Source organism: Oreochromis niloticus, linkage group LG20 (assembly GCF_001858045.2).
Source record: "Oreochromis niloticus isolate F11D_XX linkage group LG20, O_niloticus_UMD_NMBU, whole genome shotgun sequence".
Taxonomy (NCBI): Eukaryota; Metazoa; Chordata; class Actinopteri; order Cichliformes; family Cichlidae; genus Oreochromis; species Oreochromis niloticus.
This window is the reverse complement of record NC_031984.2, coordinates 35,556,737-35,628,476: the sequence shown is the minus strand read 5'-3', so window position 1 is coordinate 35,628,476 and position 71,740 is coordinate 35,556,737. Positions and strand designations below refer to the sequence as shown.

Here is a 71,740-nt window from a genome sequence, read left to right as displayed (position 1 = left end):
ATAAAAAATAAAAACATAAGTTAATGAAAAATAAAAAACAAGTATGAAAGTATAAAAGCAAGTATAAAAGCTACACAAGGTAAAAATAGACGGAATCATGATGAAGGGTATGCAATTTTGAATAGATGGGTTTTAAGGTGCGAAATAAGAAATAATAATATGAAATAAGCCCCTCCGCGAATCCCTACCTTATCATGGTGGAGGAACCAGACAAAGAGCGATTCGGAAGGGAGGGAACCGGAAGGGAGGGAGCCGGGCCCAGGGAGGGTGCCCGAGGACGAGCGTCTGGAGGCCAGGCCTTAGTCCATGGGGCCCGGCCGGGCACAGCCCGAAAAGGGGACATGGGCCCATCCTCCTGCAGGCCCACCGCCCGCAGGAGGCGCTGTAGGGGTCGGGTGCATTGTGTGGTGGGCGGCACCCAGGAGCGGAGGCCCTGGTGGACTGATCCCCGGCTACCAAGACTGGCAATTGGGACATGGAATGTCACTCCTCTGGTAGGGAAGGAGCCTGAGTTAGGTTGAGAGGTACCGGCTAGATATAGTCGGGCTCACCTCCACGCATGGCTTGGGCTCTGGAACCAGCCTCCTGGAGAGGAGCTGGACTCTGTCTCAGTCTGGAGTTGCCCCCGACGAGAGGCGGCGGGCTGGGGTGGGTATCTTGGTATCCCCTCGGCTTGCTGCCTGTACATTGGGATTCTTCCCGGTGGATGAGAGGGTTTGTGCCCTGCGCCTTCGGGTCAGGGAACGGGTCCTGACTTTCATCTGTGCTTATGCTTATGGTTATGTGGCAGCTCAGAGTACGCAGCCTTTTTAGAGTCCCTGGGTGGGGTGCTGGAAGGTGCTCCGCCTGGAGACTCTGTTGTCCTACTGGGAGACTTCAATGCTCACGTGGGTAACGACAGCGAGACCTGGAGGGGCGTGATTGGGAGGAACAGCCTCCCTGATCTGAACCCAAGCGGTGTTTTGTTATTGAACTTCTGTGCAAACCACAGTTTGGCCATAACGAACACCATGTTCGAAGATAAGAGTGTCCATAAGTGCACACGGCACCAGGACGCTCTAGGCCGCACTTCGATCGATTGTGTAATCGTATCACCAGACCTGTGGCCATGTGTTCTGGACACTCAGGTAAAGAGAGGGGCTGAGCTTTCAACTGATCACCACCGGGTGGTGAGTTGGATCAGGTGGCAGGGGAGGACGCTGAACAGACCCGGTGCGCTTAAACGTATAGTGAGGGTGTGCTGGGAACACCTAGCAAAGGTCCCAGTCCGCGAGATCTTCAACACAAACATCCCGCAGAGCTTCAACAGCATTCCGAGGGATACTGGGGACATTGAGTCTGATGTCATGTTCAGCATCTCCATTGCCGAAGCTGCTGCACTGAGCTGCGGCTGCAAGGTGGTTGGTGCCTTTCGTGGTGGAAACCCGAACCAAAGGGTGGACACCAGAGGTGAAGAGATCTGCCAGGGTGAAGAAGGAGTCCTATCGAGCTTGGTTAGCCTGTGGGACTTCGGAGGCAGCTGATAGGTACCAACAGGCCAAGTAAAATGTGGCTCGGGCAGTGGCTGAAGCAAAAACTCAGGTGTGGGAGGAGTTTGGAGAGGCCATGGAAAAAGACTTTCGGACTGCCTCGAAGAGATTCTGGTAAACCGTCAGACGATTTAGGAGGGGAAAGCGGTGCTCTACCTGTACTGTGTATAGTTTTCTCTGACTTCGAGAAAAATGTTGGGCGGTTGAAGGAATACTTCGAGGAGGATAATCCCACTGACACATCTTCGTAGGAGCAAGCAGAGTCTGGGGATAAGGGGGATGACCTGCCAATTTCCAGGGGTGAGGTCACTGAGGCAGTTAAACAACTCCTTGGTGGCAGAGCCCCTGGTGTGGATGAGGTCCGCCCTGAATTCCTGAAGGCTCTGGGTGTTGTAGGGCTGTCCTGCCTGACACGCCTCTGCAATGCTGCGTGGAGATCAGGGGTGGTACCCCTGGACTGGCAGACCAGGGTGGTGGTCCCCATTTTTAAGAAGGGGGACTGGAGGATGTGTTCCAACTACAGGGGGATCACACTCCTCAGGTTCCCTGGGGAAATCTATGCCAGGGTGCTGGAAAGGAGAGTCCATCCATTAGTCGAACCTCGGATACAGGAGGAACAATGCGTTTTTCATCCTCGTCGTGGAACACTGGACCGGCTCTTTATCCTCTCGAGGACACTTGAGTTTGCCCAACCAGTCTACATGTGATTTGTGGACTTGGAGAAGGCATTCAACTGTGTCCCTGAAGGTGTCCTGTGGGAGGTGCTGCGGGAGTATGGGGTGTCTGGTCCATTGCTGCGGGCCATTCGATCCCTATACAACGGTTGCAAGAGCTTGGTTCGCATAGCCATCAATAAGTCGGACTCATTCACCAGGGGTGATGGGCTCCGCCAGGGCTGCCCTTTGTCACCGATTCTGTTCATACCTTTTATTGACAGGATTTCTAGGCGCAGCCAAGTGGCGGAGGGCTTTCACTTAGGTGGCCTCAGAATCCCATCTCTGCTTTTTCGCAGATGATGTGGTTCTGTTGGCTTCATCAGGTAAGGGCCTCCAGCTCGCACTGGAACAGTTTGCAGCCGAGTGTGAAGCGGTGGGAATGACGATCAGCACCTCTAAATCTGAGGGCGTGGTTCTCAGCCGGAAAAGGGTGGAGTGCCCATTCCGTGTCAGGGACGAGTTATTGATCCAAGTGGAGGAGTTTAAGTATCTCGGGGTTTTGTTCACGAGTGATGGGAGAAGGGAGTGGGAGATCGACAGACGGATTGGTGCTGCGGTTGTAGTGATGCGGACGCTCTACCAGTCCACCATGGTGAAGAGAGAGCTGAGCGTAAAAGCAAAGCTCTCAATTTACCAGTCGCCTGGGGCACACCCAAGACACACTGGAGAGATTATATCTCTTGGCTGGCCTGGGAACGCCTTGGTGTTCCCCTGGACAAGCTGGAGGAGGTGGCTGGGCAGAGGTAGGTCTGGGCTTCTCTGCCTAGGCTGTTGTCCCCGCGACCCAGCCCCAGATAACTGCAAGAAGATTAATGGATGGATGGATAATATGAAATCAGATGTTAGCTAAGAGTTTCAATGAAATGGGCTACACAGATAAACAATACAGAACACCACTGTGCATTGCAACAGGAACAGGAAGTGACACTGTGTCGCAGAGACAGCAAACACCAAGTGAAAGCACCACCCAACGAATAAGAGAAAGGAAATCTAATTTTATTAAATGAAATATGTCATCACAGAAGTTCTGGCACCATCTTGTGCTTTTAATGTGTAACATTATAGCATATAATGGAGTCGTTATATGCTCAGTGTCCGATGACCTCGAGTCACTGAGCGCAGCACAGGCATCACATGTCCCTATCTGTGGTTTGGCGAACTAAGGTTTGTGTGGAGACCAAGTCCTGTTGTGGCTCTCACGAACCCCCTTGGCATCTTACTAAAACGCTATACGTTCCTCTCAGCAACACAGAATACTGGACTGCATGTAGCATCTCGAGCTGGTGCTGGTTCACCACCACCTGCTCTACTGCATAGAGGCTAGCTCTGCTACTATCTGTGCCAGTGCCTGAACTGGCTGCGTGGGTTGTGATTACATCATGTTGCACTGAGAAGTTTTATTCCATATATTTTTGTTTTTTTTAAGTACTGCTGAACTTTAACAATTCAATTCAATTTTATTTATATAGTGCCAAATCACAACAAAAGTCGCCTCAAGGCGCTTCAGTAGATGATTATGAATTACTGTTTTTATGATGGTTTCCTTTGGGCATTTTACATTTCGTTTTAATGGATTACAGTTATGATCCATTGATATTACCCACACTGTGAATACTGGTATTATGTTTGGTTTATGTTGTCATTTTATAACATCTGTATGTCTTGTAGTTGTTTGTGGTGGAGCGTATGGGCAGGAGACCCCTTCACCTCATTGGTCTGATGGGAATGGCTGTTTCAGCAGTTTTTCTAACTGTGGCCATGGCATTGTTGGTAAGTGTTTGTGGTCACCATTACTGAAAGCAAGCCTTTTGAATAAAAGGATAGGAGTGCTACAATGTTATTGTGTCATGGTCCTGGGTGATTTTGACCCAGGGCCCTTAGTTTTCTTGTGTTTTTGTATTTTGTTCTTTATTCATTCCATGGTTCCTACGTTGTTTAGTTTATTAGATTTCCCCTCGTGTCTTTACCCCATGTGTCCCCCTCCACGTATCTGTGAGTCCCCATGCCTCGTTTCTCCTCCTTGTGTTTTATTCCATGTTTTCCCCAGCCTGTTATGTCTGTGCTCTCTCTGTGTTCTCTCTTCTCCTCCTGTCTGCGCCTCTGTGTACTTCCTGTTTTACTTTGACAGTCTCCCGTCAGTATGCGTCATGTTGTGTTAGCTCCTGCCCTGTCTCGTTATAATTATCTGTGTCAGCTGTGTTCCCCGTGTGTTCCCATGTCTCTCGTTATCCTTCTGTGTTTTTATATCCGCGTCTCCCTCCATTCGGTGTCTCGTCCTCCCTCATGGCTGTATTTCCCTGTGTTTCCTCGCGTTTCAGTTAATCATTTCCCAGTTTAGTTTAGTTCTCTGTTTTCCATTTACTCCTGCAATAAAGCAGTGCTTTTGAGTTTATTCTTCGTGTCTCTGTGAGTTTGAATTTGGGTCCTCACCTGCCTCCGTTACGCAGCCGATTCATGACATATTGTAGATCAAGAGTAATAAAAATCTGAACATGTAAAAAAATAGACCATGAAACTGATGATTTTCTGTGATTTGCTTCGCTTTAAGGACCAGCTAAAGTGGATGTCTTACATTAGCATTGTGGCCATCTTCAGTTTTGTAGCTTTTTTTGAAATTGGCCCTGGCCCCATCCCATGGTTTATTGTGGCTGAACTCTTCAGCCAAGGGCCCCGTCCTGCTGCCATTGCAGTTGCTGGTTTCTCCAATTGGTCTGCGAACTTCTTAGTGGGGATGTGCTTCCAGTACATTGAGGTAAGACAGCTTTTATTAAAAGATTTTGTTTTTGGGTTTTTTTGGGAGGAGCTCCTGTTTTCAGTTGCACAACTCATAGAGTGCTTTTGCTCCATGGATTAGACGGCAACAGACTTTCAGTTGGCTATAGGTATCATCCTATGAACATAGACTGCGCCTATTAAAAAAAAAGTATCCAAGCAATACACTCTCAGCACCGGTCTAGGAAAGTCCTGTTCTATGAGTGTCTTGCGGACCATTTGTAATTCAATTTGTATAGCTCCAATTCACAACAATTCCAATTCACAACAATGATGATGCGTACTGGTTTTTTCCATGATTGACTGGAGATGGTTTAGAGCCCGTTGTACAACTCAGCGTCAGACTGGCTGTGCCATTTGGTATCTCTGGATACTAAATTTATTTCACTCCATTGGAAGTCCCACGCTGATTGTATGTATGTATTTGCAGTCTGATTTCCACACAAAGCCACCACTAACTTCCATTTTAAACTGATATAGCTTCCTTGTTGTGTCACAATTGGTCACGAGATTAAAGCAGAGTTTTCAGAGTGTCAGAACCCAAATTAGTAAATGCTCATCATTTTATCAAGCACAGCATTTTTATCCTCTCATATCTCTATGGCTATTAATAATGATAGATTACAACTGACTTATTACAACTGGGCACTAAAACATAAAATGCAAGCATACTCAGTATGTTCAGTAAATATGAGGACTACTCCCACTTCCATACTTCAAATGTAGGATCAGTAGTAATCTTTATTCATGAAATTTCATTTCCACCAAACTGTTTCTGCTGGATATATATATATATGTATATATGTGTGTGTGTGTGTGTGTGTGTGTGTATGTAATTATTAGCTTGTATTCTGCAACAACAACAGAATTGAACCTTTCCCTTTAATACAGCAACTCTGTGGCCCCTACGTCTTCATCATCTTCACCATCTTGCTGCTCGGCTTCTTCGTCTTCACCTACTTCAAGGTTCCAGAAACTAAGGGCTGCACTTTTGATGAGATTGCAGCGGGCTTCCGCCAGACAGCAGGTCAGGGATCTGACAAGTACTCAGCCCCGGAAGAATTCAACACCCTCAGGGGGGATGACCCTGATCTTTGAAAGTTTGTACATGTAGGGAGCTCTGTTTTCCATGTTTTAAATATTTCATCCATTAATGTTAGAGCCAGTAATCCACACTGTAAGGGCTTTCACACAGACTTACCGTGGGCTTGATCTGTAGCACAGCAAATTCTTGGTCACTGGTAAAAATGACATCCCAGTAGGCTTTCAAAATGAACCAAGTGTCATTTTGTGGCAGAAAAAAGCAAGGTTAAGTATATGGAATCATTATATACAATCTTCTCCTTATTAATCACAGGAAATAAAGTTTTGAACCTTTTTTTTTTCCCCACACGTCTTTTTCAGTTTTGGAGTTAATGATATAAGACATTGGATGGATTGTTTCATGTTTGATAGGTGACAGAAAATCTTGGTTGTGTGCTTTTTTATATATATTTGATTTTGTTTAATAATTAAGACTTTAGTCAAACGTAATATGTTAGACATATGCTACAAATGTGTTTACAAGTGTGTCATACAGAAAAAACTTGTAACCCATGAAATTTAACAAAGTTTAATAATTGATTTTTTGTCTTTCTGAGTTATTAAACTAATACCTATAAAATGGCACTGCGTGTGATGTGACATACATGAAGCTTGACTTTGCTCCTGCATTGTGTGGCCTCACTGCAAATGCATGTTAGTGTTTCCTCTCCTTCCTTTCCTTTCCTTTCCTTTCCGAAAAGAAGTTAGTCTTCTTAGCCTGTGGTTTATATTGAAAAATGTATTTTAACCTCAACCATACTCTCTGTGAAACCTAACCAGTTATTTTAGTCAAAGGAGTTTGCAAAGAAGTTATTTTAAGTTATTTTAGTTATTTTAGTGCCTAAATCTAACCACACACATGGTGTGCATGTACACTTAATACTTATGTCTGTGAAGGTTCTCAGTCATCCAGGTCATCGTAGTCAAAGGAGTTTGCAAAGAAAAGCGTCTGGACTTCTTTAAGTTGCTTGAAGACGTTTCACCTCTCATCCGAGAAGCTTCTTCAGTTCTAAGGTCAAATGGCCGAGAGTCCCAGATTTAAACCCAGTGGGAGTATCCCCCCAAGGAGGGACAAAGGACCCCCTGGTGATCCTCTAATCACATGCGCCCAGGTGTGAAAGCGGGTGTGGGACCTAATCAGCCAGGGTTTCGGGTGAGCCCATTGTGAAACCTGGCCCCACATTGTCATGTGAATTCCTGAGGTCAGATGGCCCAGGATGTGAGTGGGCGTTAAGGCGTCTGGGGCGGGAACTCAAAACTGGATTATAGATGGCAGACAGTTGGTGTCGTAAACCACCGCCTCTGTTCAAAGATGGTCGCTCACAGTGGACATAGATGGCCTCTTTCACTCCTCTTTCAAACCATCTGTCCTCTCTGTCCAATATGTGAACATTGGCATCCTCAAAGAGTGACCTTTATCCTTAAGATGCAGATGGACTGCTGAGTCTTGTCCTGTGGAGGTGGCTCTTCTATGTTGTGCCATGCGCTTGTGAAGTGGCTGTTTGGTCTCTCCAATGTAGAGGTCTGGGCATTCCTCGCTGCACTGTACAGCATACACCACGTTGTTCAGTCTGTGTTTTGGAGTTTTGTCTTTCGGGTGAACCAGTTTGTGTCTGAGTGTGTTGCTGGGTCTGAAGTACACTGGGATGTCGTGCTTGGAGAAAACTCTCCTGAGTTTCTCTGATACACCGGCTACATAGGGGATGACAATGTTGTTGCGTCTGTCTTTCTTATCCTCCCTCGCTGGTGTCTGATCTTCTTTTCTGTGCCTCTTTGCTGACTTTATGAACGCCCAGTTAGGATAACCGCATGTTTTCAGTGCTTCCCTTACGTGTGTGTTCCTTCTTTTTCCCTTCAGGCTTGGAGGGAACATGTTCTGCCCGGTGGTGTAGGGTCCTGATTACTCCAAGTTTGTGTTCCAGAGGGTGATGGGAGTCAAAGAGGAGGTACTGGTCCGTGTGTGTGGGCTTCCGGTAAACTTCAATGTTGAGGTTGCCATTCTCTTCAATGTGCACAGCGCAGTCCAGGAAAGGCAAACAGTAATCCTTTGTGTCTTCCCTGGTGAACTTGATGTTTTTATCCACAGCATTAATGTGCGCAGTGAAGGATTCCACTTCTTGTGTCTTGATTTTGACCCAGGTGTCGTCTACATATCTGTACCGGTGGCTGGGTACTCCTCCTTTGAAAGAGCCAAGAGCCTTTCTTTCCACTTCCTCCATGTAAAGGTTGGCTACAATAGGTGACACAGGGGAGCCCATGGCACAGCCATGTTTTTGTCTGTAGAAACCCTCGTTGTATTTGAAGTATGTTGTGGTAAGGCAGAGGTCTAACAGTGTGCAGATCTGATCGGGTGTGAAGTTGGTCCTGTCTTCCAAGGAGCTGTCTTCTTGTAGTCGTTTTCTGACAGTCTCCACTGCTTCCGTGGTGGGTATGCAAGTGAAGAGAGAGACTACATCAAAGGACACCATGGTTTCATCTGGATCCAGGGTAAGTTTCTGGACCTTGTCGGTGAAGTCGGTGGAGTTCTTGATGTGGTGTGGGGTGTTCCCCACGAGAGGTGCCAGGAGTAGTTGCTGCTTGTGGGGTCTCGTTTTAAAGCTTCGTAGGTGTTGTTGTCACTGAGGAGAGTAGTGATCTTTGTGTGGTAATCTGTTGTGTTTAGGACCACGGTGCACCTTCCCTTATCCGCTGGTAATATAGTGATGTTGTGGTCTTTGCTCAGGGAAGTGACGGACAGACAGAAGCAGAGCAAATCAGGATGAAAGTCTCAGCCACCCTCTCCAGTGCCAAAGTCCCTCCGTCTAACCTTACACTACAAGAAAAGAAGGCCGTCACTTCCCTGAGCAAAGACCACAACATCACTATATTACCAGCGGATAAGGGAAGGTGCACCGTGGTCCTAAACACAACAGATTACCACACAAAGATCACTACTCTCCTCAGTGACAACAACACCTACGAAGCTTTAAAACGAGACCCCACAAGCAGCTACAAAAAGAAAGTTATAGCTTGCCTTCAAGACCTTGAAAAGGACAAAATCATTGACCGCCTCAAATATCACCGGCTTTATCCAGGGGATGCCATACCCTGCATTTATGGACTTCCTAAGATCCACAAGGAAGGGGTCCCACTCAGACCCATAGTCAGTAGCATAAACTCAGCCACTTATAACATTGCGAAACACCTTGCTACCATCCTGGCACCTCTCGTGGGGAACACCCCACACCACATCAAGAACTCCACCGACTTCACCGACAAGATCCAGAAACTTACCCTGGATCCAGATGAAACCATGGTGTCCTTTGATGTAGTCTCTCTCTTCACTTGCATACCCACCATCGAAGCAGTGGAGACTGTCAGAAAACGACTACAAGAAGACAGCTCCTTGGAAGACAGGACCAACTTCACACCCGATCAGATCTGCACACTGTTAGACCTCTGCCTCACCACAACATACTTCAAATACAACGAAGGCTTCTACAGACAAAAACATGGCTGTGCCATGGGCTCCCCTGTGTCACCTATTGTAGCCAACCTTTACATGGAGGAAGTGGAGAGAAAGGCTCTTGGCTCTTTCAAAGGAGGAGTACCCAGCCACTGGTACAGATATGTAGACGACACCTGGGTCAAAATCAAGACACAAGAAGTGGAATCCTTCACTGCGCACATTAATGCCGTGGATAAAAACATCAAGTTCACCAGGGAAGACACTAAGGATAACTGTTTGCCTTTCCTGGACTGCGCTGTGCACATTGAAGAGAATGGCAACCTCAACATTGAAGTTTACCGGAAGCCCACACACACGGACCAGTACCTCCTCTTTGACTCCCATCACCCTCTGGAACACAAACTTGGAGTAATTAGGACCCTACACCACCGGGCAGAACATGTTCCCTCCAAGCCTGAAGGGAAAAAGAAGGAACACACACATGTAAAGGAAGCACTGAAAACATGTGGTTATCCTAACTGGGCGTTCATAAAGTCAGCAAAGAGGCACAGAAAAGAAGATCAGACACCAGCGAGGGAGGATAAGAAAGACAGACGCAACAACATTGTCATCCCCTATGTAGCCGGTGTATCAGAGAAACTCAGGAGAGTTTTCTCCAAGCACGACATCCCAGTGTACTTCAGACCCAGCAACACACTCAGACACAAACTGGTTCACCCGAAAGACAAAACTCCAAAACACAGACTGAACAACGTGGTGTATGCTGTACAGTGCAGCGAGGAATGCCCAGACCTCTACATTGGAGAGACCAAACAGCCACTTCACAAGCGCATGGCACAACATAGAAGAGCCACCTCCACAGGACAAGACTCAGCAGTCCATCTGCATCTTAAGGATAAAGGTCACTCTTTTGAGGATGCCAATGTTCACATATTGGACAGAGAGGACAGATGGTTTGAAAGAGGAGTGAAAGAGGCCATCTATGTCCACTGTGAGCGACCATCTTTGAACAGAGGCGGTGGTTTACGACACCAACTGTCTGCCATCTATAATCCAGTTTTGAGTTCCCTCCCCAGACGCCTTAACGCCCACTCACATCCTGGGCCATCTGACCTCAGGAATTCACATGACAATGTGGGGCCAGGTTTCACAATGGGCTCACCCGAAACCCTGGCTGATTAGGTCCCACACCCACTTTCACACCTGGGCGCATGTGATTAGAGGATCACCAGGGGGTCCTTTGTCCCTCCTTGGGGGGATACTCCCACTGGGTTTAAATCTGGGACTCTCGGCCATTTGACCTTAGAACTGAAGAAGCTTCTCGGATGAGAGGTGAAACGTCTTCAAGCAACTTAAAGAAGTCCAGACGCTTTTCTTTGCAAACTCCTTTGACCACTTAATACTTAGTATTAATACCCAATACTTTAATTAAACATTAACAAATAGAAGTGCTAGATCTCCATCACTCATTTTTCAATTCAGTCTTATTTATATAGTGCCAAATCACAGAAACAGTGATCAAGCTGTTTTATATCCTAAGGTAAAGACCCTATATTAATACAGAGAAACCCCAACAACCAGATGGCCCCCTATGTGCAAGACTTTTTGCAATAGTGGAAAGAAAATCTTCCTTTTAACTAGAAGAAACCTTCAGCTGAACCAGGTTCAGGGACAGAGTGTCTGTCTCCTGAATCCAAACTGGAAGCTGGTTCCACAGATGAGGGGCCTGAAAGCTGAAGGCTCTGCCTCCCATTCTACTTTTAAATATTTAAATAATATCATTAAATATACCATTACTAGTGTTACAGGATTAAAACATAGGTTTCAGTATCTCTCTTCTATGTTAAGTACAGTGCTCCCTTTATTTAGAGAATAGACATCAGTGAAAACACAATGCAAACACACTTTGCTGCTCCCTCTCACAGCAGTCACAGCAGCAATGCACAGACATGTTGGACACACTGAGTGTGAAAGTCAAGCATGCTGTAGAGGTATTTTTTGTTAACCAATGTCAAGTCATTGTTATTTATATAAGAGGGGGTTTAAAGTGTCATTAACCATGACACACTACTCTCCCCTACATAAGTTTAAAGCGTCAGTGTTGGATATCGGTGACTGGCTGTATAATTACATGGTTCACATGCTGCTCCAAGGCAGAGCTGAGCTGTCTGGAGCTGCACAGCTTCCCCTGCTGGTCTTTAGAGGAACTAGGGGCCGGGGGCCAACCACAGCAGATGTGACTTGTAGGACACGATGGGACCTGTAGTTCTTTTGATGGGCCTGGAGACGGTGATTGGAAACACTCATACTTGTTGAACAGGTTCAGTTCATGAAATGGTGGGAGTACCAGGAATAGTGCAATACACATTAAAATCTTATTATGATCACAGGATATGTATCTGTACATGTCTGCATGTACCCCAACTCCTCAGCAAGTGGGCGAACGAAAACCAATTATTTTGTCCTTCATGTTCAGCATCCTCCTGCACAGGCGATGTTGGTTTGTCTGTTTGGATTTGTTTAAAGCGTTACATTCAGTGTATGTCACCTGTATGTTACTGAACGGTCAACATTTGTATTTGCAATAGATTTTGTTTGAGTAATCACTAAAAATGGAATGTAGATTTAGAAAAGACACTGCAGGCTGCAAACTAGCACTGATTATTCTGACACCTATTTTAATTATAACCTGTCATAAAAGCTTCTACAGATACAAAAACCCAGAAAACTGACTTAAACTGGACTTTTAAATAAAAAAAAAACTCACTGGAAAATACATTTTGCAAAATGATACAAATCCTAAACTTCGGTTGCTTCTTCCATTACTAATATTTTTTGCAGGAATACAAACTATACTTTAACACGTGTCTTCTGCTTGGCTTGACATGATGTAGGTGATCTGGTCAATAAGCTGTGACGTGTACATTTACACGTTGAATTGCTCAATATGTGGAAAATCCCCACATGCCACTTGGCTGCTGGAGTGTCATGTACTGTATGACCTGGACTTTGAACTTGACGTTAGCACTAGCACCTAATAAAGCCACTTGTCACTCCCGACCAGCGTCGATGCCCAGCTCAATACCTCCCACCCACACCCACACAGTTACTGGACAAGTTAAGTTAGTGAAGGAAAAGTATTTAATAAGTATTATTAATCATGTACATAAGGCAGCAGGTGGTTTAACTGTGACTCTTGTCATGAGATCAAGTTCATCATAAGGTGTAAGATTTGCACACACATACTAGGTTCTCACCTACAATAAGACATCATTAACACTCATTCTTAGATGTAGGCCATCCGAACTCTTCGTGAGAGTACAAGTGAAACATTCACAATTCATGTTTTGAGGTTGTCGTTTGCAGGTTTTGTTGTTTAGCACAACTTTGCTTTTGAACAAAAACAGGATCAGCTCCACAAACAAAACGGGTTAATCTGCCTGAGAGTGACATTACTCATCAGGAGATAATATGACCACACAATTTCATTGATCATCGTTTCCTATTCACTCAAAGGTTTGAAAACATCAATAAAAACATCTTTACAGTTTGATATTCATACTCTGTAACGTTAATGGCATTTTTAAAAAACTCAACTGTTCTTAGTGTTTTCTTTTCTTTTCTTTTTTAAAAAAAAAAGAGACTTTATTCAGACGGTTTCTTCGCTGTGAAGCTCTGGAGGAGCGTCGAGCAGCTCGAACATGTCATCGATGACTTGCCACAGGCAGTTCTCCAGAGGGAAGTCATTGTCCACCAAATTGACGAGGAAATAATTGTCATGGATATATTTAATTATCATCCGAGAAGGAGACTCGTCTTCATAGAGTTTGCCCCACTGCTCAATCCACAAGGCAAACGCCTCATCCTGAGAAGATATGAACATCTGGGTCAACACAACATGTCAGACCTTTTACGTCACACTGCACTCTCTCTTTAAAGTTAAAGATTATACAAAAATACAGAGAAAACAAAGAATCAGATAAGCGCCTATGAGCGAGCAGGTGGTGACAGTGGGAAGGAAAAACTGCCTTTAAACAGGAAGAAACCTCCAGCAGTACCAGCACCAAGGAGGGGCAGCTGTCTGCTGCGACCGCTTGGAGCTGGTTCCAGAGCTCCGCCTCCTACGCTACCATTAAACACAGTCATACTTTATTATTACCCTTTTAAACCTTGAATATTTCAGTCATTTAAAAGCACGAGACAAGGTTTAACATTCCCCAAACTGTGGACAGAAAGAAGACACGCTCTTACCTTCCAGTACATGAAACTAACTGGGTCCACTACTGTCGGCTGAACAATCTCCCTGCCGGGGAAGATCCCCCAAGTCACAGCATTTGGTTGCATTTCAGGGGCGTTGGTCAGGTTACGGCCCTGCATGCAAAATATTCACCATGACCAATGTACACACACTCACACAACCATGGAGTGACTGATGCTTTCTGAACAAACTTACATTCACATTAACAATGTGATAATTCACACGGGGCTCATACTTCTTCAGTACTTTAAGAAGAGCGGTCACATTTTCACTGGAGGTGAAAAACTCCAGATAGGCCTGTTGGTTGAATAACAACCATATTAACAATAGCAGACTCTGAGTATCCCATATGAAGATACTGAAAATACTGTTAGTGTTTGTACCTTCTGGAAGACGTAGCCTCCTGGAGGTCCCCAGCCCACAATGGGGTCTGTGGAGGGTTTGCCATTGATGTTGGGCTGAGAATTGATGGTGAGGACTCCTCGCCTGTTCACTTTCTCCAGTTCATCCTTCAGAAGGTTGGTCTCTGGGGCCAGAGGCTCGTCATTCCACGGCAAACACATCACCTATAGCAGAAGAGAAAGCCTTAGCCTGCTGTTACTGCTGGTATAAACTGAAGACTTGCTGTGGATGAACGAGTGGCTACATGGGGTATGGTTAAAAACAAAAACCCCTTCTCAGAGCGAGTGTCAGTGTTTTCAGTGCACTCAGGACATGGTTCATTTAATCAGAGTAACAAAGGCACACCAGCCAACCACAAGTAGTTAGTTTTCATACTTGACTTAAGTAATTTAGCTGGAACATACAGTAGACAACAGCTCGGTATACTTAAACCAAGGACAGATATAGGAAGTCTGTGGTGCCACACACACACAAACAAGGAATACAAGCTGGGAAAGCTACGAGTGACCGAGCTGCGTGGTCCATCCCGGATACCTTGTGTCCGCAGTGATTTGGCTGAGCTGTGATGTAGCTGGTAAAGACTTCGAAGACGCTCTCTTCATTCTGTAGCTCTTCACCCCACATTTGCAGCAGTGCATCTTTGGATGATTTGCTCTTCAGGTAGAACAGGTAATAGTCATTCAACTCCCCAAAAGCTGGAGACGAGGAATTTCCCCTGAGGACGAAAACGAGACTCTGAGCTAAAGTTCAATAAAAGCTGAACAAGGTTCGAGAAAGCGATTAGATTAAAAAAAAATAAAAAAAAATAATAACATTAAATGCATGTACACATTTCATAGTGTCAGTGTGAGCGCTCGAGCAGAGTAGAAAAGCACTATTAATTAAAAACCAGTCAATGAAGAAGTCCAAGGATTGTAACTGGGTGAAACACTGGATCTGTAGGAGGAGTCTAGTTGGCATCTTTGCTTATTTTAGCAAAGGAAGAAAAAACTGTTCATTTCAGCAACGTGCACAGAACTTTAGTTTATTTAAACAATAAACTTTGATCTAAACAAGCAAGCAGCAGGCTCTCCTGATGCTGAGCTTCTGAGCAACAGCGAGCCTAAAACCTGCGTCATACTTCCCACATCTGCCAGTCTGCCAGGGTCCACTCAGCTCAGAGTGATGGCAGCTTTGTTGTCAACACACAGTAAATACAATGGTCATGAGGACATCAGTGCGTTTGCCTGTTTTATTACCGAAAAAGAAAAAAAAAACTGCAGCTACAAGTACACAACTGATCACATGGAACAGCTGTTAATGTAACTCCAGTATGCACGTAACAGAGTCAAAGGCTGGACATGAAGGATGATCCCTGTGGACAACAGCACGACTCACAACTCGTATGCAAATTCTTGCAGAAATGTATGCAATAATTTGCATAAATTGAGGCATTCAACAAGAACAGCCCTGATTTAATGGCTAAAATGTAACAATGAGGACATTGTGATAAATGAAACCTACCATCTGCCATTGGGAAACTCGTCCCAGTCCTGGGTTCTGTAGATGTAGCTCTTGGGCCTGGAAGCCCAGAAGATGGGTCGAACATCTTCTACCTTCCGTTTGGGGTGGGCGCTCACTGCCCAGGGAAGAGGCCGCCTGGCACAGAAACACACTGTCAGCCTCTACAGCACTCCCTCAGGGCAGGAAAAGAAATAAAGGCCTGCTCTACAAAAGACACTGCTCAATGAAATTAAGCAAATACTTTGATCACACATTAGTAACACTGAAATGTAATGACAAAATAGTCAGTGGAGATGTAATAATCAACCTTTTGAGCAGATTCAAAATTACATTGAACTTACAGGTTGATTCAACACAATCCTGTGAGCATGTCAACATGTGTCAGGCATGTTGGGGTGAGGCAGTAGTGTTTATGGGAATCTCCTCCCAGACTTCAGTGAGCTCCTCAACCATCAACAGATCTGCAACTTGAGCAAATCTCACTGTGGAATCAAATTCCATCCAAGATGACACTGAGGAACCCAGCATGCCATAATCATCATTTTAAATACATTTCTCCATCTTCCACTTATCCTTATCAGGGTCACGCTGGAGCCTATCCCATAACACATTTTTATACTTTATATTAAGTCGATTAAAACTACGAGAATTTAGAGATCAAATCATGACTGAGACTGACATTTTTATCAGAAGACTGACTGAAACTACATCAAAATCTGCTGTCAAAACAATCACTGGCACCAAGGATGATTATAAGCATCAACAGTTTTGCATTAGAATGACGCCCATTATTACAAGCCATGTTCAGGACATCTTCCACCTCCCTTACGACAGGCTGCTACTTCTTATGGCCTCTGACAGTGGACTCATCTCTGTGCTTGTCCTGCTAGACCTCAGTGCAGCGTTCGATACTGTCGACCATAATATCCTATTAGAGCGATTAGAACATGCTGTAGGTATTACAGGTACTGCACTGCAGTGGTTTGTATCATATCTATCTAATAGACTCCAATTTGTTCATGTAAATGGAGAGTCCTCTTCACACACTAAGGTCAATTACTTGTTGTTCCTAGAGTATTTAAAAGTAGAATGGGAGGCAGAGCCTTCAGTTTTCAGGCCCCTCTTCTGTGGAACCAGCTTCCAGTTTGGATTCGGGAGACAGACACTATCTCTACTTTCAAGATTAGGCTTCAAACTTTCCTTTTTGCTAAAGCATATAGTTAGGGCTGGACCAGGTGACCCTGAATCCTCAGTTATGCTGCAATAGACGTAGGCTGCCGGGGATTCCCATGATGCATTGAGTTTTTCCTTTCCAGTCACCTTTCTCACTCACTATGTGCTAATAGACCTCTCTGCATCGAATGATATCTGTTATTAATCTCTGTCTCTCTTCCACAGCATGTCTTTATCCTGTCTTCCTTCTTTCACCCCAACCGGTCGCAGCAGATGGCCGCCCCTCCCTGAGCCTGGTTCTGCCGGAGGTTTCTTCCTGTTAAAAGGGAGTTTTTCCTTCCCACTGTCGCCAAAGTGCTTGCTCATAGGGGGTCATATGATTGTTGGGTTTTTCTCTGTGTCTGCTGTACAATATAAAGCGCCTTGAGGCGACTGCTGTTGTGATTTGGCGCTATATAAATAAAATTGAATTGAATACTACACTCCCACCAAAAGCAGGTAAAGATCTGCTCCAGTTTGCTTCTTATTAGCCAACATCTTTAATGAGCATGGATTATAAAATCTTACCCAAGAGTTTGGCAACAAGATTGGAATCAGTCAGTCCACAAATAATCTCACCAGATCAGACAGTTTTCATTTCAAACCAGCACTCTGGGTCAAATCTCAGAAGGCTTCCTCCTATTGGTTCCTCGTCCCCATCCTATTCCCCTGAAAGAGTTTATCACTGGATGCTGAAAAAGCCTTTGGGCCTCGAAGAGTCCTTTACATCCTGGATAAAACTCCTCTACAGCCTATCAACCATCTCATTATCCCCACATGGTCAGGGTTTGATTTCCAGTCTTTACAGTAGTATATGCAGCATCATCATCAGTCCGGACTCCTTACAGGATGTTCGGAGATCAACATTGGAAGGGAAACAGCAGATGATAATTGGGAGACCATATTAAAATCAGTACTTGCTTTTTTTTTGTTTTCACTCTTATGCTGCAAAGAAATGTAAGGCCATTTGTCTCTATAAAATTGATTATATCATCTATAATCTAATTATTTCAAATTTTCCTCGTGACTTCTGTTGATCATTTGTTGCAAGGTGGCCTCGAATGTCTTAAAAAGTGCTAATAAATTTATTTTATCAAATCAAATCCACACAATCAGACATCACTCCTTTCCCAGCAGCTGTCCCAGTCAGCTAACTTGAATGTGCTGTTTCACAGTGTGTCATTTGTTTTAATCAGGCTAAAGCTCGGCTGTCAAAGCTGGGAGTGACGTCAGCCCTCAGGCTGTTCCAGCACCAACACTGGAAAAGCAGGAAATGTTTTGCTTCTTAGGAAGGTGAAACAATCCATGCATCTGCAGCAGTGTAGTACAGTGCTTGGTTTATGCCCTTACACAGCAGCACAGTGATGGGCAGAGCCTGCTCAGGGCACTGCTGATGGTTTATTTAGCCAGTCAAACACACACGGTTGTACAGACACCAAGTCTGACTAGTGTTTATGAGCACTGCAGCCATTTTGGATGGTGAGTCAGGTGGTGAGACTTCTCCAACGTTTTCAGTTGGAAGTCTGACTTAAGGAGACCTTCCAGTTGACAATTCCAACTGGGAAATCTGAAATTCCCACTTCGAACTTCAAATGGAACACTCCACACTGTTTCTGTGACAGAGTATTAGGGTCACATTAAGAAAACTGTGTGGTTGTGTGGAGATTGTTGTTTAAAGGGGAAACTACATTTTCTCATTGAACTCGACTGAATCTCACGTTTGCTGAAAGCATTGATGTTTGATTTACTGACCTGGGGTCTTCTATCCACAGGCCCAGCTGTCGAAGCACCTCCATGGTTGCAACTTCACGGTTCAACGTGTAAAAGTGGACACCTGGCACCTTGCCGCTGTCCAGCAGCACACGGCACATCTCCACTGCTTGCTGTATCCCATAATTACGGATAGCAGCATCGTTGTCTTTGATAGGCTCGATGACTTGGGTGATCTCCTCTGGGACCTCAAGCTTGGAGAGCTTGACAAGCTGACGCAGAGACTGGTAACCCTGAAAAACATGAACACACAAAAGCTGAGACCCACTCCTGTGCAGCTCGAACAGAGCGTACTGTTATCCAGCAGTGGCTTGAAAAGTATTCGGCCCCCTTGAACTTTCCCACATTTTATCACATTACAGCCACAAACATGAATCAATGTTATTGGAATTCCAGGTGAAAGACCAATACAAAGTGGTGCACACGTGAGAAGTGGAACGAAAATCATACATGATTCCAAACATTTTTTACAAATAAATAACTGCAAAGTGGGGTGTGCGTAATTATTCAGCCCCTTTGGTCTGAGTGCAGCCAGTTGCCCATAGACATTGCCTGATGAGTGCTAATGACTAAATAGAGTGCACCTGTGTGTAATCTAATGTCAGTACAAATACAGCTGCCCTGTGACGGCCTCAGAGGTTGTCTAAGAGAATATTGGGAGCAACAACACCATGAAGTCCAAAGAACACAGCAGACAGGTCAGGGATAAAGTTATTGAGAAATTTAAAGCAGGCTTAGGCTACAAAAAGATTTCCCAAGCCTTGAACATCCCACGGAGCACTGTTCAAGCCATCATTCAGAAATGGAAGGAGTATGGCACAACTGTAAACCTACCAAGACAAGGCCGTCCACCTAAACTCACAGGCCGAACAAGGAGAGCGCTGATCAGAAATGCAGCCAAGAGGCCCATGGTGACTCTGGACGAGCTGCAGAGATCTACAGCTCAGGTGGGGGAATCTGTACATAGGACAACTATTAGTCGTGCACTGCACAAAGTTGGCCTTTATGGAAGAGTGGCAAGAAGAAAGCCATTGTTAACAGAAAACCATAAGAAGTCCCGTTTGCAGTTTGCCACAAGCCATGTGGGAGACACAGCAAACATGTGGAAGAAGGTGCTCTGGTCAGATGAGACCAAAATGCAAAACGCTATGTGTGGCGGAAAACTAACACTGCACATCAGTCTGAACACACCATCCCCACTGTCACATATGGTGGTGGCAGCATCATGCTCTGGGGGTGCTTCTCTTCAGCAGGGACAGGGAAGCTGGTCAGAGTTGATGGGAAGATGGATGGAGCCAAATACAGGGCAATCTTGGAAGAAAACCTCTTGGAGTCTGCAAAAGACTTGAGACTGGGGCGGAGGTTCACCTTCCAGCAGGACAACGACCCTAAACATAAAGCCAGGGCAACAATGGAATGGTTTAAAACAAAACATATCCATGTGTTAGAATGGCCCAGTCAAAGTCCAGATCTAAATCCAATCAAGAATCTGTGGCAAGATCTGAAAACTGCTGTTCACAAATGCTGTCCATCTAATCTGACTGAGCTGGAGCTGTTTTGCAAAGAAGAATGGGCAAGGATTTCAGTCTGTAGATGTGCAAAGCTGGTAGAGACATACCCTAAAAGACTGGCAGCTGGAACTGCAGCAAAAGGTGGTTCTACAAAGTATTGACTCAGGGGGCTGAATAATTACGCACACCCCACTTTGCAGTTATTTATTTGTAAAAAATGTTTGGAATCATGTATGATTTTGGTTCCACTTCTCACGTGTGCACCACTTTGTATTGGTCTTTGACCTGGAATTCCAATAACATTGATTCATGTTTGTGGCTGTAATGTGACAAAATGTGGGAAAGTTCAAGGGGGCCGAATACTTTTGCAAGCCACTTTAAGTGTGGTCAGGTCGCCCTGTTGTCACTGTGAGACTGCTAATGCTACAGTGTCTGTTTATTACTCCCTCGAGCCATCGTTCCCTGTGTGGAGAGGTTCATGTCTCCTACTCTGCACCTTCTACAGTAGAAAAACATGGAATGGATTACACTGATATTTGTATGATTTTCTATTTTTACTGACTTCACTGCAAAGGGAAAACAGCAGACACCGCTCATTAATTTATAGTTTGTTTCTCCAGGTTCTCTCTGACACTGGTTGACATTTGCTGTTTTTAGGGGAATTTTTGTTTTGGTTTGTTGACACTTGACACTGGTCTATGAATCGTTCAAGCATAAAAGTACCCAACCTAAAGACATGAACCAGTGCTATCTATAAACAGACAGCTAATTTTAAATTGTATGTTTGGGCTCCTTGTTTTTAAGCAGCCGGTCACATGTTCCAAGCTGTAAAAACAATGGCAACAAAGAGAAATCTGGACCATGATGAGTACATTTAACACTCTTTAGTATCAGTGCAACCAGCTACACTTTGACTGCTCCATGGTTCAGATGACGAAAGAGGAAAGCACTATCACAGGGAGTCTAAAGAGTAACAGAACACAACACTATCACTTCAAAGAGGAGGACTGGGTGGAATTGCTTTGAAGATAAAGATAAGAGGATTCCTGTTCCTAGAAGAACTTAGTTACCTGAATGGGGAAGATTCCTGGTAAGATGGGACATGTGATGCCAATGGCTCTGCAATCATCCAGGAACTTGAGGAAAGTGTCGGGTCTGAAGAACAGCTGGGTGATGACAAAGTCTGCTCCAGCATCCACCTTCTCCTTCAGGTGCCTGAGATCAGCTTCATAGCTCTCTGCTTCAGGGTGGCCTGTGGGGTAGCCTGGACACACACATTTAAATGAGTGACGGTCCACTCAAACTGCATCCTGCTGACCCCGACGGTGAGAACATACCAGCGACGCAGATGTCAAAGTAGTCATCGAACTCTGAGCGGATATGTTTGACAAGGTCGATGGCATAGTTGAAACCGTCCTCCTCTTCCTCCCAATCTTCTCCAACTGGGTCTGTGAAGATATTTGGCACACGCCTAAGGTTTAAAAACGCGCACAGCTGGATGGGACAGGTCACATCCTTGTACAACAAACTGGACGAGCTTCGAGCGCCGATTAAAACAAACAGGGAGATCCATGAGTTTGTATGAATTGGGGAAAGTGCAGTCAAATCCAGGGCGCGTTACGGTGAAGGAACGTCTCCACAGATAGGGAAGCATTAGCAGTGGGAATGCGTCAGCAATGAGGTCGTTGACATTCAGCCATCAGCTGATTCAGATGTAGCATGTGATATCTCGCTGCATGTAGCATACCTGCTAACGTAGCATTTAAGTGCTTTTATGGTTGTGACTGATGATTTTAACAAAGTGTCACAGAACATTACAAACAGGACATCAACAGCACTGCTCATGCATGCAGCGCTGTGTTAACAGTTCATTGTAACCCACGCCAGTGTGGAGAACACACGGAGCAACTTCACGTCACCTGACATTTGTCTTTACTACATTTATTAAGCCATTCAAAATCATGCTGCTTGTTGATTTTCAAATATTTTGCTTGCTCATATAGTCATTGACCTACATGCTATTCGACTCTATCAGCCATTTGTCATGATTCTTTAATATGTTCCTGCTGCACCAAAAGGTTTTGACAAATCTGGGATAAATATGTTATTTTATATTACATTCCATTACATGCAGGTGGTGCAGACTATGAGAGGCAGTAAGACCAAAGTAAGGTCTAACATTGTGTTTCTAATTCTCGTCTCTGAACGTGATCTGGAATATTTCAGAGTAACAAACGGTGCAGCAGGATATCTCCATTAGGTTTTAAATTTGCAGTTTATTAGGAGTTTTTTTTTTTTTTTTTTTTAAATAAATGGTATGTCCTGAGAGATTTAGTACATCACAGGCTGTACAGAAAAATGTACGATCCCATTAATGATTAATTTAAGAGGATGAGTGTTGTTGGAATGCTGATGTGTAAAGACATGAAAAAAAAAAATACTGCAACAGACATTGGTACACTTCTCTAAATCCTACATCCTCTTGTTCTCCAGTTATCGCATTCACAGGATGACAATGCCCCATCAGCCTTTATGGCTGCTGCCGCTCAGGAAGTGCAGCGGATCATCTACTGACTGAAAGGTTGATGGTTTGATCCCCGGCTCATACTAACCCCTAGCTGCTCTCCGTTGGAGCATAAATGTCAAACAGAAAAGTGCTGGTATGGCTACCATCAGCATTACCTCCTCTTAGTGCCATGATGTTCTTCAGGCCCAGGTGCTTTGCTTTGGCCAAGTAGCCAGTGATTTTCTCTTTGCTTTGATTGCAGCAGGTCAGGTGGAGGATGCTCTCCAGGCCACAATAGTTGACAGCTGTGCTAGCAATCATCATAGATGAAGTTTCCTTGTCTGAACCCGGGTCGCCTGCTGGGTGCCAGGTAATGTCGATGAACAGGGGCCCACCAGAGCCCATACGGTCAAACCTGTAGAAAAAACACAAAGGTACACTCAAACCAGGGATGGGAGTGAGGTAGTAAACAGGGACACATACGTAACAACCACAATCTGGACTCGAGAGCTGGGAGCCAAACAGGGACAGGTTTTCCCAGATGGGCTCAGTCAGGTGTTTTCAGTTGGCAGATAAGAGCATAGTGTGTACAGTTTTATGCTTCATGACGCTTTTATTGTCACACATTTGAGGAAGTCTGCTGTGGAAAATTCATCCCGATGTTTGTACTTATTTGGTGGATTGTTCATTAGTCTGTGTTGGTAGGGCTGTGCGATATATCGGGATATGAGATTTTGGTCATAAGAATTCTATCGTCCCAATAACGATATAAATCACAAAAATGTAACATTTTCTGTAAATTCTGTGAATCTCGGGCAGCTCGACTTGCGGGAAGTGTTTCCAGCTGCGCGTCATGTAGCTGGAGTCCAGTGTTTTAACAGATGCATGAAACGATACATTTTTAGACATAGGTTGTAACGGCCGCCGTTTTCTTTGTGAGTATTTATTACACAGCGTGCTGCGGGGAAAAGCCTGTTCTAACGTTTGAGTCTAAGGTTTATTTTTTAGCACCTGGCGACTCTTTTTTGCTTCTCATCCGTTAATACTCTGCATCTTTCACGTGATTCAGTTTATTTTGAAAAGTCTCAACAGGATCTTGAGCTTTATTGTGAAAGGTTTATGTGGAAAATAAACAAGCGGACACGCGATGGTGTTACCGTCGTTGTTGCTAACCGCAACGTTGTCGTGCGCTTGTCCGTCCGTAGTGTGGTTATATTAAATATAAGAGAAAGAGAGAACTTTAGGAAATTAATATAGCCACTACAGTGAGCATCAAAATAATGAAAAAATATTGCCGTAAACAGTTTATTTTGCGACACCACGAAACAAACGATAGCGTAAAATGAAACGATAGACGTTTTTATATCGTCATCTGATATATATCGTTATATCGAACAGCCCTATGTGTTGGTCTGGTTTATTCTTCTACCAAGAACTGGGATGTGCTCCAGACAGTGAAGCACACTGTGTTTTGGGTCTCAGAGTTCCCTGGATACATCTCAGAGTGATCACATACTTCATAACAGAACAGCTGTCAAATTGTAACCTTCTGCTGTTTGCTCATAGAAACGATTTCTGTGATTAAATGAAAGAACGCGTGAAAAGGTCCCATTTGTGAAATCTGACAATTTTATAAGCATTAGAATAAACATCCTGAGGCAGTGGATGCTGCCTGTGGCTCAAAACATGAATAAAAAAAAAAAAAAAAAAAAGAGTAGGACATAACGCCATCATGACTTTTATGGATATGTTACTGCGAAGACTCGGTCCCCCCCCCACACACTATCATCTCTCCTGTTGCTATACATAGCCCTACTATCACACTCCTGCCTTTCTTTCTCCCTCTTCAGTTCCCATTCGCACCCACCAACAGCCCCAGCAGGGGTCGCTGTTAACCCCTTACAGCAGGGGTGTCAAACTCAATTGCACAGGGGGCCAAAACTGAAGGCACACTTTAGGTCGCAGGCCAAACAAGATAAACATTTATTGAACACACTACAACAATGTTTTTTAAACATAAATATGAATAAAAACAGACAGGAATATTATTCCAGATTAAATAAAACTTAAAAAAAATAAACTTTAACTTTAAATATTTTGCTCTTCATAAAAATATATCCTGTCAAAATTATGCAAGTTAGAAATATGAACATGCTGCCAAAAACCCCAGAAAAAATAAATGAAAGCAAACACAAGGTTGGAGCCGCATGTAGGCGGAGCATTGCTTCAGGAATGGAACTAATAAACTGTGCGGGCCATTCAGTGTCGTACTTTGCCTCGAGTGTACCATTACACTGCAGCTCCATCTGAATCTGCACAGGTGCAGTTTGGGTTGCGAAGCAGCTTGAAATTCTCTTTTTGTGCTTCAAAGTCACCAAAGCGCCGCGAACTCAGTGCGCTCAGTTTATCAGCAAAGTCCGCCGACTTGGTTCAACATTACTTGGCAACAGGGAAAGTGAGGCAGGTTGCACTAGTGCATTTGTGACAGCTTCACTTGAAATGCCTTCACCGCATCATACATGTCCATGAACTGACAGATTTCCTTGCTGAGCTCAAAAACTCGATTGAGAATTTTTATCCCAACTCAGCCAACGGACCTCTGTATGATAAGGCGGCAAACTCTGAACCTATTTCCAACATAAAAGACTGAAACTGACGGTGATTTAAGCTTTTAGCTCAGATAAAATGTACGGTTTGCGTTACGGTGATCATTACATGCTCCATTTTTAGGACTTTACCACACAGCGTTTCCTGGTGTATGATGCAGTGATAAGCTGTTAACTCACCGGTACAGTTCTCCTCCTGCATCTTTACTCGCATCCTGCTGACTAGTCCGCTTTGTTCACCGCACAACACCGGCGCTCCATCTGTTGTAAGTCCAACAGTTTGTCCCAGGGCAGTTTCATGTCGGTTACACTTTGACATACGTTTTCAAAAATGTCTTTTCCTGTCGTTGTCCCGTGCATCGATTTAATGTTCAATATTTCCTCTCCACGGATGAAGATGGCCAGCTGTGCAATGTCCATCATGTCTGTACTTTCATCCACAGTAAGAGAGTATGCAATGAAGTTTTTGCTTCTTTCACACAACTGTGTTCTTAAATCAGTGGCCATCTCACAAACCCGATCAGCAATCGTATTTCTCCTCAGACTCACATTTGCCAAAATCTGCATTTTGTCTGGACACAAGACGTCGCACAGCTTCATCATGCAGCTCTTCAGAGTGGTACCGGCCTGATTTGGCTCCTCTGCTACAATGAAATTTGCTTTAACAACAGCTTCACTTCACTGTGATTTACCAATTAACCAGCAATGTAAACTGGTGGTAAACTGTTTACCAGCAATGTCTGTAAACATATATTCAGTCTCCCACCAGTGCTGAAATCTCTGTTTTCAGAATCAACTTTTCTCTTTGCCATTGTGAGCGGCTAGCTTCGCAATAACAGAAGTTTGACTTGATTGACGCGGGAATGTTCCCAGGTAGCCTAGCGTTCAGCAAGGAGGCTGCAGCGCTGCATTATGGGATCTGTTGTTTGTGTTATTAGCGCCTCATATCGCTGGGTCAGGCATAACAGTAATAAAAAAATCTATATAAAATGATCTCACGGGCTGGATATAAATGTACACGGGTCGGATGTGGCCCGCGGGCCTTGGGTTTGACACATGTGCCTTACAGGGAGGTCTCGTTCTTGATGTTTGATAAAGACCCGACTCCTGGTGGCCTTCCTGAAACGACCCTCCCCATGTATCTGAGCTTGGGATTGGGAACATGCACACACTAGCCTTTCCCCCTCCTTTTTTGAGTTACAAGAACAACTTTTGCCAATGTTAAAATCCATCCTGGTTTTTGTGTTAAATGTATGAATGCCGTTCACATACCGTGATATGAGGTTGACAGCCCCACTGGCTGTGCGTGGAGGAAAGAACTCCAACGAGAACCACCGGTCTCCGGACTCCATCCTTCTGCGCATCTTGTCCCGCAATCTGTCCGACCGGTACGCATCCAGCACCGGCGTGGAGCACCGGGAGCTCTCCTTGGAGCTGTCCCCGCCGCTGTTGCTGGCGCCGCTGGAGTCGCTCTTGCACTGGCAGGTGCCATCCCCTCGCTGAACCTGGTTCACCATGACTGTAACTTACACTGGGAAGAAGAACAGATACAGCGGTGTGTTCAGATTTAATGTTGTCTGCATGAGAAAACGTGTTAAACCACAACTTTAGCTAAATGTTCTCCACGAAACTTTTCCACATCCCGGATATAACAGCTGTTTCGGACTTACCACTACAGCAGGCAGCACGGCACTCACACACGCTACATCCTACCTCTGACCCTTTACGTCAAGGGTTAAATATGGCCTGACTGATGGTGACCGACGCCTGTGATAACGTCGGTTACCTAACAGCGACGCGAGCGGCTCGTTATATCTCTTACGCGCACGCGCTGGTAAGCTAGCTGTTCGGGCTCAGCACGTGCTCGATCTGCAGTCACACGTAAACGCAGAATCGATACACCGAGTCAACCGAGTGCGCCTAACGCCATCGTGCTGGACTGATTTACACTGGTGCAATGTGCAGATAGTTTATACCACCTCCTCGGTCCTGTTGCCTTTACGCCCCTGAGCTCCCATTCGTCCACAGCCACAAAAATAAGCACTGCTACAGCTGCAGCGAGCTTTACGCTAAACTGCTTCCTCTTTAGAGTTTTCCAACCGTTTGCATCCTTTACAGTTGCAATACTGCCCCCTTCTGTTCTTAGTGCTCATTCTCCAAATGGTCTCCAACACAATCCGCTCTTCTCTGCTACATGATTTGGGTTTTCGTGTAATTATCAGCTTTATGTTGATCTCTCCAGATTCTGCTGCCTCCTTTCGGCTGATCCCATCCTCCTCCTCTGACGCACAAATTCTCCGCATGTCCTCCTTCACTACATCCAAACTTTCAGAGGTCTTCCTCTGTTCCTCCTGCCTGGCAGCTCCGTATTCAGCAGCTTTCACGTATCCTCTCTGCACGTCTCCAAACAATCTCAGCCTTGCCTCTCTAACGTTGTCTCCACAGGCAGCTAAGGAAAAGAGGCTGAGGAAGAATCAGTAAGGGCCAGCTCGTCTGTTAGGACTGAGTGAGACACGGGTGGAGTGGAGGATTTACCCAGAGGACAGGTGCATTATTACAAATGATCCCACTGCATAAACCAGATTGTGTGACACCTGACCTATGGGCTATGTGGAAGCACACCAAACATCATTTCCTATCCCGAGCCCTCAGTCCTACGTGTTTAACCCTCCGGTTGTGTTCACCCCCGCCCCCTTACTTTACTGTTCCGGGTCAAAATTAACTGGTCAGTTTTAACAGCTCTTAAATTAACATAAGAAACATTTTTCACCACCAAATTCAGTTCAGTGGGTGGGTCAGTGGGTCGTTCAGTGGTCATTCAGTGGGACATTCAGTGGGTTGTTCAGTAGGTCGTAAAAGTGGGTCTTTCATTTTGTCATTCAGTGGCTCATTCAGGGGGTCAGAGGCCAAAGGGGGTGGGGTGGGGGGTGGATTCCCATTCATTTGCTATGGCGGTCACCTTTGACCGGGAACACCACAGATGTAACAAAGTTGATTAAAACACTCAAAATTCAACGAAAGAGGTGCTCATGACTTTTATATGTTCAAGTGCATAGTGTGGAGGATGTCATAAGGACTCGAGACAATTGGATGTAAAACACAATATTTATGAGTTTTTTCATTTGTAAATGGTCAGATTTGACCCGAACACGACAGGAAGGTTAAATGCGCGTGTTATTTATGGCCCTGTCACATCATCCTCTGTGGCATGTAGGCTCAGACACAGAGAAGCTCATAATCGCTGTGTGCTGAGAAACGACATTATTGTGAAGTCGCCTCCTGCAGAGACGCCACAAGAATCTGAAACATACTTCCTCCTGCTGGACGTCAATACAACACGAGCGGCCGTGACCCTTTACTGTTATCCTTGAATCTCCTTTTCCTACCACGTTAACGTCCCCACAGTGCCGTTGGGACTGGCTGATGTAGCTCACCCTATCAGGCCTGGCTACTGGATGTTGCTGATACTGCTGTCCAGGATGCAGCAGCCCCCCCCACACACATCTAAAGTGGCGCTTAATGGACACATACAAACTAGAGATGGACCGATCCGATATTACGTATCGGTATCGGTCCGATACTGACCCAAATTACTGGATCGGATATCGGCCAGAAATAAAAAATGTAATCCGATCCATTAAGTATCAAAAAAGCACCTCACAAAACTTGCGACACGGCATAACTCGGCTCATAACCGTAGCAGTCGGAGCAGTATGCCTCACGTGATAGAGCAGCTGTGTGTATTTGTAGCCTTGCTACCAAACCAGCATTTCATCTCCGAGGAAGTTATCCCAGAGAGAAGTAAAGCAAGTGTGTAAGTTCATCTCTGAATGTTTGTAAAGCGTTCCCACGTTAAGCTTAACAACCGATATATGGAGCGACTGCCTCTCTCTCTCCCTCTCCTGCTGCTACTTCAATCATGAAACTGATCAATGATCAGCTGATCGGCTTTTCTGTCGTGAGTCCGTCTCTCTTCTTTGTTTTTGGCCCACTTTGCACCAGAAAGAGGAAACCAGCGGCTGAACAACAGCAGCACGTTTAAGCTTGATAAGCTGTTGTTAGAATGTATTTAATATTACTTTCTACACCAGGATCCTTTTCTACGTAGCTGACAGCTGGTAACTGTGCAGGGGCGGATCTAGCAAAGTGTAGCCAGGGGGGCCGATAGGGCATGAACAGGGAAAAGGGGGCACAAAGACATACTTTTCTTTCTTATTCTCATTTAAAATGTCTAGCTTTTAATAAATAATTATCTGAATCTTACACCCAAAGTTTTAATCTGATGTAAAATATATAGAAGTCCATTACTGTATATAGTAACTGTTAAGTCTAATATACCCTAGTAAGCTATAGTACTTTTTCCTTTGGGAAGGTACCATCTGTGCAGTCTGCAATTCTGTTGAAGAAAGATGTTGAATCTATTTAATTATTCTTGAAAAATAATTTATTTCTGTGCATTTTTTTTTCACCCTGCATCAAATTAAAGTTGATTACATCGATTAAGCATCATGAGGTGGAGGGTGGGGGGTGGTTCCCTATTTTTTTTTTTTGCTGGGAGTTTGCAACCCTATTAGTTAGGTTGCTTAATATTTCTGCTAAGTACTCTTTAAAATACCAGAATAGGGAGGATGGAGCAGGTTTAAGTTTATTAGATTGATCAGTGTTGCTGAACTATGAAATATTTTGGGTGCAGTGTATTTTTTACATACAGGTATAACAGAATAGCTTTAGTGTTGTTGTTTATTTAAACTTGAGTATGAACTTATACAAAATGCAGCAAGATATTAAAAAACAGTTTTATTGATTAAAAAACACACTATATCGGATTCATATCGGTATCGGCAGATATTCAGATTTATGATATCGGTATCGGTATCGGACATAAAAAAGTGGTATCGTGCCATCTCTAATACGAACAAACAAATGTGTGTGTGCTTTTTCCAGGTTCTGCCGTTAATAATCTTATAAATCGTCTCTGTGTGTTTCATTGGAATATTCTCCTCCCGAATAGTATCCGTGTCTGCGCCTCTTCTTAAACCCGAGCGGGAGTTTTTAAAGAGGCTCCCGCTGTTGTGTTAGTAACAGCAGATGACGTCATTTTATATTAGAGTCACGTCAGTGCCTGCAGGAGAGCCACAGCAGGGAACCAAGATACTTTTAAAGCGAGCCGATCAAGCGGCAGTGTTTAGTTTAAATCTGTGCTGTTGGAGTCTGAAGTCTGTGGCAAATCCATCACACGGCTACCACAGAGGGACAGTCGCAAAACTTTCATATTCAGTATCACCAGTTCTGTGTACTGTCTGTTACAGAGCAGAGACATCAGATATCCAAAGTTGGTACTCTGGAAGAACTGTCACTTTTCTAATTTTCTACGGCAAGCAAACGCAACCTTGTCCTCACGCGAGACTCGCGTTGTTGCGTTTACTTGTCATAAGAAATCCGCATTTCAAACTTACGTGGAACATTATTTGTTATGAATACGTTTTAAAAATGTAAAACATTAGAATTCAGCTATATTCAGATATGTCCGGTTATTTTTTCAGTTCTTTGTTTTATATTGTTTATTCTATTGTATTTTTAAAGTGGTTTAAAACAATCTTTACTTTTTTTGACAGCCCCTGAAGACAGCATGACACAACAACGAAGATGGCGTGCTGTGGAAGATGTTTTTGTTGCCAGTGTTGTTGTAGAGAGGGAGAGACACGGACCCCAGAAGAGCTGGTAAAAAAAGACGTGATAACAAGCACAGCGAGCATCACCTGCTTATGTTCTGCTCACTTTGCGGTTCTTAGGATTCCCCCTGAGCTATTCTAAGCGCTTTATTCTGGCTGAGCTGCTCCACCCTGCTGCTCACTATGTTGTCTTGTCTTGGTTCTTTTGCAGGAAAGCGAGGAATACTTATTAATAGACATTATGAATGTATAGTCGTTAAGTCAGCTGTAATATTGCTGCTCACAGAAGAGAGAGCTTGCCGTTTTTTCTTGTGACCAAACTCCATTTATAATTTCTTCAGATTAAGCAATCTTCTTCTGTTAATGAATTTAATCTGCCTCATTTCATATGGTTTTAATGTTTCAGTGGGTGTGGGGAGCTATTGTGCAATGCGGCGTATTTTCTCGCGTGGAAAATGGCCTTCATTTCTATTTATTTCCCCACATTTTGAATGTTGTGATTACACCAAGCAAAGTCTTACAGGACCTCTGAGAGGTATACTGCGAAGGCAGCTGGACATAGCCCGGCTTTATTTGCGTTAGTTAAACATCTTACCTGGAGTTTGTGCATTTATTTAAACGCTGCTCTAAAGTAATGCTGTGTAATTCTAACGGGAGCGCTTCACATGAAAGCTCTGAAACTCTAAACTGGATACATTTAAAAAGTAAAGGTTACTAATCGCTGTAGTTTGTAAATGGAATTTACTCTGCTGTGGTTAGGAGGCCTACTGTGGAGACAATTACCTTCCAGTTGTAACTGTTCTAGTTCCACAGTGTAAATCAGATTTAGATCAGATTACAACCAAATATAACAACTTTTATAGATTTTCTGTATTGACAGCCTAATATATGAAAATTTCAGCAACAGTGGCGCTTATGTCTTCATTTTGTGGTTTCAGTGAGGCACAGCTTCACGTGTTGCACATATAAAACATATTCCATATCTAAGAATCTGTGAACAAACTGTTGCTTCTCGCTGGTTTTAAACCAAGCAGCACTTCCTACAGGACCTAAGTGTGTCCAGTGTTGGATGCTTTGGATGGTGGTGCAGGAGTCGAGTGCTAATTCCACACTCGTGTCTTTGTTTATTTCCTAGTTATTATTTTTTTTCCAACATGCAGGCACACACATTTAGCTGAAGTTTTAGTAAGAAACTTAATTTGTGGCCAATTATTCTTGTGTGTATATGTACATGCATACACACACATAATTCTTATTGTTATTTGTTTGTTTGTGTGTTTGTTTGTTCCCTAAGACAATCCTTGGGGAAATCCCAGACGAGGAACAGATTCTACCCAGGAAAGACTATGAGGTGCGACTGTGAAGCATGTTGGAGAAATGCTTCAAAGAGATATTATTTTATGTTTAGAGTGATCACGGTGGGCTGCCTGGACCAGAAATGCCAGAGCAGATATTTTTTTTCAGTACTGGACACAATCGATGTGCGAGGCAGGAAATAGTCTCACAGTGTTTTGTGTCCACAGAGCTTGGATTATGACCGCTGCATCAGTGAGCCTTATGTGGAGGTCCTGGAGGAGATGGACAACAAGGTAAGACAGGTTAAATGTGTCATTTGCTCCGATGTGGATGATGCCTGTGCAAAGGCTGTACCTTATCAAACCAGCAACGCTGTCACCAATGCATGTTTATTGTTTTACATCACATGATGAGACCACTGATAGTAGGACTTGTGGCAAGAGCTGATTTATTAAACTGGGTGTGATCTGTATTAAAGTAAATGTTCCACAAAGCTCTGCATTTTTAATCTTGATCAATGTTACTAATCAGCTTTTCATATTTGATTTGTTGAGTGCACAGAAACACACAGAAACCACTCTATTATAAACATTGAGCTAGCTCACATATTTAAATATTTATTTAAACAAATGTCGTTTTTAAAAGTGTTTCCTATTTAAAAGTTGTGAATGATTCATAATCAAATGAATCCATTTGTAGTACAGTAGATTAAGGAAACGTTTTCTATGCTGTGTTATATTAAAACAGGTCACGTGGGATCTGTCCACTTTTTTGGGGCAGATCTGCAAAATCCAAAGAAATATGACTGTAACAGCAATTTGAATCTAGAAGTCATGTGGATCATTGATGGGTTTAAACTTAGACAGCATCACGATCTTTTAGCCTCCATTTAATCAAAGTTTCTGTAACACGTGACGGTCACTGCAGTGATAATAACAGTGTTCCAGGAATTAGGAAACACAGCAGAGAACAGCAGCGGGGAGGAGGTCAGGGATGAAAGCAGCAGGGCAGTTAGGATACTGTCAGACGGTACTGCTACAGATGGACACAGGAACTTCATGTCAATGAAGACTCTGAAACATTACTGTGAATTATTTGTCAGCATCTACATTTCCATTTATCCAGTAACAGAGATATTGATGCGACTGCCCTGCAAACATTCTAGAGCTACGTCATTGTCATCGTCTCTTATATATTTTATGTTATATGTGAAATGATTTTTATTTTCTTGTCTGCCAACAGAAAGCCAAAAAATATGAGGCGGTGCATTGGATGATGGTGTTTGTGATCGGGGTCACAGTGGGCCTGGTAAGGTGCATTCTGGGTCTTCTTTTCGTTTTGCTGGATTTCAGCTGCTCAATAAGAAACGTTGCTCTCTTTCAGCTGGGCCTGTTTGTGGATTTTTTCGTACGCCTCTTCAACAAACTAAAGTTTACTGTGGTTGGTGATTGTATCCTTTAAGATGGCTCTGCACGTGGAGGACGGGCAGATACCAAAGCAGCTCAATATTGGGCAGAAATTCTGTGCCGTAGAACAGCGGTCCCCAACCCCCGGGCCACGGACCGGTCATTTGGCACCGGGCCGCGAGAGTCGAGGCTCGGGTGTGAAATGTATGGTTTTCAGGGTTTTTATTGTTAACTCGGTCTTTTCCCGTGTTGTTGTTGTGTGTCTTATTTTGAAAGAAATATTTACACGTTACCATAGCGACCAGAGAGTATTAAGGGGCAGAGAGGAGGATGCTACTCTCAGTGTTGTTGGTGCATTTCAGGAGGACGCTACTAATAAAGTTGCACAATTACACAGTGAATTCACGTTTATTATTATATTTACAAAATACCACAGTTTTTGTCTCGGTCGTATCGTTTTACTTTGTTGTATCTATCCGCCACACATTAATGGCCGGCCTGTGAAAATATTCACGGACATTAAACCGGTCTGTGGCACAAAAAAGGTTGGGGACCGCTGTATTAGAAGATCCTCACACAGAAAGAGAGCGTTTATAAATTTGAAATGAAGCAAACAAAGTGCAATTCATGTGCAGTGTTTAACAAAAATATTGCATTATTTCTTTAGAGATTGCTGACAGCTGGTACACATTTTCATCCCTTTTTTCTTTTCTGTTTGTTTGAACATTGTCCAGAGTTGGAGCAAACGAATGTCAGGTCTATCTTTTTACTCTAGAAAGGATTCAGGGTGCGTTCATGTGATGCAGATGCTGGTTCATCCTGATGCTCCATCTAAAGATCATATGAGGAGTTTCTTTGATGTCTTTCCATGATAGACTACGGAGGAGTGTTTGTGAGTCTTGTAGTCTATCAGAATGCTGACCAACTCTGAGAGCAGCAGTGTTATTGTGTGTAACTACACTTTGTTTGTTGATGGTGGTGATTCTACTTTAACTGAAGCCTCCAGCTATAGAGAAGTGCAGTGACAAAGGCTGTCTGTCTTTGTCCCTGCTGGAGCTCCTGGCGTTCAACATGACCTTTGTCTTCATTGCCAGTGTACTCGTCCTCATCGAGGTAAGCATCTCAACTGCAGCTGACAAACCTGAACGTGTTTATTTGATGTCTGCTTCAGGAAAGAACTCCTGCTTTAACAATTAAAGTGTGCAAATTCTGCAGTCCCTACATTTGAGACCTCTCTACCTGCATCTTTGTCTTTGCTGTTTTGCAAAATGTCAAAGTTTGAAAATGTGATGTTAACTGGTTGTAGCATGGTAAATGGACTGATTCTTATATAGCGCTTTTCTACTCTCACGGAGTACTCAAAGCGCTCTATACAACATGCCTCATTCACCCGATCACACCCATTCTCACAAGCACTTTATCTACATGTAGTGCTTACTAAGTACATTCACACACATTCATACTCCGATGGATGCATCGGAGAGCAAGTTGGGGTTAGTATCTTGCCCAAGGATACTTGACATGCAGACTGGGGGAGCCAGGGATCGAACCACCAACCTTCCGATCAGTAGGTGACCTGCTCTACCTCCTGAGCTACAGCCACCCTACGCATGTTGTTTCATTGTGATATGTTTGTGATACTAGACTACGCACTGACCTGCAGTATCATGTTTTCAGCCTGTGGCTGCAGGATCAGGGATTCCAGAAATCAAAAGTTACTTGAACGGAGTGAAGATTCCTGGAATTGTTCGACTCCGAACGTTTCTCTGCAAGGCTGCTGGAGTCCTGTTCAGTGTAGCTGGAGGTAAACTGGGTTTGACTTCCTGACATTTACTGTACCCAATAATAATATTATCAACAAGGCAAGGTGGACAAACGCATACAATCTCCTCCTCCTCCTCCCTGGTTACTGCTGTTGTTTCCTTCCTGGAGGGTAACATGTTTCACAGGGCAGACTCTGTGTAGAGTTTTCATGTTTTTGGGCTTGTTTCTGAAAGTTGTGTAAAATATGGACGTCACAGATGCCCTGCTGTATTCCCTGGGTGATACTTGTTAAGCATCTACTTGTGTAACCTGTAGACACCACAGGCAGTCCTGTACTCTGACAGCGAGCGCTTTATTGGAATATTTGATAGATTGAATCTTTATTTTGAACATGTTGGAAAAAGTACAACAACATAGCACTAAAAAGAGACAAACAAACAAAGCAAAACAAAATATTTTGTAAGTTGTGAAGGTCAAAATGCTGATGGACTGACTCTGTGTGCTCACTCAGGTCTCTTTGTGGGGAAGGAAGGTCCAATGATCCACAGTGGAGCCATCGTGGGAGCCGGCCTTCCTCAAGTACCCCAAAGCTTATTCTAGTTTGCTTAGTTCTAGTTGTTGTTGCTGTTTTGTGGAACATTTTGGACACTAAAACGTAGCACTGGTGTTATTCTTGTGATTTTTCTGGTCTTACTAACCAGTCAGTGTATTTCATGCTTGTGGATATCAGACCTTTTCTCTCTCCATCAGTTTCAGAGCATTACTTTCAGGAAGATCAAATTTGACTTTCCCTACTTCCGCAGCGACAGGTATGTGACAGTAACAAACTAAAGTTGGAATATGGTGTAAATGTAAATAAAAACACTGTGGCAAAAGCACCTTTAGTTCTCAGTGCTGTGTGATGCACAGCAGACCCTGATATCCTGAAAACCTCAGGGACCTGCTGGGGATCCACGGGTGTAAATCTTTACTGATCTGTGCTGCACGACTGCCCAAAGTTAGATAGACTCTTAAACTGGACCCTGACGCTGACTGGGAGCCAGTATAACTGCTTTTGCAAGGATGTGACATAAGTGAACTTACAAGCCTCGTAAATGAAGAACTTGCAGATTGTGGTCTGTGGCTCAGCTGCAGGAGGCGTGGAGCAGTGGGGTCAGAGGGCATCGTCACAGGAGGCTGGCCAACACAACTTCATTCAAGGAGAGTCTGTTGAGGAAAGAAAACAGGGAATTACAATAATCTGGATAAGATGAAACACAGGAATGATTTCTAATACAGAGCGTGGTGTGAATTCACAGCTGCGCTCTTGTCCTCCTTACTAATCCTCTGCACTTCCTGATTTACTGAATTTGCTCCATCTGTCCTCTCTCTTCATTCCTGAGCCCCTCACAGCACTCCTACCATCTTCTCAACACACTCTCTTCACTTGTTAGCAGATTTCAGTTGTTATTGTTAACCACCCTAACTTGCTGCTCATCCTTTCCTTTCTAGCTCATTTTCTCTTTGTCGCCAATCAGTACAGGTCCTTTTGTCCTTCGTTATCGTCCAGCCTCACATCCACATCCTAACCTCGCCCGTGCTCCCGGCTGCTAGCCCACATTTTCTTTGAATACTTCCTCATCTTTCTCTTCTGACTTCTTCACTCACCTCTTTTCACTCTGTGTGTGTGTATGAACCACTTTGCATGTCATCATTACTTATTACTAAGCTTTAACTCTTTTCCTGCTCCTCATCTTCTGCCCAGTCTCCTTCCCTTCACCCCCAACCGGTCGCTGCCCCTCCCTGAGTCTGGTTCTGCTGGAGGTTTCTTCCTGTTAAAAAGTAAAAACTTAACAGGAGGCCAAGTGCTTGCTCATAGGGGGTCTTCTGATTGTTGGGGTATTATTCCATTCAATTCAATTCAATTTTATTTATATAGCGCTAAATCATAACAGCAGTCGCCTCAAGGCGCTTTATATTGTACAGTAGATCGCACAATAATAGATACAGAGAAAAACCCAACAATCATATGACCCCCTATGAGCAAGCACTTTGGCGACAGTGGGAAGGAAAAACTCTCTTTTAACAGGAAGAAACCTCCGGCAGAACCAGGCTCAGGGAGGGGCGGGGCCATCTGCTGCGACCGGTTGGGGTGAGAGAAGGAAGACAGGATAAAGACATGCTGTGGAAGAGAGACAGAGATTAATAACAGATATGATTCAATGCAGAGAGGTCTATTAACACATAGTGAGTGAATTAGAAACACCCAGTGCATCATGGGAATCCCCGGCAGCCTACACCTACTGCAGCATAACTAAGGGAGGATTCAGGGTCACCTGGTCCAGCCCTAACTATATGCTTTAGCAAAAAGGAAAGTTTGAAGCCTAATCTTGAAAGTAGAGATAGTGTCTGTCTCCTGAATCCAAACTGGAAGCTGGTTCCACAGAAGAGGGGCCTGAAAACTGAAGGCTCTGCCTCCCATTCTACTTTTAAATACTCTAGGAACAACAAGTAGGCCTGCAGTGTGAGAGCGAAGTGCTCTAATAGGGTGATATGGTACTACAAGGTCATTAAGATAAGATGGGGCCTGATTATTTAAGACCTTGTATGTGAGGAGCAGGATTTTGAATTCTGGATTTAACAGGAAGCCAATGAAGGGAAGCCAAAACAGGAGAAATCTGCTCTCTCTTTCTAGTCCCTGTCAGGACTCTTGCTGCAGCATTTTGGATCAGCTGAAGGCTTTTCAGGGAGTTTTTAGGACATCCTGATAATAAAGAATTACAGTAGTCCAGCCTGGAAGTAATAAATGCATGAACTAGTTTTTCAGCGTCACTCTGAGACAGGATATTTCTAACTTTAGAGATGTTGCACAAATGGAAGAAAGCAGTCTTACATATTTGTTTAATATGTGCATTGAAGGACATGTCCTGGTCAAAAATGACTCCAAGGTTCCTCACAGTGTTACTGGAGGCCAAGGTAATGCAGTATAGTGTCGTTACTGTACATTATAAAATGCCTTGAAGCAACTGTTTTGGTGATTTGGCACTAAATGAAACAGCATTCAAAACCACCCTCCACCTAATTTCCAGCTTCAGACTCATGATCCTGTATGACACTGTCTTCACCTCCACAACATTATTCATGTGTCCTCTCTTAAAGATGATCTCTACTCTGGTACAACAGAGTCTCTCCATTATATCAACCAGCTCTCTCTCTCTTTATTATTCAAAGTCTATTTTTAGTTGTTCAAAGAGTTTGAATAATCCCCAAAGCACCGAATTTTGTTTTAATTTGTAGATTACACAATGTTCCAACTTTTTTGGCACAAACACTGTTATTGCCTCCTAGCAGTATAAATACTGTGACATGTGACTGACAGTTTTCTTACCTGTTCTTCAGGGACAAGCGAGACTTTGTGTCAGCTGGTGCTGCTGCTGGAGTAGCTGCTGCCTTTGGTGCTCCAATCGGTGGCACCCTCTTCAGTCTGGAGGAGGGCTCATCATTCTGGAACCAAGCCCTCACATGGAAAGTGGTAGGTCACCCTATACCAGGGGTCAGCAACCTTTTACACCCAAAGAGCCACTTGGACCCGGTTTCCACGCAAAAGAAAACACTGGGAGCCACAAATACTTTTTGACATCTAAAATGAAGATAACACTGTATATATTGTTTTTTATCTTTATGCTTTGTGTGAACATCTAAAGTAAGTAAGTAAAGTTTTCACAGACAGGCAGTCACAAAGTGCTGTACACAAATATTAAAATAAACAATACAATCAATAGACATTATACACAATGTAAAAGATCAAATGTAAATAGTGTAAAGAATATAAAATACGTAGATCAACAAAAGGCTTGTTTGAACAGAAAAGTTTTTCACTGCTTTTTAAAAGAATCCACAGAGAAACTAAAGTGTGCTGCGTATGTAATCCATGAAGTGCTACAGAGAAAATTACATTTTATTTAATTTAAACTCTTAAAGAAATATAACAAAAGGAAAGACACTGACAGGGGATTTCTTTAAATCGCCCTGCCGTTCTTTGTTCAGCTGAGACACCTGAGTTAGAAAACACACAAACACTGCAGATTTTCTTTAACTCGCGAGGGCAGCCATGAAACACAGGATCTGCGTCTCATCTCTGTCTGCGTTTTTTTTATTTATACTTTTCTGTGTGTCTGTATGTGTGTGTGTGTGTGTGTGTGTGTGTGTGTGTTGACAGACACCCAGCTGAACTAAAATGATCCATGTAGCAAACAAAAACTGTTATGAGCCGCCACCCTGATATCGCCTTTGGGCTGTTGGAACCTTGACCTGACTTTTAAAAAGTAATTGGAAAAAAAGCTCTATGCTGCTGAAAAAAAAAAAAAAGATATTTGCAAAATTCTGCCTAAATATCTATTTTACCTTGTTAATGTGTGTGGCGGGGCGTGGTCTGCAGTGCTGCCGCAGGGGAGTCGGACGCACCTGAGCGGCACCCGCAATCGCGCCTCGCCGCCTTAAAGTCTGTGCTCTCTCTGCTGTTGTGTTGTCGGGCTGTGAGCTGAAAAGCTACAGCCGGCTGTATGCGTACAGCAACCGTGTGTGAAAAGGGGTCAATAAAGAGATGCTGAAAAGCGTGTCCATGCAAACATCGTCGGGTCTGCCGTGATTTGTTTACAATGAGACTTCTGGTCCCGAACCTCTGCGCACAGCGTCTGCAAATCAGGGCTTTCCTCTTTACGCAGGACTGTAAGCTGTCATCTGTGAGGCGTGAGCGTGTTTGTTTTTAACATAGTTCACGGTGGAGAACAGCTGCCGACATAATGTGGATCCAAAGATCCATAATTGGCCTACCTGGGGCTGAAAGTCTCGATAAATGCACGGCGTTTTGGCGGGTACACCGGCTTCCGCGAGTGTGACGCTTATTTTGAGCGATGAAAAAAATAATAAGATATAATTTTATTTTTATATCTCAAAATCACAATAATTTTCCAATGTAGAACTACAAGTTAAAAAAAAGAACTAAACACAAATAAAATACACTTCAGCGAAATACTTCTTCTATTTTCCCAAACCACGCGGAGCCGCAAAATAAGGACTAAAGAGCCGCATGCAGCTCCAGAGCCGCGGGTTGCCGACCCCTGCCCTATACAGTTATGTCACCACAATTTCTTTGACAAAGATGCACTGATATCTCTTTGGATATCATATTTAGGAGTTACAGTGAAAAGCTATAAAATAAAAATTCATTTTATTCTTCTATTTCTATTTTACCAACTTCATTTGCCATCAAATAACAAGATAACAAGCCTCACTTGCTCGTCAGTCAATTGTAAAATTGAACTCTGAAAATGTGCAAAAACGTCTTTAAACCTAAATAGTTGATGGTTTTGAGCTAAAGAACACAACACAACAGATTAACGTTTGCTTTGGATCAGAAGTACACCAAGAGGATAAAAGTACATGAAATTTGATCCTGTCAGTTTTTCATTTGCAACAATAATCTATCTTCTTCAGTCTGCCCCAGGGCAGCTGTGGCTACAACCGTAGCTTGCCTCCACCAGTGTGTGAATGTGAGCGTGAATGAATAATGTCATTGTAAAGCGCTTTGGGTGCCTTGAAAAGCGCTATATAAAATCCAATGCATTATTATTATTATTATTCTTTATAGATGTAGCCAGGTAGACCAGGACACAGTGCAGCATCCAATCTCTCTGTTGTACACTGACCTTTACTGACCAATGAGTGTGATTAACCCCTTTCCCTTGTCTTTCTAATGTTTTAGCTCTTCTGTTCCATGTCGGCCACTTTTACTCTCAACTTCTTCCGTTCGGGAATCAACTTCAGCAAGTGGGGCTCCTTCCAGCTGCCTGGCCTCCTGAACTTTGGAGAGTTCAAGGTTAAGAGTTTCTCATCTTGTTATTCCATAGTCGCATATAGTATTTTATTTAACCATATGTTTCAAGTAGATTCTGGAATAACAGACTTTAAGTCTACAAAGAGACTAATTGTGGGAGCACTTGATTTGATTTGATTTTGAGGACTGCTCCAAAAGAAACATGCCAACCCTGTGGGTAGGGAAACTCTTCTTGTCACCAAGTGCTGTTCACAGGGGCTCATCTGATTGTTGGATTGTAGGGCTTTACCTTACAGCATAAAGTGCCTTCAGGCACCTGTTTTTGTCAGTAGGTGATATATGAATAAAACTGACACAAATTATTTTAAAACCAACTGAATCTCTATTAATCTGTTCTGACATGTTTACATATGGATTTTAAAAAACAGGCTGTGAGGTCACCATTAGCCCGAATGTTCCACATTCTCACCTCATATCTGCTCCTCACATCATCGTTACTGCCTCTTCCTGATATATCTCTTGCAACTGACCCAGTTTATACCCGCTGTGCAGAGCTTTGCAGTACTCGATAACAAAGTTGATGTTGAATTGATGTTACAGCCGCTGACATGACTAAAGATCTGCAGGTCATGCACCACTCAATTTATGTAACCTGGCAGCCGGGTTGAAGACACAAATAGAGCAGGGCGATATGGGCAAAAATATTTATCACGATATATATTTGAAAATTTGCAATAACGATATAACTGACGATATAACTGATGAGAGACAAAATACAACTCCACAACTTTACTAACGCAAAAAACCCCATCCATTTATTTTCACTTAAACAAGCAGCTGTTTTTTATATGCATTAAAGCTATATAAACATTTAACAGTGCAAATGCAAATTCCTTGCTGAAAGTTTAACCAAAAGGCATTTCCAGTAGAAATGGGCTGACATATCCTGAGCATAACCATGTATAATATCCACTGAAGTTAAAAAGAGGTGCTTTGCAACATTAAACTGCAGTGTGCCAAATAAAAAAGTCAAATACGTATTTTTGGGACCATAAGGTGCACAGAATCCCGTGCATTAAGCAAAACAAAGCAGTCAGATAAATCAAACTTTACTCAACTCATTCTTCTTGCTTCCTCCACTTCTGTACCATTGATTCATTAATGCTGTTATTCTATCACGGCTGCTCTATTCCCATGTTGTTGCAGTATATTAATGACTAACCTCGTATTGTGGATGGATTATCTCAGTTGTTCTCCTGACTGAAGTTTGGTCCGTTTACAGCATCCTGCCATGCGATTGCATTTGTCCCTAACCATCGGGAACCCTCACGTTAACTTTTATCCAGTGGAAAAGTGTTAGCCTTCATCTTCTTCTTCTTCTTCTTCTTCTTCTTAAATGTTATCGGCGGTTGGCAAACAACTGATTGGTGCATTACCGCCACCACTAGTATGGAGTGTGGACTGGAATGACGCCGCCCCCCAAAAAACAAACAAAAAACAAACAAACAAAAAAAACTCAAATGCTTTCAAACACTCTTCCCGCTTTAAAAAACTGAAATAACGCCTGGTAACTTTTACTTCCAGAATCCTTTTGCAATAGGTCAACCAGATCAGTTTCATTTTCATAGTAATGAGGTTTTGGTTCAATTGTCTCCTCTCCACCTGATATTTCTGACAGTGCAATATCACATGCTCTATAGTTTCCTTTTCTCAACAGAAGGCACATTTCCCCGTATTATGTTTCCCAATCAAGAATAGTGTTGCATTCAACCCAGTATGACCAAATCTCAATCTCGATATGACCACCTCCTCTCTCCTGCTCCTTCCAGTGGTCCTCATTTCTCCCACCCCCCTTTGTATTGTATACAACCACCGTCCTCTCCTTTCCTCCTCCCACTGCTTTTGCCATCTACTCCTCATTTCTTGCCGTATGATACTCTTTATTTTAGCTTGACCAAAACTAAACTAAGCAATGATGCTCTAGAGTCTGAACAAATGATAGCTTTTAATGGCCTCATATCTTCCACCCACTGAACAGCCAATAGAATTGCAAGCAGTTCTCCAGTGAATACTGACAGTCTACCAGTGATCCTTTTTCCTATTTTAACCATGAACTCCGGGACCACAACTGCTACATCAATTTGACTGGCTGAATTATTTGATGCATCTGTATATAATAGAACATAACCATAAAACTGGTCAATGTAAGCCTGCACAGTATAGGAGTTTAACATACAGTGGCTTGCAAAAGTATTCGGCCCCCTTGAACTTTCCCACATTTTGTCACATTACAGCCACAAACATGAATCAATGTTATTGGAATTCCAGGTGAAAGACCAATACAAAGTGGTGTACACGTGAGAAGTGGAACCAAAATCATACATGATTCCAAACATTTTTTACAAATAAATAACTGCAAAGTGGGGTGTGCGTAATTATTCAGCTCCCTGAGTCAATACTTTGTAGAACCACCTTTTGCTGCAGTTCCAGCTGCCAGTCTTTTAGGGTATGTCTCTACCAGCTTTGCACATCTACAGACTGAAATCCTTGCCCATTCTTCTTTGCAAAACAGCTCCAGCTCAGTCAGATTAGATGGACAGCGTTTGTGAACAGCAGTTTTCAGATCTTGCCACAGATTCTCGATTGGCCCATCCTTATTCTTCTTATCCAGTAGAGTGAAATTTACTATGGCTTCAGGAAGTATCCATGGATGTATTGCCGGTAACGAAACTCTTTGACAAATGTCTAACTGATCCAGTTTAAATTCTCTTGCTCTTCCACCCACAATCCACCCAAAGCTCTTTGATTCCTGTCTTTCTTTCTCCCAGCAAGGGTTGAGAACTGCTTGTGTTGGGTGATCCTCTCCATGGCCCTGAAGATTTGCCCAATAATTAAGTATAAGCTGTGTTCTTCTCAGTCCTAGTGGCATCTCCCCCATCTCCACCTGCAAAGCTGCAGTAGGAGTTGTGTTAAAAGCACCTGTACAGAGTCTTAGTGCCTGATGTTGAATAATGTCTAACTTAACCAGAGTTGTGTCTGCAGCTGAACAGTATGCTACACACCCTTAATCTAACACAGATCTGACCAACCCCACGTATATGGCTCTCAAGGACTTCCTGTCTGCTCCCCACTCCCTCCCAACCAAACACCTCAATATATTTAATACTTTTTTGCATTTATCCACCATTTTCTGAATATGAACACCCCATGTCAGCCTGTCCCTCTCTTCCATATTGCCCCATCATCAGCAAAAAGCGAACACCCCAATCCACCCTCTATGTCATCAAACACATCATTTATCATTAAAGAAAACAACAAAGGGCTCACTATGCTCCCTTGAGGTGTACCGTTTTCTACCAAAAACCTTTCAGAATAAACCTCCCCAATCCTCACTTGAATTTGTCTTCCCTTTAAAAAATCCATTATCCACCTGTACATCCGTCCCGTAATACCCAATTTACAGATTTGAATTAGTAGGCCTTCTCTCCACATCATACCATAGGCTTTCTCTATATCAAAAAACACTGCAACTACACTTTCTTTGTTTATTTGCGCTTTTCTAACTTCATGTTCCAAACACAATACTGGATTCATGGTAGTCCTCCCTCTTCTAAACCCACTTTGATGTTTAGAGATAAATCCTCTAGTTTCTAAATAGTACGTTAACCTTTCATGTATCATATGCTCCATTACTTTACAAATATGTGATGTCAAAGATATAGATGTTCAGATATTCACATATTCTACAGAGGGAGATGTTGCAACAGTTTGAAAAAATGAGACTTTGTGGAAAAACCTTGTAAAAAAGCCTTGGTGATTCGTTTGCTTCCAGTTTAGACATTTCCTCCTGTACCCACGCTGGTGTGGAGGTTTTATCCGAGTGGCAAAATCTGTCATTCGGGAGAATACAGTGGCTAACTGCGCTGTAATGACAAGCAGATGTTATGGCTGTATCATGATGTTACAGACAACACACAAAGCGACCAGTGGGAGGGGTTATATTGGCGCCTTAACTCCACTGCAGACACCTCAACTCCTGCCTGACAGCTGCATTTCTCCACACATATCTGCAGTGTTGGAGTCATTTTACATTTAAAATTTTCTCTAGTGTTTTTGCACTTTGAAAACAGCTCATGGATGTCTCCGCATCTGCTGTTGAAACTTGTTCCATCTTCTGTCACATCACTTGTCGCATAATTTTTCAAAGCCTCGAGAATTTATATTTGCTGCCACTATTTGCACAACCCTTCCTACAGACTTGATGCTAACCTCCTGTTCAAATCATCCAAATATCAGACCCCAAATTATTATCACTGATATCAGCCTGATGTAAATATTGTGAAATGATGTATGGTTTTGTTCCTGTTGCTGACCAGTGTCCAGATGGAGACAAGAACTGCCACCTGTGGACAGCTGTGGATCTTGCCTTCTTTGTCCTGATGGGGGTGGTGGGCGGCCTTCTGGGGGCGCTCTTTAACTGCATGAACAAGTACCTGGCCAAGTATCGCATAAGACACATTCATCCTAAGGCCAAGTTTATCAGGTGAACTGTTTGACGATCTTTGATGTCATCTGTGCTTTTCATATTAATCAGACAGTGACGCTAGGAGCCGAGCAGTTTGGTGAAAGACAAACACAAACTGGAGTGAAAGGTTTTCAAAGTCATCTACTGATAAATGTGTGAACAGCATCTATGATTCAGTTTAATTTATACAGCGCCAAATCACAACAACAGTTGCATCAAGGTGCTTTATATTGTAAGGTAGACCCTACAATATTATTGTGCAAATGAACTTGCAGACCTGATGAGTGTGAGTTATCTCAGAGCCAAGCTTATGTTCACAGTTGGAACAAACATAACAGGGAACATTCAGACCAGGACAAACGTTAGAAAGGCAAAGGCTTTATTACAAACAATTCCTCAGTAAATTCCTGAAATCTGTGTATAACAAGCTGCTAGATGTGTGGTTGGTCAACACCCAGAATATTATTAATGACCTGAACGTTCCTGTGTTACGTCATAGCTTAAATAAGCATACCACTGTCATTTTGTTACATGCGGTATAATAAAGCTGCATGCAAAGGAATGGAAGAAATCTCACATACTGGCATCTGTAGAGAAACAATCAACGAAGCCTAAAATGGGCCATAGAGCCTGCACGGTTTCTCTCCAGGTATTCCAGTTATCTCTCACAGTCCATGCAGCGTGTGTAATAGGTTCATTGTTCAGTCTAAATGGACTGTGCATGTGAGGTTAATGAAGTGGATCGAATAAAACTCTGTATGAATATATGATTAGATGTATAATGTACAATATAATATATCCTCTAATGCACTTGGTCACATGGTCAGTAAGACTAGAAAAGTGCTTTATAAATACCAGTACAATGATCTCCATGGTAACGTATACAAAAGTCGTGGAAAGTCACAAACCTCTGTGTTCACTATGGAAAGTAACTGAGTTGTGTTGAGAAACTCCTTCTGGTGATCCGTGTTATGTATCAGGACCAGGAACATGCAGAACACGTCCGTAAACGTTTGGACCAAAGATTTCAGTGTTGTTTCGCTGCCACAGTGGATTTTGACACTGCCCTCAAAGCTGTGACACATCCACATTTTCCACTGGCAAATACATTTCTGCTCTCAGTAGAAGCTGTCGCAGATATGTCAGACTCCATTACAAACAGCACTGTTAGTAATGAGCTCCCGTCCTAGTTTTCTATCATTTATTTAAACAGATTCTTCCCTAAAATCTGCGCACTGAGAGAAAGATGATATATTCTGCTGAATAAATTAACGAGGCACTCGTTTTAATTGATAATTTTACAATAAGTTACTTTAATTGTCACTGTTTCTTTTTATAAAGGTGCAAACTGTCGTTAAATATGTGCCTAACTTTGTATCCAGAAGGTAATAAACGATTGTTCTAATGTTCCAGAGTTTTAGAGAGTCTGTTGGTTACCATGGTGACAACAATCGTGATTTTTGCGGCTTCCATGCTGGGTGAATGTCGTGACCTGTCCACTCCCACAGCTCACAACACCACGGTAAGGATTTTATTCATCTTTGCATTACTGAACAAAAACACCACAGGTCTGTTTTCACTGGTCCAAACTTTAAACGTTTATTATGATTACTGTTATATTTTAGCTTCAAATACTCTTTAAGATATATTTGTGTGAAAAACGATCGGTCACCCACTTTCAGGCCGTTTTTTCCTCAGATTGAAATCTGTCACACTGTTTGAATGTGAATAATTCAAAAACTATTAACAACAAAAGCCTGAAATTTTCACGAGTCTTTCTTACCATTAAAATGAACCAGGATCTGTAATCTGGGGCCGATGTATCAAAAAGACACTGGCTAATTAAAATATGGAAACTAATTCAAGCTGTCTGGCAAAGTTAGCATTAAACTACATGCCAGTTTTTATTTAATATTTCACTGACAACGTCTTAATGGTACATGGTTAAATTTACTTTACATTTCAATGTTCTTGCTGGATTGAGCTAATATGAAAAGTTGTACCACAAAAACAAAAATAAAAGACTGTCCTGTTCAAACAGAGCAGGATTCTGGAGTTTCCAGATGGTTCGCTAACAGAAAATACTTTGGGTCAATATGTTTTCCTTTTTCATTCCATCTCTAATCATCAAATTTTCAGAATATTTTCTGCTTAACCATCTTTGATTTACTTAAATATTTATGAACATCTGTTGTCTACCATCTTCAATTCATTGGCCAACATGGTAAATGGACTGCTTCTTATAGCACTGGTCTACTCTACTGGAGCATGTAAGTGCTTTCTATCTAAAATTCTCACACATTCATCAGAGAGTATCTTGGCCCAGGATATTTGGCATGCAGACTGGGAGCAGCCAGGGATCAAACCTCTGATTAGCAGATGACCTGCTCTACCTCCTGAGCTGACGCCACCCCCAGCAGGGCTGCTTGCTGTTGGCTGGAGAGAAACCTCAGCCAAATTCTAAACCATCAGACGGCCTCTTTAGCTTTAGACTGAGACTCACAAACGGATTTGGGCATCAAGAGAAGTTCCCAGACCACATGACACCAACCTCATTGAGGCCAGATATGGTACTTACATCTGTTTCTTCCCAAGAGGCCCTTGTAGTTAAGCTTACAGTTCCCTGTGAGGATCGTGTTGGAAGAAGCAAACGAATGCAAAAAGCCAAAGTTTTTTTCAAAGCCGGTGGAGAGGCTGAGAACATACTATGAGTCCATAGAAGCTGAGGTTTTCCTGCCTGGTCCCTGTGTACGACCCGCACCTTTCTTGAACTACTAGTGTTTTTACCATAAAAATAAATGAGGATCTGTAATTTGGCACAGATGCATCACAAAATACGAGTATTGGCCCGCTAAAATATGGAAATTATTTCAAGCTGTCTGCTAAAGACCCATACAGTATTAAATGTCACATTTTAATCAGTGATGATGTCTGAACGATATATAGCATATTTCCCCAAAATGCAAAAGAAAATGTTACCATTAAATTAACATGAACCATATCTTGAAAAGTATTTCATACATACATTATATGTTTAAACTTTAAATCATACAAGTTTTATACAAATCAGGTGGTCAAGCAGAACATCTCCTAAAAATGTGCTGATTTATGATGGAATGATATATTAAAAATGACAACACTGCATTTAATCTGTTATTAGACTCAATTGGCTTCTCTCAAAATGTAAAAGAACCCACCCACCACTTTAATCACACTCTAGATCTTGTTTTAACATATGGCATAGAAACTGAACATTTAACAGTGTTTCCTGAAAACCCTCTGCTGTCTGATCATTTCCTGATAACATTTACATTTACAATAATTGATTACACAGCAGTGGAGAGTAGACTTTATCACAGTAGATGTCTTTCTGAAAGTGCTGTAACTAACTTTAAGAATATAATCCACCCACTGTTATCATCTTCAATGCCCTGTACCAACATAGAGCAGAGCAGCTATCTGAACGCTACTCCAACAGAGGTCGATTATCTTGTTAATAATTTTACCTCCTCACTACGTACGACTCTGGATACTGTAGCTCCTGTGAAAAATAGAGCCTCACTATATGACCGTGTTAACCTGTGAGGTGTGTTTTTTTTAGCTGGCTGGCAGTGAGGACATCAACTCAACCATTCGACAGTTCTTCTGCTCAAACAAGACCTACAATGACATGGCAACACTGTTCTTCAACCCACAGGAGGCAGCCATCCACCAGCTCTTCCATCAGGATGGTTAGATGAGTTCACACATGATTCATGCCATGCATTACTCACATAGCCCGTACAGTGAAGTGACATTTGAGGCCATTTTTCAAAAATCAAGTTCATTTCTACCAATAAACAAACTATTATATGGAGTTGTAGTTTTCCATTCACTCTGCTAACTGAGGCTTCTGAGATCAGACTGGAATCAATCTTCATTTTGTTTTGATCTTTATACAGTCGCTGGTTAAATGTGCCCACTAATATTTCCTAAATCCTACAGACCACGTCTTTACGTTCTCCAGCACCGCAACAATGCAGTTTGAAAAAAATCTGTTTTATTTTGTGGTGTATGTACACTTTGAATGAATTAAATATGTGTTGTCTTTAGTGTTGCTTAGCCTTCCATGAGTCAGTGTCGTAATCTCTTGTCTCTTTAGTAAAACGAACCTATTTAATACTTGTTTCTAACTCTCCCCCTCAGGTACCTTCAGCCCTGTGACTCTGTCAGTGTTCTTCTTCTTATACTTCCTGCTGGCCTGTTGGACATATGGTGTGTCTGTCCCCAGTGGCCTTTTTGTCCCATCACTGCTGTGTGGGGCAGCTTTTGGACGTCTGGTTGCCAATGTCCTCAAAGTGTAAGAACTAATTAGAATGCTCTTTCTTGCTTTTTGTGCTGTCACAGCCTCATGTTGAGCTGAACTGAGAGCACTGAGAGCACAGGTTTGATATTTAGATATCAAACCGCCAACCTTCCAGTTAGTTAATGACCCTCACCGTTTTACCTACACTTTATATTACACCCCACCCTAGAACAGCCAGGGAATACCATAGAAGTAACTCCTCTGTTCCTCTCTCCCAGTGCTGCGGCAAAATTTGCAGTCCAAACATTTTGGTTTATTTTCCACTTACAGGTAGAAAAGGTCAGGGTGGGTACAGCTAAAACTCAAACTGTTCTCAGGTAAATTACCCCAAAAATCAACAAAAGAAATGCAGGACTCTTACATCATTCACTAACAGAAACAGGAGAAATGTGTTTACCACCCCTATGTTTACCTGGGCTATTTGTAGAGAACTGACAGTACATACAAAGCTGCTCATCTAACTCTTCTAGATTCAGACATTTCTTTATTCATAAACACGGCACAATCTGTCTGGGAGTCAGGAAGAAGGTGGAGCCAAACTGGTCTGGATGGGTACCAATTAAAAGGTGGTGCATCCAGTCTCCAACAAGCTGCCACCTGCAGCTTACATGATAAAAAAGACTGAACAAAAAGAACAGGCATTACCAACCTTTAACATGTCAAAGCAAACTGGGTCGTAACACTTTGAGTTGTCAAATTCTCATATAGTGGTTATACTGGTCCTTAATGAGTCTGTCCTCTGTTAGGAAACTGGGAATGGACATCTACTCAGGAACCTTTGCTCTCATTGGAGCTGCTGCCTTCCTTGGAGGTGTGGTCCGAATGACCATCAGCCTCACTGTCATCCTCATTGAATCCACTAATGAAATCACATACGGGCTGCCCATCATGATTACGCTAATGGTACATAACCACGTGTTTCTGCACTTTCCACTGTTCGCCTCTGTGACATGAGTTCACCTGCAAATTGTTTCGTGTTGACTGTCAGGTTGCCAAGTGGACTGGTGATTTCTTCAACAAGGGCATCTATGATATACACATCCAGCTGAGAGGAGTGCCTCTGCTCGAGTGGGAGACTGAGGTAGAGATGGACAGGTAATGCACGTTTGTGTCTGTGTGCGTCTGTGTCTGTCTATATGTCAGGTCGGGTCTTAGACTCCACCTCTCTGGGAACATCTCAGGCTCTCCAAGATATGGAGGCCTATCTCCCCTCACCACACTTCCTGCCGGTGCCTGATGTCCTCAGATGTCGGTGCGTTGGTGGTTCTTGGTGTCTGGGGCTGGGCGCTCATGTATGTACCGGCTGACTCCTGGTGGTTGCTTGGCGGGGCCTGGCCCCTTGGCCCGGCTGGGCCCCTTCTGGGAGGTGTGGCGCCCTTAAGTGTCTGGGCCTGGGACTCGGTCTCCTCTGGCACAGCTGGCTGCCAGCAGAGGCCGCGGGCACGTCACTGCAGCCCCTCTGGCCTCTGCTCCGTGGCTGCTGGGTGACCCCTCATCTGGGGCTCTCCTCAGCTCTTCCCAGGAGGGTGGCACGGTTGCCCCTTTGGTGGTCCTCCTTGGGTCCTCGTACTCTGGGGCCTCTGGATGTCTGGGGCCTGGATCTCCTCCATACCTGCTTCATGCCCTGGGGGACGGGGCTATGGCTCCCCACACCCTCTAGCAGATCGTTGCATGGAGAAACCTTTTGAATACAAGCGTGAGCGTGCTGTTCCACACAGGTGTGCACACATGTGTTCACAGACCCAAACTACACCTTTCTTGGCTGCTACCTCAAAGCACACTGTGCGCTGTCGATCTTGCGCGCTGCACAATAACATGTAATATTTAGTATCTACTGTTATCTACTGTTATCTACAGTCTAGTTTATTGTGATGGTGTTGTATTTATTATGTTGCTCTTTTTTGTTTGTTTTCTCTTGTTTTTCTCTTCTCTTGACAGGTGATCCAGGTGGGTTTTTTTCTTTTTTGTTTGCTTGTTTGTTTTTCTTTTTTTCTCCTTCTTCTTCCCCCCTTTCTCACCATCTCTTCTCCCCTCTATTTTTCTTTCTCTCTGTCTCTTTCTTTCATTCTTTCTCCCTGTCCTATCCCCCAGTCATGTCTGTCCCGTCTGTAACAACTGAAAATAAAATAAAATAAATACATAATTATAATAAAGGTCAATCAAATGGACCAATATGGCAAGGCCATGATGATCCACTTGGTAAAGTAAATCCGCTTGGCGTCTTTTTTGGCCTTCAGACAACAATTCTGATGGCTAAAGATCCAAACGGGACAGGCAAAAAACAAAAAAAAAACAGAGATGGACAGGTAAGAATTGCTGTTGGCAATAAAAAAAGAAAAGTTGGTCCATGTGGTGGATGAATTGTGTTGTCAGCATTGTCAGTAGGCGTTGGTGTCCCTCCTTTGCCCAGAGCAGTTCTCTCCAGATCAATTCAGCTGCCAACCTCAAGTATCTGTTTGTTTTTACACAAAGCACGGGTCTGATACTTCATCGTTCTATCCAATGCTCGTCTGAGTTTGGATTGTGGAGCTAGCACCCTAAGCAAGAATGCCCAGACCTCCACCTCCTCCAGCTCATCTGGGGGAACCACAATCTCATTCTTTCGATCGCTACCCAGAGCTAGTGACCACAAGTGAGGATAGGGATGTAAATCGACCAGAAAAGCTTCACTTTTATGCTTTGCCCTCTCTTTACCAAGACGAAACGGTACCGCAGCTGCAGCACCAATCCATCTGTTAATCTTCCTCTCTCCTGACTTGTGAAAAACACCATGTTATGACCCGGCTCAAAGCCGCAACATAAATGTGGAGATGAACACCAGAATTTCAACGAGAAGAGTTTTTTTTTCTAAAATTACATGGCAAGTTGACTGAAATAGCTGGTACCACCAAAGAAAAGACTAGTGATCCTCCCTGAAAGCCTGCCTCAGGTATGCCTTTATCCACAGCTGACTAGGTGTGGTCAGTTAGCAACAGCTGAACACTCTTGCACTGTCACTGCAAAGAGATTAGGGGCTGCAGATGGGGGTAACACACCCTGAGACCCCGACACAATGCTCGGACCCTTACGGCGCCTCCTGCGGGTGGTGGGCCTACAGCAGAGAAACAATTCAATTCAATTCAATTTTATTTATATAGCGCCAAATCACAGCAAAAGTCGCCTCAAGGCGCTTCATATTGTACAGTAGATCGCACAATAATAGATACAGAGAAAAACCCAACAATCATATGACCTGAGCAAGCACTTTGGCGACAGTGGGAAGGAAAAACTCCCTTTTAACAGGAAGAAACCTCCGGCAGAACCAGGCTCAGGGAGGGGCGGGGCCATCTGCTGCGACCGGTTGGGGTGAGAGAAGGAAGACAGGATAAAGACATGCTGTGGAAGAGAGACAGAGATTAATAACAGATATGATTCGATGCAGAGAGTCTAGCCAGACTCAGTCTAAACAGGCTGAGTCTGGCTAAACCCCATGGGCTAAAGCCCGGCCACTAGGCACTCTCCATCAAGCTCCCTTCCCCAGGCCTGACTCGGCGGTGTGGCCCCAGTACGGCTGTCCTCGGGAGGGTACAAAGGTCCATTGTTCTTTTGTCAGTATGGGGTCAGTTGAATCACTCTTTCTCTGGCTCCTCACCCAGGACCAGTTTGCCTTGGAAGACCCTACCAAGGGCCAAAACAAGAGCCTCCTGACAACATAGTCCCTAGGATCACTGGAGCACACACACCCCTCCACCACGGTGGGGTAGCTGAAGGGTTAAGGTGGAAATTGGAAAAAGGAGGTGGTTTATGACTTTATATTGCAGAGCTGATCTGTCAGAGGATTTTTAGGAAAGGCTGGAACCAGCTTCATGGACAAAGTTGGCTTTCATCTGTGAATCCATGCCTCAAACTGTTTAGATGCTTGAGATTTTTGCAAATACTTCAAGAAAACATTGTTATTATGTGTTACTGTACGTAGGAGGTGAAAAATGTCCATTTTGGTGTAAGGCTGAAGCACAGTCAAAGCTTCCTGGATGCACTTCATCAAAAAGACACAATTTTAATCCCAATCTTAAAAGCAGTCAGTCTCAGCATTAGTCAGCATGAGAGGCTCTGTCTTGTTTTCTGCCTTTACAAATTCCAGGAACCCCAAAGTAAGCCTGCAGTGTGAGGGTGAGGTTTAAAAACCCAAACTGTGATTCGTGCATGGCCGTTCTTCCTGTGGACTCAGGTTTTCTTTGTCCCTCATTTCTTTAAGGCTGACAGCCAGTGATATAATGGAGACCAACTTGACTTACGTGTACCCCCACACCCGAGTCCAGTCTCTAGTCAGCATTCTGCGCACCACGGTCTACCATGCCTTCCCCGTAGTTACCGAAAACCGTCAGAATGAGAGGGATTTCATGAAGGGCAACATCCTGATCAGCAACAATATCCACTTCAAGGTATGTCCTGCTCTTTTACAGATCTCAAAGCTCAAACTTCACGTCCAAATGGAGGTGATTAAAAGGCACCCCTGACCAGAGGCAGCGGGCAGCAGTGACTTTGAAACATTTCTTTAGTGACGCTGTAGCCCCTCCAGCAATGGCCTTCAGGTTGCTTCTGCTCTTTTCTTAGTGTTTTCTTATTCCTCGTTGCTCGTCCCATAGCACAGTTTTGATACAGCAATATCATCAATTTAACAAAGAGCATTCAGATTTTTACAGCAGTCAGTAATTTGTATAATTCTGAAAAGAATGTGGATTTGTTTCCCTTCCAAGTTTAAGAATTAAACAATATTAGAAACTATGATTGATTTGGTTAGCTCTATTTTGCCGTGTCAATCATGCAAATTGATCTCCAAAGTGTTTTGGAGCCCCTGATCCTCACAGTGTAAACTTCATGGGTATCAGTCTGTAAGGAAGCAGAAACCAACATGCATCAGTTTCATCTGCTTGGGTGCAAATGAAAGTGTGAACATGAAGAGAACGGGGAGCCACCGGTGGTCTCCACATATGTATGTGCAGCCTGAGTGTGTCTGCAGTGCGCTTGTTGTCACTTGTGATTTTCACCAAAGCAGATCAAATGATTCATACGGTTTGTGCTTCCTAACAGGACAGACTGTGATGATCGAGTTTTCTGGCACTGGTTCAATCATTTCGATGGTCTGTGTTGAAGTATTGTTTAACAAAAACTAGAGGCAGCAGGAAATGTTACTGAGCTAAATAAAGCATAAAAAACAAACTAAAATCAGTTACAGAGCTTGTAGTTATGTCTCCAGGGACACATAAATACAATATGTTTATGTGCAGATAATTATTTAAGAATTTCATGTTTATTTCTTTATATTTGGATGACATCATTGTTGTGGTTTTTGAAGGCTGTGTTTTATTCTAACTCTTGACTGTTGCATGTAGAAATCCAGTGTTGTGTCACGTGCGGGCGAACAGCGACGGCGCTGCCAGTCCATGAAGTCGTACCCATCGAGCGAGCTGAGGAATGTTTGCGATGAGCAAAGTGCTGCAGTCGAACCTTCAGAGGAGGGAGAGGACCTGCTGCAGCAGATGTTAGAGAGGAGGTAGGCCAGATAAACACATCCCGACAGTCTCTGAGGTTTTACCTCTAAATCTGATCTTAGTGGATTTTAAATCAAACAGTCAAGCTGTGATTAAAGTGCAGACATCAAGCTCTAACTCAGGATGTCTGATAACAATACGGCAGTAACTGTTAATAATTATAGACATTTATAGTTTCAGAGACCCAAAAGTAATTAGACAGTTGACTGAAGCACTCGGCCTGGTGTAGCATAGCAGTAACAGAGTTCAGGGTCACCTGATCCAGCCCTAACTATGTGCTTTATGAAAAAGGAAAGTTTTTAGCCTAATCTTAAAAGTACAGACAGTGTCTGTGTCCCAAATAAAAACAGGGAGATCCACAGACGAGGGGCTTGAAAGCTGAAACCTGGATAAAATGGGCCTAATTATTTAAGGTTTTGTATTTGGTAAATGGACCGAAAACACAAATATTTATACTGGAGTTGGTCATGGTTAGCATCTTGCCCAAGGTATGCATTTGTCATGCAGACTGGTGCAGCCAGGGAATCAAACCACCTCCCAATTAGGAGATGAGCTACAGCTACAGCCACACCTTGAGGGGAAAGATTTAAAATTCAGAGAAGTTTGAATGTTACAGATTTGATTACAATCCAGCAACAGATTATTTTTACATTTCTGTAATGTTTACAGAAATGACAGAAAGCTATGCTCTGATGGGCTCTGGCCTAATATTACCTTTGTGTACAACACAGGTAGCAGAGGCGTTGTTCCTCTGATCTGAGGCCAGGTTTGTGTGAGTTAGGTCAACAATAATAATGATACTCCTGTGTTGAATTTGTACTCAGAACAAAGTTTTCTCATTGTGCATCTGCAGAATAAAAGCACTAACTTCCACTTTGTACAAGAATAAAGTCAGTTAGCTCTTGTCATCAGTGTCAGTGTTTTTGAAGTTGGTCTGAAATAATTCTTTAGAGCAAGAGGAGGCAGTTTAAACAAGGGGACCCAGAAGCAGAGGTCAGGAGCAGGGGTGGGAACTCCAGGGGCCGCTGTCCTGCAGGTTTTTAGATGTGTCAGCTGATTCAAATGGCTAAATGACCTCCTCAACAAGTCCTGAAGTTCTCCAGAGGCCTGGTACTGAACTCATCATTTGATTCAGGTGTGTTGACCCAGGGTGAGATCTAAAACCTGCAGGACACCGGCCGTCAGGTCCTGGAGTTCCCACCTCTGCTCCAGACAGATGACAAATGACTGGAGAAGCTGATGTCGAATGCTGTAGTATAAAGAGTTGAACTTTAAAAATGTACCACAAGTTTTTGAATTTACTCCTGATGCTGTAGGTGCACATAGTGACTACAGGTATTTGTAACACTGCCTTTCATTCTGTCTGTGTTTTCTTTGTGGTGCATAATAAGTGCAAATAAATCTGGCACTCGTCTGATTTCTGGGCTGCAGGCATGCTCCCTACCCTAACCTGTACCCAGACCAGTCTCCCAGTGAGGAGTGGACCATGGAGGAGCGCTTCAGGCCGCTAACCTTTCACGGTCTCATCCTTCGCTCCCAGTTGGTCAACCTGCTCATACGAGGGGTGTGCTACGCTGAGAACCAGTCGGTCAGTCATTGGCACACATGTGTAGATATACATGTACATAATAAATCACATGACTTTTTCTTATACAAGCAGTTCCTCTGTACCCTCTGATGCAGAGCACCAATCAGCCTAGGTTGTCATATGCAGAGATGACTGAAGATTACCCACGCTACCCTGACATCCACGACCTCGACCTCACCCTGCTCAGCCCTCGCATGATAGTGGTACGTTCGATTTACCCGACTGAGACAGAAGATAATCAAGCAGAAGATTCTGATTCATTAACAGGCGCTCCTTTCTGTTTACCCAGGATGTCACCCCCTACATGAACCCGTGTCCCTACACTGTTTCACCCAGTGCCCGCATCTCCCAGGTGTTTAACCTCTTCAGGACTATGGGCCTGCGACACTTGCCCGTGGTTAATGCTGTCGGAGAGGTAAGTGATCTGGGCTTCCATGCCTCTAGTACAAGTGTGAGGAAGCCACAGGTACAGAGTTGTTGTGTTATGTTGTGCCTCACTAAACTCTTGTCTTTTTTTTTAGATTGTGGGAATAATCACACGACACAATTTAACCCACGAGTTCCTGGTGGCCAAACTGCGACAGCACTACATCACCATTTGACCCAGCTGCCTGCCCTCAAACACCCACCTGTTCATCCTGATCCTGAGCCTTCCTCCATCCCCGATAGCGTTCTGACACACACACACATGCACATACACTCTCAGTACAGTAGGGGGCGTCGTTATCCAGGTAACGAAACCTTTCAGCTGTCATTCACTGCAGTCTTTTTGGTCTTCTTCAGTCCAGCCTTCAGTGCGCTAACACACACACAATAAACCATAAACCACAGATATCGACGGCTGGTTTTTCAAGAGCACTTGCTGTGCATTCAAGCTGTGAGCAGCAGAGTCATCCTGCCATCTGATGAAACAGCTGCAGAATGATTGATAGCATTAAAAAGCATTACACACATTAATGTGAGATTCTCGCTAGTATTCCGATAATTCTCAAGGACAGGTCCATGCACGTCCACCTGCCTACAAATATTTAACTTTAGAAGTCACAGCAAGGATTTTTCTGTCATAAATAAACATAAAGCAGCTTGTTCATCCAGTGAGAATGCACCATTAACCCTGTTGTCAGCACATTTGGTGAACATTGTATCATCTTAATTTGTCTTTTGTTTTGCTGAGCTTCCAACGTGTGTCGACTGGTTAAAGAGTTGATACTAAAAAGAAAGAAAAACGTAAAGACCCTACAGTACTAGAGGGAGAACCCCAACAGTCAGCAGCAGCAATGGTAAGAAGGAAGAGCCTCTTGAACAGGGAGAGATCTCCGTCTGGTTTGAGGGGGAAAAAACCAAACAGCTCTTAGACAGAAGGAAGATCTGCATCTTAGAATAAATTCAAACTAGCAGCTCCGTCTCACTCTAATGGTCTAGAAGCAGCAGCGGCTTCAGTGTGTTGCTGATTGTGTTGCTCGCAGTTTGGCTCACAGGACACAACAAACTTTCAAAATGAAATGTCATCTACTAAGGATTCCCGAATGCCTTCATAACTGAATGTTGCTTTTGATGTTTTAATTTTGCTTTATCACTATAGCACTTTTATTTTTGTCTGTATATTATTTGAATCTTTGTGATGAACTGGATATGTGCACTAAAAGCAGGCGGATGGCCCCACGGTCTGACACTAACCCAGAGCTCAGCAGTAGCGTTGTGACCTTGTTGCACATGCTGTAATGTAACATTTGTAACCATTGAGCTGTCTGTAAATGTCCATGTTTGCGTTCACTGAGTTCAGTGTTGGACTTGTGAGGGCTATGATGATCAGGTTTCACTGACCAACATGTTGTTATGTCATTTGAACATTTTTTTATGTTTTAGAAACACAAATGTCTGTTATGTATTTTGTTTCTCATGTTATTGCTTTTTCCAACAGTATGTTCCTAATCTGATTTTCCGGTACATCATTTCATTGTCATTCCTAAGAGGGACTAAAGATGTGAGTAAAGGCAAGTCAAAGAGGTGAAATTCCTTTATATGTATGGTTAATTTATTATTGGCCGGCACAACAGCACACGTGTACGTCAAACGTTTCTTATTTGAGTGTAGCCTCTGCTCTGTGGTTTATTTTTATACAGTTTTATCTTCATAATTTACTGTCTCTAGTCTGACTCGCTCACTGATTGACCGAGGCTGTCCTGGATCGTGGTCGCATACTAGAGAACGCTCGATGTAAAATCATTCTTATGTTGCCCATTCTAAAGGCGATTGTGGCAGGCGTATTTAGAAGATTTAGATGACACCTTGTGCTTGTGCAGGAATTTGTAGTTTCACAGATACAGAGAAACTAGCACACAGAAAAAATCCAACTGCAGACATGGAAACGACCAAGCAGAGAAACCTCTGTCCTATGACTTCATTGTGGCTTCAATAAAGATCCTTGTTTTGTGTGTTTGTGTTTGTTTTGGTTTAAATAAGATGTACGGTCCTATTCCTGAAAGCGTTGGGAAGGTGTGTAAAACAGAATGCAGTGATTAGCAATTCTCATAAAGCCATTTATTCAAAACAGAATAAAATCAGAGTTTAAAGTGAGGAAATGTACCATGATGGCAGCAACACGTCCCACTGGCATCAGGATATGTTTACTGCTGTGAAGCATCTTCTCTTATTTTCCTTTTTTTAGTTTATCTTGTTTCACATTGTGCCAGCTGTCTTTAATTAGTGAAAGATCTGCATTGCAGCCAGGCAATTTTAGCACTTACACTATTGTAATATGAAGCCATGCTGTTATAATAGATGCAGTGTTCCATGTAGTTCAGTTCAATTTTATTTATATAACACCAAATCACAACAACAGTCGCCTCAGGAAGCTTTATGTTGTGAGGTAAAGACCCCATAATCAAACATCCCTCTCGGATCAAGCACTTGGTGAGACTGAGTAAGAAAAACTTTGTTTTAACATGAGTAATCCTCCAGTATACAGACGGAGTTTATGGAAGTGAATGAACTTTATGCTATGGACAACAATGGAAAGTGGGGATGAAAGGTAGTTTTACAGTAACATTTGAAGTGCAGAGAACTTCATTTTGGGATCTAAATGGGTAAATCGCTTTATTCAGTAATCACAGAAGCTGCAGTTTACACAAGAGGGCTTGGAGGGATTCTGGAGGCGACCACTCGAGTGCCGCATGGGTTGTATTTGTGGGGGGATTGTGGTACAGTTTATTTTGATAACCCTTATTATGTATGACAGTGGAAATTAATCAGAGACATACATTTGTATGTCTCTGATTATAATTATAATATATAATTGTATAAGCGTTATCTCCAGGGTGCTGGACTTGGGGTGAAACCCTCCATGCATGGTCAGGAGCTTCCTGGTCTTGATGTCAGTGGCTTCTATCTCCTGCTTTGGCCAGCCTATTACCCCAGCAGGGTACCTGATCACGGGCAGGGCGTAGGTGTTGATAGTCCAGATCTTGTTCTTACTGTTCAGCTGACTCCTCAGGACTTGCCTGACCCTCTGCAGTTACTTGGTGGTTGCAGCTTTCCTAGCGGCCTCTTCATGGTTCCCATTTTGTCTGCGGGATCCCCAGGTACTTGCAGCTGTCCTCTATGTCAGCAATGTTTCCTTCTGGTAGTTCGATCCCTCAGTTCTGACTACCTTCCCTCTCTCGTTATCATCCGACTACACTTCTCCAGTCCGAACGACATTCCAGTGTCATTGCTGTAGATCCTGGTGGCGTGGATCAGTGAGTCTCATTTACTCTTGGCATACAGCTTGATGTCATCCATGTACAGGAGGTGGCTGACAACTGCTCCGTTCCGTAGTCGGTATCCGTAGCCAGTCTTGTCAATGATCTGACTGAGGGGGTTCAGGCCTATGCAGAACAGCATCATTTGCACTACTCTTTACTTAGTAACTTTGTTGTCATGTTTGTATGTCTCCATTTTGGCCAAAGTTATAATGTTATACCATAATGATGCACACATCCTCTCCTGTTTCTCGTTACGATGCTTCAGCATTAAAGTAATCCAGTGGCAGTTGTCAGTATTGCACTGCTACAGAGCAAAGAATAACTATGAATAGTTAGCAGTTAGCCCAACTTCATTTTCCAGACAGATACAGTTTTAAGCACTTATGTTGCTGTTATGGTGTAACATGTATTTGTCATTATGGCTTGTTGTTTGTAACACCATCATCCCAGATCAGCTGAGGCTGATGGCTGAGTTTTCTTTACCTGGTAAAACTTTTTTCATCATGGAGATTTCAAATAAAATCACTAGCAAATAATAATAACATAATATGATAAAATATTTACATTCAATCCCAATCTAAAGTAAAAGTTACAATCTTTGTTAAGCTATTTTTAACCAAAATGTCAGTCTCCTCGATGCTATAATGATGATGTGACACTTTATACTCTAACAGACCCTACACACTTGAACATGATGATGAGAGGTGATGGTATTTCTGAGAGGCTGACCCTAGCTGATTGAATACCATCCTGTCATTTACCTCTGTTTACTCCAGCCATTGAAAAGCTTCACCCTTAACCAGCAGGGTAATCAAAGCATGGCTTGTGTAACAGACTGTTTAATAGGAGAAATACAGATTATTATGATGGATTATTAAAATAAGACTAGAAAAACACTCGTACCCTACACTGCATGAAAAATTTAGCCAGACTGCAAATGGTGATGATGTGGCTGTAAGCTCTTGCAGAAGAAGAAATCTGGTGCTATGCATCATGATTGCTTTAACAGATGATTCTGTTTTACATACATACAGAAAGTGGACTAAAAGAGCATCTTCACCTAATAAATCATTAAATCTGATAGGGTTTCACCATGTAATGACTTGATTCATACGGGTGGAAAAAGATGCAAGAACTTCTTCTCAAAAGTAAGAACTTCTCCATGAGTGACATTTAATAAATGTTACATTCAAAGATTATTTTTAATGTCCTAATTCATGTTAGACCCTGGATTTCTACATTAAGTGTTGCTGATGTTATCAGGTTATTTTATATTGGAAAATATGTTGAAAACATATTCTGATTAATTTTGGTGTTTATTAAAAGTTGTGTGAAATAACTAGGCAGCTTAGAGCAGATGAAACTGTTTAGTATCATGGTGCAGTAACAAGCTCGTGCTGGTGTCCTCTCAGGGTAAATCACAGACCATGTGTCATGGCTGAAGAATTTCCAGCAGCCTGAGACAGCGAGTAGCACAATTAGGAGCTTTGCTTTTGACAAGACAAATAAGGCAAAACAAGGAGGGAGAATCACAGCTGGCACTAAACGTAGCACTGGCAGTCAGGGAGCGTCTGGAGAGGAGAGGCAGGTATAGTGTGGGCAGGAAGAGTTGGCTGAGGTTACAGCAGGTTTTGACTCTGACGGACTTATTTGAGGTCCGGGGAGGAATTTCCAGAAGGAGATTTGTGAGGATGACTTGGCAGGAGCCGTGGAGAGCTGGGAGGCAAGCCCTGCCCATCAATCCACCTGGTGATGAAAGAAGAGGAAAAACATCCAGTCTGCCTCGATCCTCACACCAAAGTAGTCTCATACTTCAATATACCGGTCATCGCATCCAAAAGCCAGTGTAGAATCTATGCCACAGATAAAGCAGCTCTAAAGGCTGAAAGAAAAACTTCAGACACAGAAATAAAGATGACAACAAAAACCTAAACCCATTATCAAGGCAACAACTTTTATTTATCTATTCTACTTATTGTGGTCAGAAAGGAAGTCTCCCCCGTCTTTGTTTCTACCTTCAGATCCATTTAGGTTGATTATTTTTTTCTCCTTCTGTCTGCTCAGCTGCATGTTTTTCTTATTTTTTTTTATCAATCTAATCTTTCCTGAGTTAAACTTGGCTTCTCTCTCTGTACTCAGTGAGCTGTGAACTGTATCTGGACTTACAGCATCAGTTATGATAACTTTACTTCCAATAATAGTTGTTGACAGTGTTACAGTATATCAGATAAACACTTTGGTGTTTACATCATTCACTCTCATCTCATTAATGCTGCCGTTCTAACGAGTATCTTTGTTGGCTCACTGTCATACGTTACTGTTTTTTTTCCAGCTTTCGTTCTTTTCGTATACGTATTATCTTCCTCTGCTGCCCTCCCTCCTCCACACTCATGTCAGCCACACTCACTTGTCCTGAGGTGTGGAAGGTGGCTGAGATCGTTAGGGGAAATGACTCTTGTGCTGCATTCCAGCTCTGATAATAAAACTGCCACAAGGGGGGACAGCGTGATGACTGCAACACTGCAGTGATTAGAGTGAACACGCTCTCTGTCTGACTCGTTTGCTGCTCCTTTCGGTTGCTCTGTGTCAGTCGGTTGGTTTTTTCCTGCCTCGGTTATATAAGCCTTTTAATGATGCCAAAAGAGAAATATCACTTTCTGAAATGTCACAGTAGCTGAAACTTGCATAATTTGACCACTAATATGTCTCACAAAGGCACATCTTTTCAAAGAGCAGGTCAATCATTTCATTTCTTCAAGAACAGAGGCAGCAGTCATTTAGCCTGCTTGTATTATATTCATATTTATGTAACATGTAGTTCAGAGTTTAAATGTGTCATTTCAGGTTGTGTTTACCTGTTATAAATATAGCCTTCCAGACGCACATTAGTTACTAAAGTAGCGTGCACACACTAGCAGTGACGCATTCATCCAAGACTGCGGAACGAACTCTGTCGAGTCGTGATGACAGGCAACAGTGTGAGCTCAGGATGCTGTTGACTGACAAAGTTATTCCCTAAGAACCCAGAGTCTGGAATGTCCAGAGTGATGGGTAACACGTGCTCGTGGACGGACGCGCACGCTGAAATTAATCACACCATCAGGCAGCCATCATGTCAAGCTTTGTTCACTGTGGCTTAAAATAGCAGCTTTACCACACATACAACATTTATTAAACAACAGTTATTAATATCAGCTGATGTTTTATCAAAACACTTTCACATTTGCAGTCAGCTTCAAGTCTGTTTATTAAGTCCAGTGACACACACCTCGCCACTGGCTCACAGTGCTCATACATGTCCGCCACCAACCTCACATACTTCTATCAGAGGTGGCAAAAGTACACACTTTCTTTACTTGAGTAGAAGTACAGATACCTGTGTTAAAAAAAACAAAAAACAAAACTCCAGTAAATGTTGAAGTACTGAAGAAACTGAAAGTGAAAAAGTACCAGCTCTGAAATGTACTTATTATTATTATATTCTATTATATTCTATATTCTACATATTATTCAAATCTAAATTCTAATTTTAATGAACAAACTCAGCCTTAATCTGTTATGTAGGACACGTGCAGTGAAAGGTAATTTGCCTCCACAACAGTAAAATAAGTACAGTCAGGGATTCAGCAGGTGGGGGGACACTAAGATCTGTGATAGTGCCTCAGAATCACAGTTCACTCAAGGCCACTGCAGACGACCACATTAAAAGATTTTGTACATAAAAAATGTAGCAAAACAATTAAGACTACTAAAAAGAGATGATTTCCTGTGAGTTTTCTTGTGAAGCCAAGCTGCTGTGTCCACATGGTGCGATTGGTGATACGATAAAAGATGCTAACCCTAAACTCCTATTCTGAACACTTAGACCTGATCCAACCCTAACCCTAATGCCACAACTGCTAGAGGCAAGCAGAGATCAGGCGATCAGGGGAATCAGTATATGCTCCCGAGACAGTAACAGCAGGATGCAAGATGCTAACAAGCTGGGTATACATGAAACGCCATAACCAAGCGGCCGGCACAGTATACAGGAATATCTATGCTGACTGTAGTCCTGAGGCCCCGCCTGAGGTGGTTGAGAATGATCAAGATCCTGTAGGACTTCCACACATGGACAAACTGGTGATTGCTAACTAACCAGACCGATATAGTAATAGATGTAGTTATACCAACTGATAGCAACATCAGGAAGAAGCTCAAGACATGCAAAGGCCTGAGAGAGGAGCTAGAAAAGGGCTCATAATGTGGAGGGTGAAGACAACAGTGTTCCCCGTGGTCACTGACCCGGGGAACACTGTTGCACAGTGCAGAGATCTCTGTCCTAGGAACAGCAAAACTACTGTGCAGGACTCTCAAGCTTGCAGGTTTCTTGGAGAAGAACCCAAGTTTGACTGAAAAGTGTGGACTTTTATGTTTTTAAATATGCATGAATATGCTAAATTGTAAACATAACCTGAATCTGCTCCAGTGCACTAGATCTCAGAATGGTAGCAAGAGAAGGTCTTGAAAATCTTTATGTGCCTGTATGGGAGTATGACCGGGAGCAAGGTGAGAGTCCTGATGAAAAGTCACAATGTTACACAATGCACACTGCTTTCATGGAATATCACTAATCATTTCCCAAATGACTTTAAGTGCACCTATTTATTTTTCTGCCAGGATGAGAGCCAAGGGCATCTATTACTCATTACACAATAACATGCCCAGTTTCACCAAACTTCACAAAGAGGTAAAGTTTGGGCAAAGCCAGAAGCTTCATGAAGATCTGGGAAAGAGAAAAAACAAAACAACAGTGTGGACATTAATATGAAATCATGGTAATAAATCATTTTTGCAAACTTTAATATCGTGTGCACTCCTGAATGCTGTACAGTCCTGCGTGTTACGAGGACAGATCATCTCTACTCCTGAACTCTAAAAGAGACACAGAAGCACACTTGATTTTAATTTCTAGTAATGTGATATTTTATTTGTTAAAACTTTGTAATGAAAACATAACGTAAACAGTGGCAGCCTGAGGTAATGCTATCTGGGTTAGTTACATGTGGGCAGTGTCTCAAAGTAGGAAGTGGGAGTGGCTGAAATGGAGACGATGTAAAAATACAGCTCACACAGCTCGTGGAACGATGGAGGTGTCACACAAGTAGAGCAGCACAGTCCTGTTTACACTGGAGTAAACTACACACACAATCCTGTCATCATGGGCTGTGTCACTGGAGCTCATCAAACATTTGTCTGATTATTTTGACACAGCATCAACTGTAGCCCTAACAGGCTTAAACAAGCTGCAACCATTTGTCTGTGTGTTACATGTATGCATTCACAGACATTCTGTAAATCTGAATATTAGACTTAATGGTGCATGTTTATGATTGAAACAAGGAGAGTTATATATATTTATACAGCAATAAAGGGATGACGGTTCCAGGGATTCCAAGGGAGGCTCCGGGGCAGGGGATACACGCTCCTCTTCCTACAGTCCCTGACAAAAAACACACTCAATCCAATTCCATGCCGTGATTCACTCACACTCATTCAGGTTGGGTCCAAGGGAAATAGGCAAAGGTCCAGGAAGATCTGTACATGGAGACAGAGACAGCCTTTGGAGGAGAAGAACCAGGAAACACAAAGAGGTACACTAGAGACAGCCGGGTCTACACTAACAAAGGTAAGTATATTGATCCAGTGAGGAACAGCGATCCAAGTAACTACAGTCTGGATCAATCAGCAGTGATGAGCAGCAGGTGAGCAGTGCGTGGGTGTGGGGATCAGTAGGAAACTGGGGCCCCGATGCCGGCCTGACAGAGGAGGTGAAAAACAGCACACCAGAGCAAGCAACAGAGGACCATGAGACTTTGTGAGTGTGACCAGACTGTTGTGTCGTTTTCTGTTCTTTGTATGCTGTAACCAGTCCATTAGGAACTGTGGGAGTCCTGGAAGCCCGAGGTAATGCCATCAGTATCTGTCAGCACGCAATAGGAGGTCAGCAGTAGGGAAAGGGGTGGTGTGTGTGTGTGCGCGCGCACGTGTGTGTGTGTGTGTGTGCGTGTGTGTGTGTGTGTGTGTGTGTGTGTGTGTGTGTGTGTGCGCGCGCGCGTGTGTGTGTGTGGGGGGGCTGCTAAAGAGGTTTCATGACATTGTAAAAAGCTCTTTTTCTCATTTTTGTCAAATCTGTGTCTTACATGCAAATGTAACAGATTCTGAGCTTGTTTTGTTGCCTTGAGGAAACACTAAATGGAAAGTAGGAGCTCCGTGTACCACTGTTATATGGGGCTTTATAATACACTGTGTATAACTCTTCTGTTTTCTTTCATCTTTTTATATTTTCCATATATGAATGCTTTTCCACTGTACGTGTAGTACGACACTCAAATGCAAATTGTCTTGTTCCTTGACTATTTCCAGAGCGAGCTGACTGAGCCCGCTTCTGATTTGGTTTCTCTTCCAATACTACTGGTATGCAACCAGGAGTCTTTGCTATTTCCACCTTCATGACATTTATAGACTTTGCCCTTTTCCTGCCCTGGTCACCTCTCACTTGGATTACTGTAATGTCATTCTCTCAAGGAGTTCATTAAGGAGTTTTTTTTACCCCCAAAACTCCTTAATGAACTCTAAATGGGACACTACTGACCATATTACACCTATTCCCATCCAGCTTTACTGGCTCCCAATTCCTCAGATTTTTGTATACAAGATTCTGCTTCTTACTTTCAAAGTCCTTAATGATTTGGCACCCCCCCTATCAGTCAGACCACCTTCACCCCTTCACATGCTGTATGCTCAGCATCATCCTGACTGCTCCTGGCTTCAAACATAACATCACAGCGACACCTTCATCAGTTAGATGATTTTACATAGTTTACATGACAGCTCAGAATCCATCTCCTGTCTTCAGCATATCAGCTATAACCATCCTGTTTTACGATCGTGTTGTTTCTGGATTTTAAATCTCTTTTATTAATATTATTAGTATGATGCTAGATTTTGCGCTTCCTTTAATCTGAAACGCTGTGCTTTGAAAATACAAAAAGTTCAATGGGTCTATCAATTATTTTAAAATAAGCTCAAATGGTATGCTAATAATCTTTATAAAAGCTTTAATTTAAATATAGCTTATAGTAAAGTTCTGTCTCTCTATAGATGAAAAGAAAAAGGATAACAATAATAATGAAATCTGTTAACTGATAGAAGTCCAGAGTTAATTAGAAGCCACGATAGTTTCCAGCACTTGCTACAGTGAAGCATTTTAATAACTCAGGAAAATAAATCTACAACACTAATCTATATAAAGGCCCGTTGCAGTTAAATCAGACTGTCAGGGAAATATGTCAACTCCATGTAACACCTGATTTTTTATGTCAACAGTAGAAAAAGACCAGTAGTGACAAAAAGTACTTCCTTGTTTTATTTAGGCCATTGGTGTTAAAAATAACGTGAACTAATGCTAAATATATGCACTGCCACTCCTGTTGTGTGAAAATAGCCTTATCTGTGCAAAGGTTGCACTAGAGAGGTCGCATTTACAACATGTGTATGCTAGTCTTTCCAGAGCCAGAGGGAAGGGGAAGGCATGAGGTGTCATGTGCATCTGGGATCAGTTTAGGACAGAAATATAAAAGGATTGTTCACTGAAGGTTAGAATAGAGTTTGCTATAATTTCATAAAGGTGGGCCTACTGACAATGAATTACAGTCGGTTTTTAGTTTTTTTTTTAAAGCAGATTAACAAAGTGCATGTGTATGTAGCTACCTCTGTGAAGGTTCTCAGTCATCCAGGTCATCGTAGTCAAAGGAGTTTGCAAAGAAAAGCGTCTGGACTTCTTTAAGTTGCTTGAAGACGTTTCACCTCTCATCCGAGAAGCTTCTTCACTTCTAAGGTCAAATGGCCGAGAGTCCCAGATTTAAACCCAGTGGGAGTATCCCCCCCAAAGAGGGACAAAAGGACCCCCTGGTGATCCTCTAATCACATGCGCCAAGGTGTGAAAGCGGGTGTGGGACCTAATCAGCCAGGGTTTCGGGTGAGCTCATTGTGAAACCTGGCCCCACCTTGTCATGTGAATTCCTGAGGTCAGATGGCCCAGGATGTGAGTGGGCGTTAAGGCATCTGGGGAGGGAACTCAAAACTGGATTATAGATGGCAGACAGTTGGTGTCGTAAACCACCGCCTCTGTTCAAAGATGGTCGCTCACAGTGGACATAGATGGCCTCTTTCACTCCTCTTTCAAACCATCTGTCCTCTCTGTCCAATATGTGAACATTGGCATCCTCAAAGAGTGACCTTTATCCTTAAGATGCAGATGGACTGCTGAGTCTTGTCCTGTGGAGGTGGCTCTTCTATGTTGTGCCATGCGCTTGTGAAGTGGCTGTTTGGTCTCTCCAATGTAGAGGTCCGGGCATTCCTCACTGCACTGTACAGCATACACCACATTGTTCAGTCTGTGTTTTGGAGTTTTGTCTTTCGGGTGAACCAGTTTGTGTCTGAGTGTGTTGCTGGGTCTGAAGTACACTGGGATGTCGTGCTTGGAGAAAATTCTCCTGAGTTTCTCTGATACACCGGCTACATAGGGGATGACAACGTTGTTGCGTCTGTCTTTCTTATCCTCCCTCGCTGGTGTCTGATCTTCTTTTCTGTGCCTCTTTGCTGACTTTATGAACGCCCAGTTAGGATAACCGCATGTTTTCAGTGCTTCCTTTACGTGTGTGTGTTCCTTCTTTTTCCCTTCAGGCTTGGAGGGAACATGTTCTGCCCGGTGGTGTAGGGTCCTGATTACTCCAAGTTTGTGTTCCAGAGGGTGATGGGAGTCAAAGAGGAGGTACTGGTCTGTGTGTGTGGGCTTCCGAAGAGAATGGCAACCTCAACATTGAAGTTTACCGGAAGCCCACACACACAGACCAGTACCTCCTCTTTGACTCCCATCACCCTCTGGAACACAAACTTGGAGTAATCAGGACCCTACACCACCGGGCAGAACATGTTCCCTCCAAGCCTGAAGGGAAAAAGAAGGAACACACACACGTAAAGGAAGCACTGAAAACATGCGGTTATCCTAACTGGGCGTTCATAAAGTCAGCAAAGAGGCACAGAAAAGAAGATCAGACACCAGCGAGGGAGGATAAGAAAGACAGACGCAACAACGTTGTCATCCCCTATGTAGCCGGTGTATCAGAGAAACTCAGGAGAATTTTCTCCAAGCACGACATCCCAGTGTACTTCAGACCCAGCAACACACTCAGACACAAACTGGTTCACCCGAAAGACAAAACTCCAAAACACAGACTGAACAACGTGGTGTATGCTGTACAGTGCAGCGAGGAATGCCCGGACCTCTACATTGGAGAGACCAAACAGCCACTTCACAAGCGCATGGCACAACATAGAAGAGCCACCTCCACAGGACAAGACTCAGCAGTCCACCTGCATCTTAAGGATAAAGGTCACTCTTTGAGGATGCCAATGTTCACATATTGGACAGAGAGGACAGATGGTTTGAAAGAGGAGTGAAAGAGGCCATCTATGTCCACTGTGAGCGACCATCTTTGAACAGAGGCGGTGGTTTACGACACCAACTGTCTGCCATCTATAATCCAGTTTTGAGTTCCCTCCCCAGACGCCTTAACGCCCACTCACATCCTGGGCCATCTGACCTCAGGAATTCACATGACAAGGTGGGGCCAGGTTTCACAATGGGCTCACCCGAAACCCTGGCTGATTAGGTCCCACACCCGCTTTCACACCTTGGCGCATGTGATTAGAGGATCACCAGGGGGTCCTTTGTCCCTCTTTGGGGGGATACTCCCACTGGGTTTAAATCTGGGACTCTCGGCCATTTGACCTTAGAAGTGAAGAAGCTTCTCGGATGAGAGGTGAAACGTCTTCAAGCAACTTAAAGAAGTCCAGACGCTTTTCTTTGCAAACTCCTTTGACTATGTAGCTACCAGGAAGTCAGCAGGAGGCTTCCTTACACATACTGCAAAGACTGCAGCATCTGAGTCCCTCAGAGAAGAGGGGTGTAGAGATGATGTATATTTGATCAAGTTGAAATATTTGAGCTGTCATTTTGTCATCCAATATTGACTCATAAATGAATCCACGAATAGTCACAGTTAGCCCGATATCCCAGCTCACTAACTGAGAACACATGGCCTCCATATGCATTTAGAGTTTACATGTTCTTTTTTATTTTCATGCTTAACTTATATCCACATCTTGAAAAAAAAAAACATGGTTCGTAGTACGTGGGTTGTTCCATTGTTTAGGATTGATGCTAACATGGCAACGATTGCACACCAGGAACAACCCCCGAGACCTGCAGCTCTGAGAATGCTCTGATATTGTTGTCTGCCATCACAATTAGGGGCAGCTGTTTCTCAGGAGGTAGAGCAGCTTTGAAGGTTGGTGGTTCAATCCCCAGCTGTTCCAATCTGCATGTTGAAGTGTCCTTGGGCAAGATACCAAATCATCGATTAGTGTGAGTTTGATGGTTAGAAAGTGCTTGTATTAGAGTGCATGAATGGGAAAATGTGGTCTGTAGACCAACAATAGCAAAGAAAGATTTTTGACCATATAAAGCAAGAACAGGTCCACAGTGTGGCCATTTAGGCCATTTGTCCTGCTTTCAACACATCAGCTCAGAGCTGACTGACTTGCTACGTACTGTAGAAGGGTATAGGTCCATTGTAATTAAATTAATTTAAATGGCCTGACAGGTGTTATATATATATCCCAGCTATAGCTAA

The 71,740-nt window shown here is 43.2% G+C and overlaps 3 protein-coding genes across 4 annotated transcripts in view; 2 read left to right on the top strand and 1 right to left on the bottom strand.

The window, feature by feature from the left end:
• Positions 1 to 6,685, top strand: part of LOC100706315 (solute carrier family 2, facilitated glucose transporter member 1) — a 21,906-nt gene extending 15,221 nt beyond the window's left edge. Inside the window, exons 8-10 of the mRNA XM_019355597.2 lie at positions 3,914 to 4,015; positions 4,794 to 4,997; positions 5,909 to 6,685. Of these exons, the coding sequence (XP_019211142.1) occupies positions 3,914 to 4,015; positions 4,794 to 4,997; positions 5,909 to 6,115 (513 nt within the window). The 3' untranslated portion in view covers positions 6,116 to 6,685. The remainder of the gene's footprint in view (positions 1 to 3,913; positions 4,016 to 4,793; positions 4,998 to 5,908) is intronic.
• Positions 6,686 to 12,671: 5,986 nt separating this feature from the next.
• On the bottom strand, positions 12,672 to 27,511 carry mthfr (methylenetetrahydrofolate reductase (NAD(P)H)). Of its 2 annotated transcripts, none has more exons than XM_005458792.4 (12): positions 26,987 to 27,511; positions 26,589 to 26,847; positions 22,887 to 23,125; positions 21,542 to 21,652; positions 21,275 to 21,468; positions 18,676 to 18,926; positions 15,712 to 15,846; positions 14,743 to 14,923; positions 14,190 to 14,372; positions 14,002 to 14,103; positions 13,800 to 13,919; positions 12,672 to 13,413 (listed from the first exon to the last, which is right to left on the bottom strand). In XM_005458792.4, exons 2-12 carry the CDS (start codon positions 26,831 to 26,833, stop codon positions 13,198 to 13,200), a joined length of 1,977 nt encoding a protein of 658 aa, XP_005458849.1. In that variant the 5' UTR covers positions 26,834 to 26,847; positions 26,987 to 27,511; the 3' UTR covers positions 12,672 to 13,197. The 2 variants fall into 2 exon arrangements, with proteins under 2 accessions (XP_005458849.1, XP_003454316.1); XM_003454268.5 differs by having other exon boundaries at positions 27,296 to 27,510.
• Positions 27,512 to 30,912: 3,401 nt separating this feature from the next.
• clcn6 (chloride channel 6) lies at positions 30,913 to 59,693 on the top strand. Its single transcript, XM_003454267.5, has 23 exons — positions 30,913 to 31,037; positions 32,283 to 32,339; positions 32,512 to 32,577; positions 33,527 to 33,592; positions 33,668 to 33,734; positions 34,697 to 34,803; positions 35,368 to 35,494; positions 35,966 to 36,033; positions 36,205 to 36,263; positions 38,833 to 38,965; positions 41,198 to 41,311; positions 45,646 to 45,812; positions 47,208 to 47,316; positions 49,396 to 49,525; positions 49,980 to 50,133; positions 50,886 to 51,042; positions 51,128 to 51,234; positions 54,374 to 54,560; positions 55,512 to 55,672; positions 57,102 to 57,258; positions 57,354 to 57,461; positions 57,548 to 57,673; positions 57,780 to 59,693. The coding sequence occupies exons 1-23, from the start codon at positions 30,963 to 30,965 to the stop codon at positions 57,858 to 57,860; spliced, it is 2,583 nt and encodes an 860-aa protein (XP_003454315.1). The 5' UTR covers positions 30,913 to 30,962; the 3' UTR covers positions 57,861 to 59,693.
• Positions 59,694 to 71,740: the final 12,047 nt, after the last annotated feature.

Coding starts and splice junctions, on each gene's coding strand:
- mthfr (XM_005458792.4), bottom strand. CDS start 26,833: ATGGTGAACCAGGTTCAGCGAGGGGATGGCACCTGCCAGTGCAAGAGC. Junction 14,373..14,742: donor CAAATCACTGCGGACACAAG/GTATCCGGGATG, acceptor CTTCTGCTATAG/GTGATGTGTTTGCCGTGGAA. Junction 13,414..13,799: donor TTAGTTTCATGTACTGGAAG/GTAAGAGCGTGT, acceptor ATATCTTCTCAG/GATGAGGCGTTTGCCTTGTG.
- clcn6 (XM_003454267.5), top strand. CDS start 30,963: ATGGCGTGCTGTGGAAGATGTTTTTGTTGCCAGTGTTGTTGTAGAGAG. Junction 34,804..35,367: donor GTGTACTCGTCCTCATCGAG/GTAAGCATCTCA, acceptor TCATGTTTTCAG/CCTGTGGCTGCAGGATCAGG. Junction 41,312..45,645: donor TGAACTTTGGAGAGTTCAAG/GTTAAGAGTTTC, acceptor GTTGCTGACCAG/TGTCCAGATGGAGACAAGAA.